The sequence below is a fragment of the Lissotriton vulgaris genome, chromosome 2_1, assembly GCF_964263255.1.
Source record: "Lissotriton vulgaris chromosome 2_1, aLisVul1.2, whole genome shotgun sequence".
NCBI lineage: Eukaryota > Metazoa > Chordata > Amphibia > Caudata > Salamandridae > Lissotriton > Lissotriton vulgaris.
The window spans coordinates 1,341,971,494-1,342,043,582 of record NC_141687.1 but is presented as its reverse complement, the minus strand read 5'-3'; positions in this window follow the sequence as shown (position 1 = coordinate 1,342,043,582).

Here is a 72,089-nt window from a genome sequence, read left to right as displayed (position 1 = left end):
TAGATATCCTCTTTCCTCATGGACAGAACTCAACAAGTTAGACTTCCCCCCTACTTTTCAGAACCCAAGAAACTCATCAGCAGAGTCCCTCAAGGATCGTCGCTCAGCCCAACACTCCAGCAAGACACTCCTTCATCGCCAAACAGCAGCTAAGCAACTGGAAGCCCCTCTCGAATGAGGAAACCACCATCCTGATGAATACTATCCACTCAGGAGCCTTCTCACATGTAGGACCCTACTTCATATACACCCTTGGAAGAACCATCACCTTCCCCATGCTCACGGTTATCATCAACATCTCCACCACCACTTCCACCTTCCCATCTTGCTGGAAAATGCAGAAGTCAACAACATCCTATTGAAGAAACCAATAGGGCACCCCATCACCCTCAACAGCTACAAACCCATTTTTCTCCTGCCTTTCCCAGCTAAAGCCATGGAGAAAGCGATCAACACCCAACTCCAAGAACTCCATTAACTCCTAGGCAGCTCTCAATCAGGCTTTCACACCAACCACAGCAAAGAAACAGCCCTCATTGGGCCACTGATGACATCAGAGGCATCCTCTACCAAGGAGAAATGGTTGCACTCACCCTCCTCGACCTCCCCGCAGCTTTCAATACGGTGTCCCACAAGTCATTTAGCAGAAAGCTTCAGCACTGGGGTATCTGCAGACCGGTCCTCAAGTAGATAGTCTCCTTCCTTATGGACAGAACTCAACAAGTTAGACTTTCCGCCTACTTCTCAGAACCAAGAAACTCATCTGCGCAGTCCCTCAAGGATCGTCGCTCAACCCAACACTCTTCAACATCTACATGAGTCCCCTCGTGGAGATTGTCAGAGCCCATGGCATCAACATAGTATAAAAATGTCAATGACACATAGCTCATACTCTCCCCTACCGACTCAACCAGCACCACCAAGGCAAACTTTGCCAACTGCATGTGTAACATTGCTGTTTGGATGAAAACCAGCTGTCACAAGCCCAAAAGAGAGAAAAATTACGTCTTAATCTTTTACAACAACCCCTCCCCCTGGGTCTCTAATCTTGGTGGTCTCTGACATTGGTCCGCCACTGTGGGCCATGCCAAGAACCTTATGTTCATTCTGGATACCAGCCTCTCCATGACCAGACATATCAATGCCATCTCCTCATCATGCTTCCACATCCTTTAAATGCTATGCAAGATTTTCAAGTGGATCCCACTGAACACCTGATGAAAGGACACCCAGGCTCTTATCACAAGTAGAATTGAGTACAGAAACACCCTATAATTGGAATTCCATCCCATGTCTGTACCGCTCCGCATCTCACTGCACCCACCCCAAAAGCAGAATCGCTGAAGAGCCCAAGAAAATCCGCGGAGGAACAATGGAGCAGTAACAACATCTCAGGCGGCATTACGGAAACTTTGGGAAAGGTGAAACTCCAACATGCATGACTAGGCTGGGAGGAAATCAGGACAGCGCTAAGAACCTACCGTGAGAGATACAAAGACCGGCAGCATTCTCCTGGAGTTGGTGGCTGTACAGACTGAGCAGCACTTACCCGGATCGACACAGCGCAGCCTGCCCCACACGCTGGAAATCTATCACTCGTCTTCTGCTAGCAGCCGCTGGCAGAAGGATTCGCTCGAGCTGCCAGCTGGGGCTGGGGCTGGGGTTGCCTAGAAATGCTGAGAGCGAGAGAAGCTTCAGAGGAGAGCATACGGGGGCCATGGCTGCGCGAGGATGACGCAGCAGAACGCGCCTAAACACTCACTGTGGGTCTCGTAAAGAGAGTGACCCGAAAACAGAGCCAGGAACGAAGGCAGAAAACAAAGCAGATATCAAGAAACCGGACAATCGTGGCAGCAAAGGGGCACAAACGGAGAAAGGAAAGGAGAAGGCAGAGGCTCCCAAAAGCGGCAAGAAAAATTAGTTAAAAGGTACGTTTCCAGGCGAACAGGGGGAAAAGAAAAAACAGGTGGCTATCACAAGCATGTTTTCCCCAATGGAGGGCAACAAAAGTTCTGCAATCTCAGTAATCACTGGATTTGGGAGAGAAATCACAACCACAAAAATAGCAAGATCTCCAGCGCACCTCGCAAATATTCCTAGGGCCCCCCCAAATGAGGAACTAAACAACAAGAATGTGGCCAACTGCATGCTCTTAAACTGCAGATCTGTGAACAAACACGCAACAGAACTGACAGAAACCATCCTAACACATGACATAGACATCATGTTCATCACTGAAACATGGTTGAACGAATCCTCTCCCCCTATCTATGATATGCTCGTACCCCCGGGATTCTCTATCATCAACATCAACAAGGGCAGGAACAACCAACGAGGTGGAGGGACTGCAATCATATATAAAAAGAACATCTCTATAACAGAAACCGACTCCTTCAAATATCATAAACTGGAGTACCTTACAGCCACCATAAAAACATTGGATAACAAAATGTTTCACTGTCACCTCATCTACCGACCACCAGGAAACAATACCATATTCGGTGAACAGTTGGCTGACCTGATCTCACAGTGCTCACTCTCAAACGAGAACAACCTAATACTAGGAGATCTTAACCTTCACTGGAATGCGACCAACAACCTTCAAATACAAACCTTAAACGAACCCCTTCACAATAACAACTTGATCCAACACTGCACTAAACAAACCCACGACAAAGGCTCAATCCTGGATGCCATCATAGCCCACGAAGATGCAGTCACCATCGATCGCACCCTCCCTGTCGACTGGTCTGACCATCACCTCATCCTCTTCCACATCAATAAAAAAACACATTGAATTCCTCGCATGAATGATCACTTCCACTGGACGAGAAACATGAGACAGATCCCCTTGGAAGAACTAGAAGAAAGACTGAGCACACTCTTCCCCTCCAACGTAGGAGAAAGGTCCACAATAGAACTTACCTCACAATATAATGAGGCTCTGATCGAGATGCTGGACAAAATAGCACCCCTGAAACAGAAAAAGAGCAAGTTCCTACCATCGAGATCGTGGTTCAACACTGAACTAAACCTGGAAAGAAGGCAACTTAAAGCAGCTGAAAGACTTTGGCACAACAACCCCTCGACAACCCACCTCAAACTACTCAAAAAGGAACGTAGGAAATACAATAAGCACATCGCGCATGAAAAATCCTCCTTCTATTGCGACACACTGAATAATGCGAAAAAAACGCCCCAAAGAACTCTTCAACATTATCAGAAAACAAACATTCAAACCAACACCTATTGCAATTCCAGCCCCCAAAGACCTACGTAACAAATTTGCCAATTTCTTCAACGAAAAAATACTAAAGATTGAGCTCTCACTGATGGACCACTCGGATCCCTTAAAGGCAGGCCTGCTGCTCATCAAAGAAGATATAAACCCACCTAGCCAACCAACCAACCACTGGCTAACCTTTGCACCCACCACTGAAACAGAAATTATTGAACTAACTACCGGATCCAAACCCTCATCGCACCTTGAAGACCCCCTCCCCGACCAACTGGCAAAAAAACTCAAACACTCCTTAGCCCCTATCTGGACTGCAATTATAAACAGCTCCCTGGAAACAGGAATCATGCCTGACTGCCTCAAAATAGGCCAGGTAACACCATTAATAAAAAAAACAGGTGCTAACCCTAACGATCTCAACAACTACAGGCCTGTCTCCAATCTTCCTTTCCTAGCAAAACTACTTGGTATGATCAAACACATCAAGAACACAGCAAGAGGTGCCTTCTTCAACTTAAAGCTTTTTGAGCAAAATCAAACCCTTCATCCCACCAACTGACCTTAAGCAAGCTACGCAATCCCTCGTGCTATCCAGATTAGACTATGGGATCGCCACCCTCACAGGCACGGCTAAACTTCACCTTGCTCCTCTTAGAATAACACTAAATGCAGCAGCCAGAATGGTGACGGGAGTAAAGGAATACGAACACATCACCCACTCTAAAAGAGCTTAAATGGCTCCCAATAGAAATGCGGGCCAATTTCAGAACTGCTTGCCTCACCCACAAAGCTCTGCACACGGGCAAAACCACCTATCTAGCTGCCAAACTCATAAAAGCGGGACATACAAGAAACCTCTGAAGCACCAACTCTCTTCTACTCATCCCCTCTGAAAACCTGCAAACAAAAGACCTTATCTAGGTCCTTTACCTGGAATGCAACCAAAATCTGGAATGCCATCCCTATACATATTAGGATAAACCCTTCCGACAAAGCATTTAAGAGCCAGCTCAAAGCGCTCTTCCTCAATCGAGTCCCAACAAAGTGACAAGGGACCTACTTGAATTTTTCTGTGTACTAGACTGTTATGAACTAATGATGTAAAGCGCTCCGATACCTCCGGGTCTGGCTAGCGCCATATAAAACTCCAAAAATTAATAAGGAACTGGGGGGGTCCAGGAGCACTGCAAATGGAAGACTCAGGGTCCTATGAAGAAACAGCATCCACTGAGAGTCCTAAGGGATCCCTCCGGGCGAGCCCCTTAGTGCACACAGTGGAAGGGGAAGGGAGACCCTCCTGGGGATCATGTATGGAGAACACAGTCCTTGGGAGCCCAGAAGTATTACCCAATGACCCCAAGACAAGACATATGCCGACCCAGACAACAGGCTAGAAGGGAATATCCTACATCATCGGAGATACTGGGGAAAGAGAAGACTGTAATCACGCAGCCAAATAAAGGTGCCAAAAATGAAGGAGCAATCCCAAAAAGGACACACAACACAGGGTATCTCTCCTCAGACTCTATGGAAAACTTTTACTCATTGAATGAGGAATCGGCCGAGCCAGTATCTGGGATCTCTAGCAGCAGTGAAAAAATGGAGGGAGAAGATACCTCCACAAGTAATGACAGCCAGCAAGACGAAAGGCGAATTCAGAAAAGAATGAAACGGGGGTCGGATTTGAAGAAAAATATATCTAAGAAAGACGGGGACGATGATGACGAACTCGGATGGGACAACACAGCTAAGCAAATAATAGGTCCTGGCAACATGAGCGCGACAGGAAGAATATCTAAAGGATAACAACCCGGCAAGGCAGAGACAAGATCACACGCGGAACCCCCAGAGCCATCCCTGTCAATGATTTTTCCATCCATAAAAACTTTTCAAGAGGAAATCAAGAATGAAAACCACCAGTCACGACTTGCTTCAAAACAAATCCAAGGCACAATGCGCAAAGTTGGGAAATATGTTCATAAATAGCAGACAGACTGGGTATGGTGGTGAAGCGCACAGAGGACCTTGAAAATACAGTGGTTACACTAAAAGAACAGGTGTCCTCCCAAGTTTGTATGCTAAAGGATGTTATGTGGAAACTAGAGGAGGCCGAAAATCGGCAGCGCCGGAACAACCTAAGGCTGCTTGGAATTCCCGAAAATGTCGAAGGAAAAGATATCAGGGAATATACCATAAATCTATTGAAAAACTCTCTACCAGAGCTGGTGCATTGGGACTGGGATAAAGAGGTCCAATGGGTTCACAGATTCCCCATGTCAATACCCAAGCAACCAGCAAATGCACAAGGGTACCCACGGGTGATTTTAACATACTTTGGGAATTTCCTACTCCGGCAGGCAGTGTACGATTTGTCCAGACCAAATATAAAAAGAAAAGGGGAAAACTTTATGTACTTTGCGAAACGAGATTTTGAACACACCACCGTAGAGAGAAGATGGAGACTCCGGCAGCTCATAACCCCTTTTCAAAAGGCCGGGGCATCAGCTTCTCTCCAAAATCCAGCAAAATTTAAAATTATCCATCAAGGGCGGAACTTCTATTTTACCTCTGAAATACAAGCTCAGAAGCTGTTAGATGAGATTACAGCTGGGGGGAAGGGATCACTCGAAGCTAGTTTACGTCAAGCAGCCCCGAGATTACAATCAGGTGGCAACAATTGAACAGTAAATTGTATACTATGTCTGCCCTCTCTGGTTGATCTTAAATTGCGATAGAACTGAAACGCATGATGAGCAACGTTTAAAGCATTGATAAGCAACTATGGCAGAAAAAGCCTCAATTGTGTATTAAGATACTAGTCCTGTTTTTGGGTTTATGCCTTTTGGCTTTATCACTTTTCACTATTGTTCTTTCTATTATCTTATTATGGCTTCTAGGGTTGAGAAGGGGAGTGCAGGGTGTCTGGATGGGTTGCGTAGGGGGGTAGGAGTGATCGGGACAATCCAGACGTCATCACATAGGCTCAGGATTGAGCCTGACTACTACAAGAGGGAAAGAGGGGGAATGGGTGGGGAAGGGGGAGAAGAGGGGTGGTGGGCCGAAAATTCAGACATTTAATCAGTATAGAGTACATAGTCAGGTCAGGTAAAATCAAGGATGTCGCATCAAACGGCGTATCTACTCAGGGGAGAAAAAAACAGCAGGGGAAAAAAAGGAAAAAAGAAAAAAATGGTAAATCAAAAAGAGGGGTCTTACTCAAAATCTTAAATGGCTAAGCTAAGAGTGTTTTCTATCAACATCTGTGGTCTCAATGACCCGAAAAAAAGACAGAGAGTAGCAGTGGGATTAAGGTCAATAGGGGCCAATATTATATGTCTGCAAGAGACGCATGTGGAGGGGGCCCAATGGCAGCTCCTGAAAACCCTTGGGTATAGAATGATTGTAGCCACAACACAGGCAACTAAGACACGGGGTGGCTATTCTGGCAACAGGAGGGGGGCTGCAATTCACCAGATCAACAGCCAACAAACGTGGGCGGTGGGCAATCACGGAGTGTAAGTATAGTGATAGGAAAAAAATAACTATATGCTCCATACACGGGAGTGTCACCGATGATCCTGACATACTAGGATGCATTATGAACAAATTAGACCAATGGTCACTCCCTTTTATTGTTTGTGGAGATTTTAACCTGAAACTGCCATTGGACTGGTCATCGGGACTTGGTATTGTGGGTTATGGGATTGATGGCAGGCTAAAAACCCTAATAATCCATGATTTACGTTTTATTCAAATCCGCATGCTAAACTTGCTAGGCTAGACTATATGTTTTTTTCTAGCACACTGATCTCAAAATGTTTAATAGATAGACTACCCCGGGTCCTTTCGGACCATAACCCCCTAATTTTGAGTATTGACAGTGAAGGGATACAACAAGATCAAAATATATGGACGTTCGAGAGAGCCCTACTCCTGAATACAGAATATTGCCAACATATAAATAAGTAGATACCTGAGTTTCTAGAGGACAATATGGGCAGCGCATCAATAGAAACAGTATGGGACAATCTCAAGGCAGGGATAAGGGGAGAAACCTTACGATTCTCGCTCAAATCTAATAGAGAAGCTAAACAAAAGATAGGGGAAGTTGGCGGAAGCAGAGGAGGGACTTATAAGAGCAGTACAAGCTGGACAGGACATTGCAGAGGTGTTAGGCGGGGTGGCTATTGCTAGAAACAGGATCAATGATATAGTTACAGAAAAGGCAGTGTCCAAGGCTACAATGAATAAAGAGAATACATACGAAATGAGCAAGCAAGTGGGACATCAACTGGCAGTCTGTACAAGACAGCAAGGCTCGGTAAACGTAATCAAGGAGATTAGGGATCCTAAAGAGGGCCTTAAACAAGACCCGAAAGAGATAAGAATGGCATTCCAAACCCCTTATCAAGAGCTCTATAAGAAAACTAATAAAAGACAAGATGAGATCGAGAGATATTTAGAGCAGACAACAGTATCTCAGCTGCCACAGGAAGATCAAGTTAGATTAGACGAAACACTTCACTGGGAAGAAATATTACTGTCAGCTTAGCCACAGGAAAGGCTGCCGGGCTGGACGGAATACCAACAGAATTTTATGCAATTTTCTTTAAACCACTAAAGGAAATTCTAAGTGATCTAATTACTCATGTTTTTCAAGGTGGACGTCCGCCTGGATCATGGGCACGGGCAAAAACTATAGTATTCCCAAAGAAAAATAAAGATCCAAGGGAAGTGGGATCATATCCCCCCATCACGTTAATAAATTGTGATTCTAAAATCTACTCAAAACTATTAGCTAGCCGACTTGCACCAATTATACACAAAATGGTGTCACCTAGCCAGCATGGGTTTATCCCTGAAAGATCCACCACTGATCATGTACAGATAGTGATTACACTCTTTGACATTGCGGAGGTAGCAGGAGACCCTATGGTACTCATACTATTAGACTCTGAGAAAGCCTTTGATAGGGTACCCTGGCAGTAGCTATGGTCTGCAATGTCAAAAAATAGAATTGGGGAACGGTTTTTAAACGCCATTCGCAAGCTATACACAAATCCTGAAGCAGTTGTAATGATGAACGGGGCAACAACAGAAAAAAATTACGTAACTATAGCTACAAGACAGGGGTGCCCCTGCTCTCCACTACTATTTGCAATTTTTATCGACCTCTTTTTACGCAGATTAGCGACTAGCCAGGCAATCCCACCAATTAAAACCCCTAATGGTTACACCAAGACTTTAGCCTACGTAAATGACATCGCGCTGGTCACAAGTGATCCCGGAAAAGCTGTAATAGCCATGGAAAGGAGGCTAACAAGTTTGGGGATATTTTCGGGTAAAAAAAATAATTGTAAATTGATACTTGTATAGCACACTACTCACCCGCAAGGGTCTCAAGGCGCTTGTACGAATACCGCTGTGGAACCCATCCTGGCTTATCCTGTGAGACGTCCACTCCTGGGCACCCCCAAGGTGGAGGCCAGGCATCCTTAGCGTTGTGGGGGCCGTTGTGGAGATTAAGCAAGCTATTGCCCAGAGTTGCAGAGTGGGACTCCATGATTGGAATAGGCACCGAGGCGAGAATTATCAGGCCCGTGGAATTTTGAGCCCAAGACACACTGAGGCGGGGAATTGAACCCTGGTCCCGGGCTAGACCTCTGCATCAGGGTCTGCCGCTCTAATCATTGAGCCACACACAGATAGTTATTAACGATAAAATTACCCATAGGGACGATAGGATAGTGGAAAACGCTACATATCTCGGGGTCAATATTACGGCTAGCTTAGATAAATTGGTTAAGATCAACCTGGAATCACTCATGAAATAAACGGAAAAGGACCTCAATAGATTGCATAATCTACAGCTAACTATAGTCGGTAGATGTAACGCCATCAAAATGATATTTTTTCCCAAATTCTTGTATTTCTTTAGGGCCATATGTCTAGAGTTTACCCCACAGATTTTTAAAGATTTTGATAATATATTTTCGCGATTCATCTGGGGATATAGAAGACCGCGTAGGGCACTTAGGTACATTTCACTCCCAAAACATAGAGGCATTTTAGCCCTGCAAAATCTCAAAGTCTTTTGGTGGGCTACAATTCTGATGTATGGTACTGTACTATTTTTCCCTAATGGGAGAAATAGCCAGGATGGAGAGGTTCCAACACCACAGGAACTCGCCTTGGGTAACGAGGCTAGCGAGTATCTATGGCGACTCACATTCAACTGTTATTTCAAAAGAGTGCACTTTAAGACGTTAGCAGGCATCCATACAGCCTGGAATCATATACGCAAACTCCTGGGAATTGGGAGGTTTTCCTATTATACCGTCCTATCTAGAAATCTTCAATGGCGTATGCATGAACAAATGGCTAAGGGCAGAGATCAATCAGTGTGGATGCTCCTACTCTCCAACAGGGTTTAAATCATTCGAAAAGCTGAAAATGGAGTACACGCTAGACCAAAGAGATTTTTTAAAATATTTGCAAATTAGAGACTTTTTAATGAAAAAGGGTGGCAGACGATATAAATTCCAGAGGATCCCGACCATCGAATTACTCAAGAAAAATAAGACGGTTAAGATCGGGGAAATTTATGATAGTCTGACCACCGCTCTCCCCGATGATATGAATAAATTCATTGTAAAATGGCAGGATAAACTGGAGATAACAGAGGGAACTAGCCAGAGATCATACGAATTATACCAATCATTGATAATGTCGGCTAGATTACAAGCCCAATTTTATAAAACATTCTTTCAGCTGTACTATATACCAAATAAGATAGCTAAATAGGGCACAGGCAAAGGGACAGAATGCCTGCAGTGTGCATTATAGGGGCCGAGATTATACATATGCTTGCTACTTGTGATACACTTTGGCCTTTGCATCAGGAAATATCCACCTTCCTATCCAAAATCTTTCAAACTAGAATTGAAATTACCATGGGAGAAATAATGGGAGAAATAATGTTGGGAGTAGATGGAGCCATCCGACAAAGGTTTATGCAAGGGCTGATATTCATCTCTATGACCGTGTTTAGAATTTGTTTGGCTTCGGCCTGGCTGGACCCAAACCCTCCGGCCTTCCAACAATGGACAGGGCAGGTGGAACAAGGAAGGGGCGGGGGAGGCCGGAAAAAGGAAAAAGGAGAAAGTGAAAGCAGTTAGTTAGAGGTAGACAGCAGTTGAATAAAGAAGTGTCTAAACTCACTCCTGGCTCCTGAGTTTATTTATGGGACGAGGCGACACTGGCGACGAGGGTGGGATCACTTCAAAAACCCACACGCCTCGAAAGTCCCTGCTGTCCGTGCACGGCCAGAAAACAGCGGGCTTGCAGCCTGTTGTTGGCGCTGTGTGGAAGAGCGCGAAAAGGTGCAGAACGCGCTACATGCCGCGTTTTGATGCTGCCTGGGAGCGTGGCGGCTTCACAGCCTCAGAAAGGGCCTGCGCTGCCCTCGATTGTTGCCTCGAGTCTGCCCGACTCGGAAACTGCACTAAATTTGTTTGCCCGACCTGGAAACGGAGCGAAGCCGCAAAAGACACCGGAAAACGTCCCGGAACATGCCAGCCGGAGCAGTGCGCGTGAGGGTGAGTCCCGAGCGCTGGAATAACCAGCCAGAGTTGATTTAAGGGCGAGATTACAGAAAGAAGAGAAAACTGTGACTTTCAAAGGGGAAAACAATTTGTTCCAAGCGGTGACCATTTTGAGGTCAGGCGCCAGCCATAGACACCCATCAGATTTTTTGGGTCGGCCATTTTGAAGTCAGGCAACACCGAATTTACATCCAAACAGCTAAATAAATAAAGAAGCAGTCAGTTTAGCGGCTAGATCTAAATCAAGATGTCCAATCCGACAGGCGCTCCAGGAGCAGGAGCAGCGGCTCCGACTCCACCACCTCTCGCACCATCTCCCCAAGTGCTCATGGTGGTGCCATAACTGCGGCCACCAGACCGTCTAGAATCGACGTCCGGAAACAGCATGGGGCCCAAGTGGAAAAACTGGGCAGAAGATTTTGAGGACTATATGACCGGGTCTCAGGTGCAAGATCCTAAACAAAAACGAATAGCTTTGCGAAACCTAGGTGGAAAAGACATTGCGGATATCATCAAAGAGCTGCCTGCCGCAAATGCTACCTACTATGATGATGTAAAAGGGGCACTTGATCTGAGGTTCCTACACAAACGCAACCTAGATTACGAGCGCTACGCATTTAATTTAGCATCACAAGAAAAAGATGAACACATGTGTGACTTCATTGTGCACATCAGGCATTTAGCCCAACACTGTGAGTTTGACGCTTTCACCACTGAAGATGCGTTGCGACTGCGCATAATTGAAGGCTGTCAATCCGAATCCCTGCAACGGCGACTGCTGAAAAAGCACTACACTCTCGAGGAGATTGAAGAAATGACACGAATCAACGACCAAGCAGAAGATCACGCAAGAAAGATGGAAGTTAACAAGACTGAAAAGAAGGAACAAGCATTCAGGATGCAAGTACACAAGGAGAAGAAACACCGGTCGAACCATCACAAGTCAAGAAAACCTACCCCTTTCACAACCTCCCGTAGGGCACCATAACGTCAAGAGTCAAGAGGCGCGACACACCAAGACCAGCAAGACGGCACCAACGTGTTACAGGTGTGGCCAAGAATACCCTCACTCGGGACAGTGTCCGGCCATTGGTCAACGATGTCATCGTTGCGGAAGAGAGAATCACTTTGAAGTGGCCTGTCAGACTCGACCATCAGGGCAAAGATCGTCCACGTCGCGGTCAAGCACACAACACCACGCTCGAGCAGTAAAGGGAAGAGAAGGACGCTCTTCTAGCTCATCCCGGTCGAGTGTACGCTCTGCCAGCTCATATCGGTCATGGAGATCGACATCTAGTGAGTCATCAATACCCACACCTGTGTCACAAGATAGTGACAAATACATCTGCATGGTGTATGATCCAGACCGGCTAAAAAGATACCCAAAATTAGATATCCGAATAGGAGATCACCCTGCCAAATTTGTATTAGACTCTGGAGCCTCTTTAAATTACATCTGTGCTCTTGAATACCAAAGCATGAAGCCAAGGCCGAAACTAGAACCCGCAGCTGTCCGAGTATACACTTGGATGTCCAGAAAACCACTGCCATGTTTCGGTCGTTTCAGCACGACTCTATCCTACAAGGATCGACAGATTCCAGCCATGTAGTTGAAGGCCCGGACCTGGCCGACTGCCTACTTAGCTTGCCAACAGCAGAACGCCTGAGACTCGTGGAACTCCTTTACATGACAGAGGATGCCCCAGACATTGTCTCCAAGTTTCCGAACCTCTTCAAAGGGCTAGGGAAACTCAATCAATTCAGAGTAAAGCTACACATTGATGAACTAGTGACCCCAGTGGCGCAACACCACAGGAAAGTGCCTTTTCATTTACAACAGGCAGTAGATGATGAACTCCAGGATCTACTGAAGACAGACATCATTGAACACACATCAGGGCCCACCCGTGGGAATCACCAGTGGTGGTACTGCCTAAGAAAGGGCAGGACAACAAAGTGCGCCTGTGTGTGGACATGCGCGCGCCCAACACGGCCATCGAGAGGGAGCACCACCCAGGACCACACATTAGCGACATGATCGCCCGCCTCAATGGAGCCACTGTCTTCTCGAAGTTAGACCTCAACAAAGGATACCATCAACTGGAGCTACACGAAAAGTCACGCTATATTACGACCTTCACAACTCACCAAGGAATCTTCCGTTACAAACGCTTAAACTTCGGTATATCCTCGGCTGCTGAGATTTTCCAAGAAGCCATCCGGCGAGTAATACAGGGGATCCCGAATGCATTCAATTACAGCGATGATATCCGAGTGTTTGGAAAGGATCAAACGGAGCATAGACACTGCTCTGGATAGAGTATGCCACGCACTACTGAACGCTAACCTAACTCTGAACTCAGACAAGTGCGAGTTCCACAGATGAACTCTGAAGTTTTTTTTTTTTTTTTTAAATTAAATTTGTACTTTATTGCATATTCAATGAACACACAGCACTCATCGCCTACAACCCGGAGGCCGGCGGCAACAGTAGGTCGCATCTGCGCTAGGTCACAAAACAGTATAGACAGCCTCAGTGCCAGCATCCCGGGGGCCTGGCGGCGTAAAAGAAACAGTAGCATGCATGCATAGCACGGCCGTCATGCGAATATGGAGAAAAGAAAATGTGCCGTGTAGTACAACCCAGGACCGCATTACTTAGTGTTGCGTTGGTTCAAGTAGTGCACCTGTGCACAACAAGCCCTCCCGCTAAAATCAGCGTACTCCATGTAACCGTATAGTGATTTCTACCGCTAACCTAACCCCCCCACCCCCCAACAACCAGCCCACTCGAACATGTGCCTACCGAACCACTTGTGTTATCCATGAGCGTCTAATGACTAACACTGTGCCCACGGTTACAAATCCTACATACCCACGTGTATAAAGGTGTCCCCAATGTCCATGACCACCAACTGCCGGTCTCGTGTGTCAGACTCCCTGATTGCCGCCACCCCACCCAGTGCCAGCGGCAGCCCTAGAGGACCAGAACTCCACCTCCCCACCATGTCATAGCTAGATGTGCAGAGCGTCCCTCCCCAGAGACTCGACCTCCTCCTCCAGTACCTTACCCATCTCCTCCCTCTCCGGGTCCGGGTCAGACTCCCCACTATCCTTGGCGCACAAATAGGCCCTATATAGCCCCCAGAAGTTCTTGGGCCGATTTTTCGGAGGCAGCAGCTCGCTGTATGTCTCCGACTGCGTGCAGCAGTACAGTAAGTCCGCCGCCCACCTTTTCTTGGTCAGTATCGGCCCTCTCATCCAACATATAGCAAACAGTCGTTTAGCGGTCAGCAAGGCTATATCCGCCAGGCGCCTCAAAGCCACCGGCAGTGTCTTGGAATAGCCCAGCAGCGCCAGGGCCGGGCATGGTGGGATGTCCACGCCCAACATCAGACCCAGTTCAGAGAAAACCCCCTGCCAAAATTGATAAATTCCAGGGCAAGACCAAGCCATATGTAGAAAGTCCGCCGACGGGAGGTGGCAACGCTCGCACTCCGCCGAGCCCCTCAGTCCGTACCTGTGCAACCTCTCCGGCGTGTAATAGACACACTGTAGGTATTTGAAATGTACCAGTCTGTGCCGGCTATTGAGCGACACCTTTCTAGTGTTTGTGCAGCAATATTGCCACATCTCATCCGTGATCGACAACTGTAAATCACTCTGCCAAGCTAGCCTGGCTGTGGAGATCGGGCGTTGCATGTGCTGGGCCCCCAGTTTCTTGAGGTTCGTGACCAGTTTGCTGGACGATGGAGTTTTGATCACGTAAGTAAGTTTCAGCACTTCCGGGGGTTCCGCCAATTCCGGACCGAGCAACTCCTGAAGTGCACTACGGACCCTATGGTATTGAAAACTGTGCAGCAGCGTCTTCCCGGTCTGGGACTGTAGCACCTGTTGGAGAGTCTTCACTGTCCCATTCAAGAAGAGATCCCCCATCTTATCTATGCCTAGTTCATGTAGTGCCTTAAGTACCCCCTTCTCCGTCAATGGGGCAAGCCATACCGCCCATTCCACATGCATGAGGGGTGAGTACAGTAGGTCACTTTCCCGCGTGCGGACCAGCTCATGCCAGGCGTGATTCGTAGACGCTATAGAGTCCAAGATCCCAGTTCTGCGATCAACTGGGTAGCATATCGTAGCTGGGAGTGGAATGTGGTCCGCAAACAGACGTTCTAGTTTCATGTGCGGAATATCGGGGTTCCCATGGATCCAGGTGTGAAGGTGTGCCGCCTGCGCTATTCTGTAGTATCGCTCCAAGTCAGGAGCCCCCTGTCCCCCCCGGTCATAGGGGAGCATTAAAGTCTGCCATTGGACCCTGGGCTGTTTGCCTCCCCACGCAAGTCTGATAAGTGTCTGCGTGAGCTGCCGGAAAAAGGCCCTAGACAGCACCACCGGGATGTTTGTGAAAAGGAAGAGGAACCTGGGGAGGACCACCATCTTCATTATCGCAATTCTTCCCATCAGGGACAGCGGAAGCCTGCACCACAACTCCATGTCGTCCACAAGTTTAGTGTATGCCACCCCATAGTCCTCACGCACCAGTATCTCGGGGTCAGTATGCAAGCGAATCCCGAGATAGCGTATGGAGTCCGTGGTCCACTGTAGCGGGTACTCTGAGTCAAACGGGTGAGTCACCGGAGTCAGGGGAAGCGCCACTGATTTGTCCCAGTTGACTCGTAGGCCAGACAGTGCACCGAATCTCACCACCTCCCTAAATACAGACGCCAGGTTCGCCTCCGGCTCCCTAACGTACAACAGTGTATCATCGGCATATGTAGATATGCCAATCTTGTAGGTGGGGAAGTTGATCCCCTCGAACCCATGATATTCTCTGATCGCGCACGACAGTGGTTCCACTACCAGAGCATACAAAAGAGGGGAAAGGGGGCAACCCTGCCTAGTACCCCTACTGATCGCTATCGGGGCGGTGACCATATTCCCTAGTTTCAGTCTAGCCAACGGTTTGTAGTATAGGGCCCCCAACATCTGCAAGAAAGGTTCACCCAGTCCGTATTTCCTCAGAACCCTGAGCATGAAAGGCCATTCAACCGAATCAAATGCTTTTTCCATGTCTAAGAATATAGCGACTGCCTTATTTTCCTGCCGTACGTGTTGTATGGTGCCTAACACCGTGCGAATATTATACGTCAAATTCCTAGCGGGGACAAATCCGGCCTGCTCCGGGGCAACAAGCTCGGGGACCAGTATGGCAAGTCGCGCAGCCAAAACCTTCGCATATAATTTAGCATCGACGTTAATCAGGGAGAGCGGTCTATATGAACCACATTCATTGGAGGGTTTCCCTGGTTTCGGTATTGTAATAAGGAGCGCCTCCCTCATAGACTTTGGCATGCTGCCCTGCTGGCAAATATCATCAAAAAGAGACATCAAGTGTGGAACACGTTTATCTTGGAAAGCCTTATAGAAGGCCACTGTAAGCCCATCGGCACCCGGAGCACTTCCTGATCTCATTCCCTCCAGTGCCTCCAAGATCTCTTCCTTCTGAATTGGCATCATAAGAAATTCCCTCTGAAAATTGGCGAGGAAGGGCATATTGATGTAACTAAGATAGTCATCAATTTCCTCCTCGAGCTGGCCAGATCGTGATTGATAGAGCTTAGTATAGTAATTTTGGAATTCTGCAAGTATGTCGCTCTCCTAAGTGACCACCTCCCCACTGGATGTAATTAATTCCTCAACCACCAGCTGCGGCCTGCTGTTGCGCATGAGTTTTGCCAGCAGTGAACCAGGTCGATCCCTCTCCCCATAGGTGCGTGCCGTGGCATACTTCCCCATGTGCTGCACTTCTCTATCAGCTTCCTTGTTAAATTCTATTATCAGGGTTTTAATCAGTTCCTCAGTGTCAGTGTTCCCTGCATGTCTGGATTGTTGTTCTAGCTCAGATATTTGTGTCTCTAGGTGTTTCTGCCTCTGCCTAATAGCTCTGAGCACCCCAGAGTGTTTAGCCATCGTCATACCTCGAATGCACACTTTGAATGCGTCCCAGAGTGTTTGAACACTATCCACTGACCCCACATTAGTCTCAAAGTATGTGTCTATGTCCTCAGCCATCTCCCCTCTAAAGACCTCGTCTAGGAGTGAATATGGGGGAAACCTCCATGTGAACGGGGTAATCCTCCTAGCCGGAGCATCTAACAGCAGCAGTAGTGGCGAGTGGTCCGACAATGTACGGGGCAGTATCACACACCCCTTCACTGAGTTGAGAAGGGAGTGAGACGCAAACCAATAGTCAATTCTCGTATGTATATTATGATAGGCCGAATAATGTGTGTATCCTCCCCTCCCTGGGTGTCTATGGCGCCATACATCCACCAGATCGAGCTTTATCATTTCGGTCTGCATAAGCAACGCCGAGGGCGCCGGGCAGCGAGCCGTGCCAGCTGACCTATCCAGTTCCGGACACAAAATTGAAATCAACCCCCCATAACAATCTGGAACCCACATACTGTCTGCACAAATCTGCCAGGGAGGAGTAAAATGCAAATACAACAGGTGATGGACCGAATGTGGATCAATGTCACACACTCACCCCAGTCCAAAGATCTGGGCCCAAATCCATCGTTTTTTTGCACTCCTCACCACCCTGGGTTAGACAATGGTGATATGCAAATCAGCTCTGACCCTGTGCCCCATGGGAACAGTCCAGTCCGAACTACAAAAGCCATGTCCTTCCCAGAACGGAATCAAGCATCCGAGGACCGGACCGGTTTCGAGGTAACACCTCTCATCAGCCCGGCTAGCTTGACTCCAAGTGGTGTGGAGTGCCTAGGACCCACGTCTGGGCATCCCCAGCGCACTTAGGGCGGAATATGCAAATACAACAGGTGATGGACCGAATGTGGATCAATGTCACACACTCACCCCAGTCCAAAGATCTGGGCCCAAATCCATCGTTTTTTTTGCACTCCACACCACCCTGGGTTAGACAATGGCGATATGCAAATCAGCTCTGACCCTGTGCCCCATGGGAACAGTCCAGTCCGAACTACAAAAGCCATGTCCTTCCCAGAAGTTGTGTTTGCATATTCCGCCCTAAGTGCCCTGGGGATGCCCAGACGTGGGTCCCAGGCACTCCACACCACTGAAGTCAAGCTAGCCGGGCTGATGAGAGGTGTTACCTCGAAACCGGTCCGGTCCTCAGATGCTTGATTCCGTTCTGGGAAGGACATGGCTTTTGTAGTTCGGACTGGACTGTTCCCATGGGGCACAGGGTCAGAGCTGATTTGCATATCGCCATTGTCTAACCCAGGGTGGTGTGGAGTGCAAAAAAACGATGGATTTGGGCCCAGATCTTTGGACTGGGGTGAGTGTGTGACATTGATCCACATTCGGTCCATCATCTGTTGTGTTTGCATATTCCGCCCTAAGTGCGCTGGGGATGCCCAGACGTGGGTCCCAGGCACTCCACACCACTGGAGTCAAGCTAGCCGGGCTGATGAGAGGTGTTACCTCGAAACCGGTCCGGTCCTCGGATGCTTGATTCCGTTCTGGGAAGGACATGGCTTTTGTAGTTCGGACTGGACTGTTCCCATGGGGCACAGGGTCAGAGCTGATTTGCATATCGCCATTGTCTAACCCAGGGTGGTGTGGAGTGCAAAAAAACGATGGATTTGGGCCCAGATCTTTGGACTGGGGTGAGTGTGTGACATTGATCCAAATTCGGTCCATCATCTGTTGTGTTTGCATATTCCGCCCTAAGTGCGCTGGGGATGCCCAGACGTGGGTCCCAGGCACTCCACACCACTGGAGTCAAGCTAGCCGGGCTGATGAGAGGTGTTACCTCAAAACCGGTTCGGTCCTCGGATGCTTGATTCCGTTCTGGGAAGGACATGGCTTTTGTAGTTTGGACTGGACTGTTCCCATGGGGCACAGGGTCAGAGCTGATTTGCATATCGCCATTGTCTAACCCAGGGTGGTGTGGAGTGCAAAAAAACGATGGATTTGGGCCCAGATCTTTGGACTGGGGTGAGTGTGTGACATTGATCCACATTCGGTCCATCATCTGTTGTGTTTGCATATTCCGCCCTAAGTGCGCTGGGGATGCCCAGACGTGGGTCCCAGGCACTCCACACCACTGGAGTCAAGCTAGCCGGGCTGATGAGAGGTGTTACCTCGAAACCGGTCCGGTCCTCGGATGCTTGATTCCATTCTGGGAAGGACATGGCTTTTGTAGTTCGGACTGGACTGTTCCCATGGGGCACAGGGTCAGAGCTGATTTGCATATCGCCATTGTCTAACCCAGGGTGGTGTGGAGTGCAAAAAAACGATGGATTTGGGCCCAGATCTTTGGACTGGGGTGAGTGTGTGACATTGATCCACATTCGGTCCATCATCTGTTGTGTTTGCATATTCCGCCCTAAGTGCGCTGGGGATGCCCAGACGTGGGTCCCAGGCACTCCACACCACTGGAGTCAAGCTAGCCGGGCTGATGAGAGGTGTTACCTCGAAACCGGTCCGGTCCTCGGATGCTTGATTCCGTTCTGGGAAGGACATGGCTTTTGTAGTTCGGACTGGACTGTTCCCATGGGGCACAGGGTCAGAGCTGATTTGCATATCGCCATTGTCTAACCCAGGGTGGTGTGGAGTGCAAAAAAACGATGGATTTGGGCCCAGATCTTTGGACTGGGGTGAGTGTGTGACATTGATCCACATTCGGTCCATCATCTGTTGTGTTTGCATATTCCGCCCTAAGTGCGCTGGGGATGCCTAGACGTGGGTCCCAGGCACTCCACACCACTGGAGTCAAGCTAGCCGGGCTGATGAGAGGTGTTACCTCGAAACCGGTCCGGTCCTCGGATGCTTGATTCCGTTCTGGGAAGGACATGGCTTTTGTAGTTCGGACTGGACTGTTCCCATGGGGCACAGGGTCAGAGCTGATTTGCATATCGCCATTGTCTAACCCAGGGTGGTGTGGAGTGCAAAATAACGATGGATTTTGGCCCAGATCTTTGGACTGGGGTGAGTGTGTGACATTGATCCACATTCGGTCCATCATCTGTTGTGTTTGCATATTCCGCCCTAAGTGCGCTGGGGATGCCCAGACATGGGTCCCAGGCACTCCACACCACTGGAGTCAAGCTAGCCGGGCTGATGAGAGGTGTTACCTCGAAACCGGTCCGGTCCTCGGATGCTTGATTCCGTTCTGGGAAGGACATGGCTTTTGTAGTTCGGACTGGACTGTTCCCATGGGGCACAGGGTCAGAGCTGATTTGCATATCGCCATTGTCTAACCCAGGGTGGTGTGGAGTGCAAAAAAAAGATGGATTTGGGCCCAGATCTTTGGACTGGGGTGAGTGTGTGACATTGATCCACATTCGGTCCATCATCTGTTGTGTTTGCATATTCCGCCCTAAGTGCGCTGGGGATGCCCAGACGTGGGTCCCAGGCACTCCACACCACTGGAGTCAAGCTAGCCGGGCTGATGAGAGGTGTTACCTCGAAACCGGTCCGGTCCTCGGATGCTTGATTCCGTTCTGGGAAGGACATGGCTTTTGTAGTTCGGACTGGACTGTTCCCATGGGGCACAGGGTCAGAGCTGATTTGCATATCGCCATTGTCTAACCCAGGGTGGTGTGGAGTGCAAAAAAACGATGGATTTGGGCCCAGATCTTTCGACTGGGGTGAGTGTGTGACATTGATCCACATTCGGTCCATCATCTGTTGTGTTTGCATATTCCGCCCTAAGTGCGCTGGGGATGCCCAGACGTGGGTCCCAGGCACTCCACACCACTGGAGTCAAGCTAGCCGGGCTGATGAGAGGTGTTACCTCAAAACCGGTCCGGTCCTCGGATGCTTGATTCCGTTCTGGGAAGGACATGGCTTTTGTAGTTCGGACTGGACTGTTCCCATGGGGCACAGGGTCAGAGCTGATTTGCATATCGCCATTGTCTAACCCAGGGTGGTGTGGAGTGCAAAAAAACGATGGATTTGGGCCCAGATCTTTGGACTGGGGTGAGTGTGTGACATTGATCCACATTCGGTCCATCATCTGTTGTGTTTGCATATTCCGCCCTAAGGGAGGAGTAAAAGGCAGGGGTGTCATAATTGGGACCATAGACATTCACAACAATTAAATCATGACCCTTCCCCACACAGCGTGCAATTAGATAACCACCCTCCGGATCCACGACCATCTGCAGCAACTTCAGCTGTGCTTTGGGGTTAGCCCACTTGATCACCCCCTGGCATGCGTGGTGAAGCCGGACGCTACACACTTACCTCCCAGGCCTCTGGCTGTCAGTATAGGGCTGGTAAGAGGGAGGTGCATCTCCTGCAAGAGTGCAAGGTCAACTCGGTGTCTTTGTAAATAGCTCAGCACTTTCCGGAGTTTACGGTAGTCGTTCAACCCCCTCACATTCCAGGTCAGCACTCTAAGAGAGTTGGGGCCACCCTCCAACTCTAAGACCTCAGTGCCTGCCATTCCAATAGAATCTGTTTAGTGAACTCGTACACCTCGGATCGCAGACACACTCTCGTAGTAGGCCTTAAAACATCCCAACTGCTCCAACTGAACACACCCAACCTGTTCAGAGAAAAACACCACCCCCACCCACAGCCGACCACCCCCAACCAGGTCAGACAGACCCCGCTACCACCCATCCTCCCCCCCCACAACAAGACAACCCAACAAACCCTTTAGTGGCTCTTGTCAGAGCCAAAGGCCGAAAACGCAGGGGCAGAGGTTCCCAGCCAGACAACAGTTCAACTCAAGTCCGTTACTGCCATGCCTAGATACTCCTCCACCCTGCCCCCTCATAGCAATCGGCACCCATGATAGGTTACGTCACACAGTCAATTAAGTGAACTCCCGCTTGTGGGAAAAAAGGACTAATTCTAGTAGACCAAACATACAAAATAAATGGCTAAATTGAGAATACTAACTATGAATATATGTGGGCTTAATGACATCAAAAAAATACAAAGATTAGCAATAGGTTTAAACTCGATAGGGGCAGATATAATATGTCTTCAAGAAACGCATGTAGAGGGATCACAAAGACATCTACTTAAAGATTTAGGATATAGAGTTGTTGTTGCCACCACCCAACCAAATAAAACTCGTGGGGTAGCTATTTTAGCGCGAGGTGGGGGTTTGAGCTTTTTAAGATCAGCTTCAGATCCATTGGGTAGATGGGCCATTACAGAATGTCAATGTATAAACGGGAAAAAATTCACTGTCTCTTCAATCTATGGCAATGTCACAGATGATCCAATATTGCTACAGTTTCTATCTAATGAACTAGCACACTGGCCAGTTCCAATGATTATGTGTGGGGATATCAATATCAATCTCCCACCAATTTGGCTTTCGGAACTAACATTTAAATATCAGGGCTGGAAACCTAGAACATACAAGGCCCTGGCGGAACTCTGTCATGTTCAAGGGCTGGTAGATTGTTGGGAGATGAAAGCGCCGCAAAACCATGGATATACGTTTTTTTCCCACCCCCATCGCAAACTGGCTAGATTGGACTATATGTTTATCTCCAATGTTATACTATCCAAATGCTCTATAAATAAGCTGCCGAGGGTTTTTTCAGACCATAATCCTCTGCTTTTGAGCGTCGATATCGACATTATTAAATCTGATCGCAGTAACTGGACCTTTGAAAGAACTCTGCTAACCAATGACCATTATTGCACACATATGGATCAATGGTTCCCAGAATTTTTAAGTTTTAACATGGATAGTGCCCCGTTAGAGGTTGTATGGGACTCATTAAAGGCAGGGATAAGGGGAGAAACTCTCAGATTTTCTATTCAACATAACAGAAAAAACAAACAAAACTTAAAAGATCTTGAGGAGAATTTGGCTAGGAAAGAAGAAGATTTAATCAGAGTGCTACAAGGGGGGAACAATATCGATGAGGCTAATAGAGATGTAGCGATAGCAAAAAACCTAATATCTGAAATATACACTCGCAAAGCAATTCTTAAAGCTACAGCAAATAGGGAAAACATTTATGAATGGAGTGAACAGGTAGGGCACCAATTAGCCATTAGTGTAAGAGAACAAAATACTAAAAATACGATTAAAGCCATAAGAGACCCAATTTTGGGCTTAACTCATGACACTAATGACATCAGAGATGACTTTAGGAGATATTATGCTGAGCTATATTCTGAAACAACTATTAAACAAGATAAAATTGATGAGTATCTAATTTCGGATATAAGGACCCGCCTATCCAAAACAGATGAGGAAACTCTTGCTGAAGCACCAGACTGGATAGAAATTTTACTATCCATAAATAGTCTTCAATCAGGCAAGGCATCAGGTCTGGACGGTATCCCCGTGGAATTTTATGTCAGATTTAGTAGCCCACTCAAAGATATCCTAACCCAGCTGTTTATCCAGGTCTTTATGAATGGAAATCCTCCGGCGTCTTGGGCACGTGCAAAAATTATAGTGTTCCCTAAAAAAAATAAAGATCCGACAGAATTAGGCTCATATCGTCCAATTACCCTAATTAATAACGACTCCAAAATATATTCCAAACTGCTTGCAAGCAGACTGGCACCTTTGATCCATAAAATTGTATCGGCTAGACAACACGGGTTTGTTCCTGGAAGATCAACCACAGACCACGTTCAGAGGGTGATAACCCTCTTTGACATCGCGGAGGTCGCAGGAGACCCTATGGGGCTTATTTTATTAGATGCTGAAAAAGCATTCGATAGGGTCTCCTGGCCATATCTATGGTCGGTCATGGTGAAGAGTGGGATCGGGGAGCATTTTATCAAAGCAGTACAGAAAATGTACATTGCTCCCGAAGCGGTCGTTACGATAAATGGGGTCACATCGGATACTATCAAAGTGACAAGAGGCACAAGACAAGGGTGTCCATGCTCTCCCCTACTCTTCACCATTTACATCGACCCCTTTATCGCCAAGCTAGAAACTAATCCGACCATACTACCCATGAAGACATCGAATGATGAAACTAAAACTCTAGCCTTCGCAGATGATATCGCGATTGTGACATCTGATCCAATCACAACAGTAGGGATAATGGAGGAAGAAGCCAAAAAGTTTGGAGAGATTTCGGGTTATAAATTAAATCAAACTAAAACTCAGATAATAATAAATAATAACTCAGATAATAAAAACTCAGATAATAAAAATAATAACATCAATATGGATGATGCAAGAGTTACTGATAATGCATTATATCTCGGCATTAATATTACATCCGATCTAAATAAACTAGTGGCTCTGAATCTAGACCCTTTAGTCAAACAGACAAAAAAAACCTTATCGAGACTGCATAACCTACATTTAACAATAATCGGAAGATGTAATCTTATTAAAATGGTTTTTTTGCCCAAATTTCTGTACTTATTCCGGGCAATTTGTCTCAACTTTGACTTATCACTTTTTAACGAAATAGATAATATGCTCTCTCGTTTTGTTTGGGGCTATGGAAAAACACGAAGAGCCTACAAACATATTACACACTCCAGGGACAGAGGTGGTCTAGCCCTTCCTAATTTCAAACTATATTGGTGGGCTACAACCATCAAATACAGTCGCTTACTGCTAATCCCAAAAAAAGACTCAATGTCAACTTGCTTGACTCCAACCCCACAGGAATTAATTTTGGGTAACAATGCCAATAACCATCTCTGGAAGCTACCCTATGAATGCCATCTTAAAAAAGAACGATTTAAAACACTTAAGGGTATCTACACTGTCTGGAATATGGTTCGGAAACATTTGGCGATAGGCAGGTTTTCATTCTACACTCCGATAGATAATAAGACCAACCTGCCCGAAATTTTTTCGGATTCCTGCATGCGGCGATGGGTGAGCTTGGGAATTTCGCAACTCAGCTCTTTTTTTGATTCAACGGGTTTTTGTTCATTTGAATCGTTAAAAATTAAACATGGGCTGAATCCGCACGATTTGTTTAAGTTCTTACAATCAAGAGATTTTATTCTCAAAAAGGGGGGACCCAATGGTTGTTTTAAGAAAATCCCAACAATTAACACTGTGGTTAGTTCTGATAGGGTAAAAATTGGGGACATATATAAAGAATTAATCGCTGCACTACCAGACGATATTAAAAAACACGCAAATATTTGGCAAAATAGTATCAATATCACAGAGGATCTAGCCCACAAAGCACTCGAATTATCCAGTTCTATTCTAATGTCTACCAAGCTACAAGCTCAGTTTTACAAAACCTTTTTCGATCTCTATTATACACCTGAAAAAATCTCAAAATGGGGAGTGGGAAAGGGGACTCTCTGCCCCAGATGTAATAGTCCTAAAGCCGATTTGATACATATGTTGGCGACATGTTGTACTCTAGACAATTTTAAACGAGAAGTCTCCAACTGCCTATCGGAAATATTCAAAGTTGATATAGAGATCAGCATAGCAGAAATCGTGTTAGGGGTAGATAAAGCTACTAGACCTATAGCCATGCAGGGACTCATACATATTGCTATGGCAGTCTTTAGAATCTGTTTAACCTCCGCATGGCTGGACCAATGCCCACCCACATTTCAACAGTGGCTGATGCGCTTCTTAGCAACATATAATCTCGAAATTTCCATTTATAGTCGGAAAAGTATCAGAAAAAAAGTAAAGGGATTGAAAATTTGGGAACCAGTTAAATTATGGCTAGGGAACCCAGCATAGACAAACTAGGTTGCGTTATATCGAATGCTCTAGAAATGTTATTAAGTATCTCTTTTTGCTTTGTTTTTTACTCTTCGAAGCCTGTATTTTTCAAATTTTTTTCATAACTCTTTATTTTTATTGTTAAATTTCAAAAATTTCAAAATGTACCCTGTACCGGGAAGAGGGGTTGTCAGGGTGGGGGGGGGGGGGGGGGGGGGGGGCGTGGGGGGGGGGGGGGGGTAACCACGCTGTAAAAAAAAAAGGAGAAGGGCTAAAATCTCAATAAAGATTTGTAAAAAAAAAAAAAGAATCTGTTTAGTGAACTCGTACACCTCGGATCGCAGACACACTCTCGTAGTAGGCCTTAAAACATCCCAACTGCTCCAACTGAACACACCCAACCTGTTCAGAGAAAAACACCCCCCCCACCCACAGCCAACCACCCCCAACCAGGTCAGACAGACCCCGCTACCACCCATCCTCCCCCCCACAACAAGACAACCCAACAAACCCTTTAGTGGCTCTTGTCAGAGCCAAAGAACGAAAGCGCAGGGGCAGAGGTTCCCAGCCAGACAACAGTTCAACTCAAGTCCGTTACTGCCATGCCTCGATACTCCTCCACCCTGCCCCCTCATAGCAATCGGCACCCATGATAGGTTACGTCACACAGTCAATTAAGTGAACTCCCGCTTGTGGGAGGAAACAATCCGCATAAACAAGTGTTTAGCACACCCAACGTCTTTCAATCTCTCTTAAACAGGCAAAGCAGTGCGAATATTAACCAGAAAGTTCTCACCCAGTAATTGTCTCATAGTGGGCCTGCACACGCCCTTCGTGTTCCAATGTCTGTCGTGCAATACGTGTTCTGCAAAGGGTCCGTACAAGCAGTCCAAGCCCCCTTTCGTCCCTGCGAAACATCTTGGGGCGATCCAGCTCGGCTTTCATATTACTCCTGTTCTTCCATGTGAGAGGTGGCATCGGCTTCCTCTCGTTGACTCCTCGGACTGTTCCGCCGTTCTTTAGCCCACTCCTTCAGCGACTTTTTCAGCTCCGTAGGATCAGTGAAGAAATGCGAATGCCCCTGCCTATTGATTCGGAGTTTCGCGGGGTACATCATGGCGTAGTCAAGCCCAAGGTCTCTCAGTTGTTTTTTGTACGGAGCAAAGCGCTTCCTCTCCTCCTGCACTTTTGCCGTGAAGTCCGGGTATAGGGAAATGTTCATGCCCTCATATGGTAGATCTCCTTTTTCTCTGGCCAATCGAAGCGCTAAATCCCTGTCACGGTAGTTTAATAGTTTCGCTATAATTGGCTGCGGAGGCGCCCCCGGTTGAGGCTTCGGTCCCAATGTGCGATGTGCTCTTTCCATGATGAACATAGGGGAGAAGACGTCGTCCCCCAGCAGTGCCTGCAATAATTTTTCGACAAACAGCTCCATTTTGCCAGTTTGGGTCGTCTCCGCCACCCCAGTGATGCGAACGTTGGAGCGCCGAGAACGCGCCTCCAAGTCCTCAGTCTTGTCTTGAATGACCTGCAGGAGTCTGCCAAACTGTTTGCGATCTTTATCCCAGTCTGACTGTGCCTCCTCCGCCTCCGTCAGGCGTCTCTCCGCCATGTCGAGCCGTTCTGCATGCTGGTCGACCCTTTCAGACATGCGATCCATGCGATATGTCAGGGCATCGAGCTTAGTACCAATCGACGCCATGCTGTCCTGGAGGCCTTTTTCCATCGATACTAGCATTTCACGGATATCCGCACACAATGAGCTGTCCGGGGAAGCGTTGTGCGGCGAAGTCTCAGGGGCCGTCACCTCAGGCCCCTTCGCCTTATGTTGGTCAAACGATAGTTTGGCTTGTGTCCTGTCGCCTTTCCCCATGGCGTTCCTAGTAGACATCAAGGAGAGCCGCAGAGCCGACTGCCGTGCACAGCAAGGGGGAGCCAGTGGCGGCCACTGGAGCCGCTCGGCTAGTTAGCGCCAAATAGTAGTGTGTTGCGCAGCAAGAAAATGCGCCCAAAATGGCGGCCGTGCGCAGGACCGTATGAGTAGGCCCAACCGCCAGACCGTGAAAGCACTCCCTTTCCACCACGCCGTCCAAGGGCCGGACAAAGGGCCACCGCCGTCCTGGCCCGCACCACACTCTCGACGCGGCACCCGTCTGTAGGCAGCGGGGCAATAGGATATCTCCCCCAGGGAGGGCAATCAGCCGATCAACGTCCTGGGCGGCTAGCGCCGTTGCAAACACCACCACGCGAGGCAACTCGTTCTCCGCCTATACGATCGCCAACCTGCCCCACTTCCACCGGAGGGCAGTTCGTGTCCGCACTGCACAGGCACACGTGCCTGGCCGCAGGTCTGTCGTACCGGTCCCTCCTCAGTGCGCCACGCCGCACGTAGCGTGACGCAGCCCGGGCAGCTCGGTAGGAAAGTCCGTGGATGCCGGCCTGGTCCGCCCCGGCGAGGTCTCAGCACCAGCGACGCTCCACTGCACCGTTTTTCAGCGGGACAAAGTACTCCAACTGGACTTGAGCGTAGTCTGGAAGCTCACACCAACTTTTAGAGCTAGTTGGGCGCCTAAAGGATAAGTTTGACGGATTTTAACGGGGCTCAGGCGAGGAGCTCAATGCTCACACGTCTTTCATGGACGCCGGCAAGCTCCGCCCCCCATCAACCCTGAAGTTTTATGGTCACATTTTCTCCAAAGACAGCATGAAACCAGACCCAGAGAAAGTATACGCCCTTGCAGACACTCCAACACCACGAGATGTCAGTGACCTCCGATCGTTTCTGGGGATGGCGAGTTACTGTGTACGCTACATTCGGGATTACGCTACCATCAGCTATCCCCTCAGGGAACTCACCCGCCAAGGCCAGCAATTCCTATGGACACCTGCATGTTATCATTCCTTCAACAAAATTAAGAAAGCTGTCAGCTCTGCCATCAACCTAGCATACTTCGACACCAAGAAGAAAACTGAAATCACTGTTGACGCCAGCCCGGTAGGTCTGGGCGCCATCTTGGCACAATATCAGGAAGACTCAGATCAACGCCACATCATCACCTACGCCAGTTGCAGCCTCACAGACACCGAGAAGGCATACTCCCAACCTGAAAAGGAGAGTCTTGCGGTGGTATGGGCCTGCAAGCATTTTCATCTCTTCGTATTTGGCAAACACTTCACTCTCATCACGGATCATCAAGCCCTCATCACCATATTTGGTAACCCCAAAGCCAAAATGCCTCCGCTCATTGAACGGTGGGGACTACGTCTCCAGGACTACGTGTACACTATCATCCACAAACCAGGGAAGTCAGAAAATCCCGCGGACTACATGTCCCAACACCCTCAGACGCATACCAGCGCAAAGTACTCATTGGCAGAGGAGTACATCCATTTCGGTATTGACACTGCATGTCCGCCTACAGTGGCCCTGGAGGCGATCCGTGAAGCGTCTAGTCAAGACCCTGTCTTCCAAGATGTCATGGCTTGCATACGCAACAACTCGTGGAGACACGTAAAAGACAACACCCAGAACTCTGTTCAGAGTGTCCAAGAACTAGTAGCGTTCAAACACATCCAAGAAGAACTGTCCATCAGTGTGAATGGTTTGTTATTGAGAGGGGGGAGGATAGTGATCCCACAAAGACTACGGCAAGGAGTGATCAACCTTGCTCATGAAGGCCACAGAGGAATAAGTGCCACCAAGAAGGCTCTACGAGAGCGTGTCTGGTTCCCGTCACTCGATCAGATGGTGGAAGTCACTCTCAAAGACTGTGTCTCATGTCAACTGGTGAACCGTGATGAACCGCCAGCTCCCTTGCAAATGTCGGAGCTACCAGATGGAGTATGGCAACAAATGGCCATTGATTTCTTCGGCCCCCTCAAATCGGGTAGGTACATTGTCGTCATTATGGATGAGTACTCCCGATTTCTGATCGCACATCTCGTACCATCCACCAAGGCGACTGCAGTAATCCAAGTAATTAATGAGACATTTGCAGCGTGGGGTATTCAGCTGGGAGTGAAGTCTGACAACGGTCCACCGTTCAATGGCCATGAATTGGCAGATTTTGCAAAGCACCTTAACTTTAAGCACAAAAAGATCACACCATTATGGCCTCAAGCTAACGGCATGGTAGAGCGCTCTATGGGAACTCTGAAGAAAGCGGTCCAACAAGCGGAACTAGCTCACCGAGACATACAACAAGCTTTAAACGAAGTACTGCGAGCATATCGCACCACACCTCACAGCACCACCAACCAATGCCCAGCCACCCTGATGCTAGGGAGAATTCCTCGCACACGGCTGCCTACACTAGATTGTGCCCTACAGCCTCAAGCCGTGAACATTGATCATGACACACTGGTCAAACTGGACCATGACAAGAAACTAAAAATGAAGACCTATGCCGACCAACGCAGACGCGCGAAACATACAGGCATCCAAGAAGGAGATTGGGTGATGGTTCGGCATGATCGAAGAATGAAAGCGGATAGTCGTTACCTTGCCCATCCCTTGAGAGTCTGCAGTCGGAAAGGGACCATGATCACAGCAGAGGCAGATCACAAACGGATAACTCGCAACATCTCATACTTCAAGAAGTGTAACTCTAACAGTCATGATGAGGCTCAATCACATGAGTCTACCACTGAGTCAGTGAGTCAAAGTGAAAACAGTGACAGAGACCATTCCAGTCCGGCAAGACATGGAGAAGCTGTAAGTCACCGAGCCAAGACACCAGAACAGCCCAGCCGTCCACGGTGACATGTCAGACGACCAGCACGCCTCATTGAAGAAATCTGAGAGACAGTAAGACTCTTTGTACCAAAGGGGGAGGTGTTGTATCGTTATCGCCTGACCCTGCGCATGGACAGGGCAGGCAGAACAGGAAGGGGCGGGGAGGCCGGAAAAAGAAGAAAGTGAAAGCAGTTAGTTAGAGGTAGACAACAGTTGAATAAAGACGTGTCTAAACTCCCTCCTGGCTCCTGAGTTTATTTATGGGACGAGGCGACAGAGGGCGCAATTACTGGCGGCATATAGTCTAGAGATAGCTATTTATAGAAGGAAGGGATGAAACAAGTAGAAGAAGGGGTTAGAAATCTGGGACCCCCTTCAAAAGTGGATGCAGAGCTTCTACTCTCAATATAGTTTAGGAATGTTGAATTCAAAAGCATCAAAATGTATTGAAGCATCTATGTTATTACTAATATGCCTGACAATGCATAAAAATCAAGAAGCAATATGTCTGGGAAAGTAAGGGGGAGGAAGGCGGGGGTGTCGGAGGGTTGTCTGTAAGTTTAAAAATGTGTGTCTTAATAAAGAATTGTTAAAAAAAAAGAGTTGAGTACGGAAACACTCTATGATTGGAATTCCATCCCATGTCCTACGCCAATGCCAAACAACCCAGAATGCCGCTGCCAGATTCATACGGAACATGCCACAATATAACCAAATTTCTCCAAACCTTAACAATCACTCTTGCCTGCCAGTCCAGGAAAAAATGTTAGTTTAAGCTACTCACCCACACCTACAAAGCTCTCCACAAAACTAGTCTAGCTTATCTCAATCACTGCTCAGCTTCTACCAATCCAACAGCCTCCATCGCTCTGCATCCTAGGCCAGAACACCTCCCTCGCATCAAGAAGACCAGAAGGCGAGGGCGCCCTTTCTCATGCCTCGCATCCAAGATCTAGAAAACGACTTCCCGAACACTTGAGAACCTCCACCTCCCTCATGGACTCCTAAATGAACCTCAAGACATGGCTCTTCCAGGCGTAATAGGCATGATCGCCTTCCCCCTCAAGCCTGCCCTACTCAGCGCCCGGATACTCTCACATGTCATTAACCGCGCTCTACAAATTCACATAACATATCATCTCAGGAGTCAAGATGTGAAAGAGATGCTCTAAACATCATGAATGAGTGAATGAATGCCCACACTTGTAGCATGCATGGCTACTCAGAGAGTGTCCCAGTGCTAAGGAAAAACACAGACCATGGACACCAGAGTTACATACTGAACAGATGGGTTTTTAACAATTTGCGAAAGCTTGCCTTTTTAGGCATATTTCTAAGTTCAAATGGTAGGTGATTCCATATCAAAGCAACACAGGCAGAAAAAAATATCCTCCTCATCTCATCAATTTAGGATGAGAAACTTCCATCAGCTGTTTCATCCAGAGTGGAAGACCTGGGAAGGACAAATGTATCCACCTCGGTAAATAGGGGTGTAAAAGGGACAAAAAGTAACAAGGCGTAAGACTGCTTTGTTGGTGGAGTCAAACAGTTGGGCATGTGTTGCAAACAATAGACATTTAAACATTACTAATGAGTAATTAGGAATATTATTACAGTTCTCTGATATTTACAATGAGCAGACCTATAGGTGAAAAAATAACACTGACAGTAAAGGAGATTGATCTTTTAACCATCTAAATGACTATCCAGTACTTTAAACATAAGGGTACAAGTGTCTCTTGCCACATATGGACTAGCATCATATACGCGTGCTAGTCTAATGGTCACAACTATACATTAAAGTGCTGAGTATTTCTCAAAAGGCAATGAACAAAGAAAGACTTATCAGAAGACCAGGGCCGGACTGGGAACTAAAACCAGCCCTGGCAAAGTGCTCGGCCGCCGCCCCCCCACCCCCCCGCCCGGGGGGGTTTGGTGGTGATGCTGAGCTCTTTGCCAGGGTTGGTTTTTGGACGATTTTGTTACAGGGCCGATTTAGCAGCTATGCTGCAAAAACGGCCCTGTAACAAAAATGGCCCCCAGGGGCCCAAAACCAGCCCCCACCCGTGCGGCGCACCGGGGGATTGCCCGGTGCCCGCTACGGCCAGTCCGGCCCTGCTGAAGACACCGTGCTCAGGAATGCCATGATCAGCAGTATGGCCATGTATGTCTTCACAGGAAGAAGCTAATGTGTCTTTGCTAAATTTAATGTGTAATGAGGTCATCACGTTCCCTGGCATAGCTTACCCTAATAATGAACTGAGTGAAGATCACTGGTAAGTAATTGTTCCAACTGTTAAATGGGACCTTATTAAACCAGCCCTGAAAGCTCTCCATTAGCTCCAAGCTGAGTTCTGTATTAAATTCAAAGCATTTTGGGGTAAATATCCTGAATAACTTCAAGATCTTCATATATCATACAGAGGGAGGGAGAAGCTGAGATTAATTTGGCTTCCGTGGCTAATCACATCAATCAAAGGAGAATGAATCACATGTCTAGTAGTATCAGGGTCTATAGGTTCTTAAAAACCCTCATTCACTCTAACTTTTGGGGGGGGCGTTAAATTTGGATTCTCCGCCTTTTTAGGTAGGTGAATAGCAACATCATTCAAACTTATCTACCTGAGTTTCCAGTTCTCTAGGCGGTCTTCACTCCTCCACCCGGAGGGGGACCATCTGGTCTGTGACAGTCGTGAAAAAGAGATGGAACAAAGGTGTGTTAAAATTATCTCCTTTCCTGTTTACTGAATTTAATTAGGCAGGAAGGGGTAACATTTTAAAAAAAAGTCAGAGCTGAGGTGGATGTGTAAGTGATGTACCGCACCATATGTTCAATCTGGAAGGTTCAACATATTTCGGCCCTTAATTGCCTATAAGGGTCGGTGGTTCTTCTTCAGGACTGGAAAGAGAGTGAATGTACATGGAGGTTGCTCATGACAGGTAAGTTGTTTCATTTGCCCTTCTTCATCAATGAGTATATTGGCTCATTTCATGATGTGGTTAGAGGTACACATTGTACATATAACTTATTAGGAGTTCGTAGTGGCACCTTCGGGTATGGGTATGCGCTCACTCCGTGCTGCTCACAGTGCATCGTAGCTGCCAGTGCTGACCATGACCAGGGTTGTAGCTGCCACGAAAGCAGGTTATTTTAATTCTCACCTTTGTTCAACATTTGTTTTATGACTGTCATAAAGCAGATGGTTCCCCTCCTGGTGGAGAAGTAAACACTGCCTCAAAACTGGAACTAAGGACCTATAGACCCTGATATTACTAGACTGGTGATTAATTCTCCTTTTATTGATGTGACTTCAAAATCTGTCATGTCTTTACCCTGCATTCTATACTTTGCATTTCTTCTTGGCTTATTTGATTCAAACAACTCCTTCAGAATGCAAAGTGTGGTGGAAAATCCTTCAGGCTGAAGAGATCGAAAATTTGTAAAAAATCTATGTAATACGAGTGATTCTCTTATCATAACTACAACTGCTGCAGTCAAATTAATTTTGCTGAAGCTAACTATGCAAAAAGGGATTGTCTGTCTTTGATAATGTCCACTGCTCATTATGAGACTGGTTATGGATGGTTTTTGCCCAGTCTATCTGTAGCTTAGTCAGTTCTTCCTTGCCGCCAGGCATTGTTTTTAAGGTCTGAAAGAGGGCTTGTGTTGTACTTCTTCTGAAAAAAACCTACAGCAGATTTTTCTGTTCTTTCTAATTTTAGACCAATCTGTCTCCTGCTGTCTGCTTCAAAGATATTGCAAAAATTGACTACTCAACTCAATGTTCATGGCGACATTCAGACCTCTACATCCTTCTCTACCCAGTTTTCAATCATGTCATAGTAAAGGCCTGTCTGTCATAGTGCGGAAACTGCATTGCTGGAAAAAGCAGAGTCCATTAAAAGATTACTTTAGATCTGGGTCATATTGCCTCCTTGATCTTACTAGATCTCTTGGCGGCTTTCAACACTGTATCACATAATATTCCACTCCCATGCCTAGCAGCACTTGGAGTTTTAGGGCTGGCACTGATGTAGTTAAGTTCCTTTCTGAACCTTAGAGAACAGGTGGTTTGGACCAAGCCTCATTTCTCTGATGTTAAGATGCTTGATTGTGGGATGCAGCAGAGTTCTGCCCTGAGTCCAACATAATTTAATATATATATATATGTCCTGCTTGCCTCTTTTTGCCTCTTTAGTGGAATTCTTTGGTATTAAAATATTTTCTTATGCAGATGATACTCAGCTACTGCTCTCTTATTAGAACAATTCTGCTCAATAAAGAACAACTTTTCAGCTTGTATGAGGGCAGTTATGAGCTGGTTGAGATTAAATGACCTGCACTGCAACCCAGATAAAACAGAAATGTTGCTCTTTGGCCACAACCCACTGCCTTGATGGGTTGGGTGCTAGCCAACAGAATGTCCGGAGCCTCCTCCATCTACGGAGGTTACTAGGAAATTAGGGGTTTTCTTTGATGGTCAACTTTCATTCAAGGCTCAGGTCTCTTCTGTAGGGTGGATGTGTTTTAGATAATGAAAGCACTGAAAAGGTTTCTGGTCTTTCGTCCTTGGGAAGGACAGAGAGTAGTTGTCCTAGCTTTGATCCTATCTCAAATCGACTATTCAAATGTACTCTATTTGGATGTGCCATAATTTTGAATCCAGCATTTGCAAGTTGTGTGGAATATGGCAGCCTGTTGTTTATTTAAGCTAACTAGGTGGACCACTACGTCCTTGTATTTAAGACAGCTTCACTGGCTTCCAGTTGGTATGAAATTTGTACTTCAAGCTTTAGTGTTAACTTACTATGTCTTTCATTGGAACGGCCCACAATATTTCAGTGCTACCACTAAGCAATTTCCATGCATGATAATATGCAAGTGAAGGTAGTACCTAGCAGGGAAATCAAGTAGCTATCACTATGACAAGAGGACATTTTGGCCACCAGGGGTCGTATTACAATAGATGCCCCAGGGGTGCAACGGGTGTTTGCGCCCACTTTGCGCACCCTGGGGCACTTTGGTATTACAGAAGGGGCCGCAGACGCTTGTGCATCCCCTTCAGCATTACCGATAGCACTGACACACTTAAAGCGCCAACGCTACCATCAGGGGGCATTCACTCATTTGCAAAGGGGGTCTGCCCTTTGCAAATGAGGTTATTTCTTTGCCTCTGCGCCGACTCTGACCTTTTATGGATCCTGAGCCACTAGGCTAAGTACCTTTTCTGCATTTGACTCTCATTGGTAGATGTGAACAAGCAGTCTAAGGCTTCCTTGTGGAGGGGGGTGCATACAGATTAGAGAACATGGTCCATATCTCAAAGAGTGTGCAGTAGTAACAATAAATCAATATACAGCCAAATACCTATTTTTATAACAAAAATAATTATTTTATGTCTAACTCTAATCAGTCAAAGGAAATTTACAGCATTAACAGACAGCATTACTCTTCCCTCTTGAGGTCTGAGCTCTAGCGTATCATTGGCAAGTCCCAGTCCCACGCGTTCCTCGCTATGTGATCTGGGTTATTCCCAATTCACTGGTGCCCGCATTCTGGGAATGCTCACTAGTAGGCCTTTAACTCAAGAGTGCACTCTGACTCTTCAATTACAGTCAAAAGTGTCATAGAGATGTTCGTGGCAGCTCGAGAACAGGGGGTATTGCCATATGATCAGAGAGTGGCATCTATTGTAGTCATTCATAAGGAAGGGAAACCAAAATCCCACTGTGCTTCATATAGGCCTATCTCGTTATTGAATGCAGAACCGAAGATTCTTGCTAAACTGTTTTCTAATTGGCTTATTAAGGTGATTAGCGGATTGATACATGCTGATCATTCGGGCTTTATTCCCCATAGGAACACAGCTTTAAACCTTCGCAGGTTGCATGGAGTACTGGCCAGAGCTCATACCCTGAAAGAAAAGGCTGTAATAGCGTCACTTGACGCAACAATGGCCTTTGACACGGTTGAATGGCCATACCTGTGGGCAGTATTAGCTAAGTTTGGTTTTGGACCTGAGTTTATTCGTTGGGTGCGTTTGTTGTATACTGAACCTCTCGATCAGGTGGTGGTAAACATCGGGGTTTCTGCACCATTTTGTCTCGGGCGGGGCACCCAGCAGGGATGTCCGCTCTCTCCCCTCTTATTCTCGCTGGCACTTGAGCCTTTGGCGGCATGGATCTATTGGGAACCATTGATTTGTGGTATTCGATGGTCCCCTCATTTAGAGGATCGGATCTCTCTGCATGCGGATGATATTCTGCTCTATTTGACATCACCCAGAAAATCATTAATTGTGTTCTGTGATGTTCTGGCCTCCAACGGAAGAAACTCGGGGCTCACTATAAATTGGGGGAAATCCTATTTGTTGGCTCTAAGTGGCGACACCCCCATTCCCCCGCGAAACTGCCTGATTCAAATCGCCACAGATGGGTTTAAGTATCTGGGGATCTTTATTTCAATGGATCCAGCAGTCAGATACGAGAGAAACCTACTTCCGCCTTTGATTAGACTCTGAAGCGACGTATCCAGTTGGAGGAAGCTTCCTCTCTCCTTGTTGGGGTGTGCGACCCTCTTTAAGATGATGTCCCTGCCTCGGTTTCTTTATGCCCTCCAAAACACATTAGATATAGTGCCAGCCACTTATTTTCGTGAGGTGGAGGGGATGCAGCATAGTCTTTTATGGGAGGGTAGACCTCGTATTGCCTTGGCCAAATTGACGCTAACGTGGTACGACGGTGGTATAGCTCTCCCTGATATCAGGAGATAATATGGGGCATTTCAATTGGCAGCCATAAACCAGGGTACCTACGTGCCCGACACGGACCCTGGATATGTTACGGAGAGGTGGCTGCTCCCTGGGGGTAATTACAACAGAGCTTTATATACCAAGTCAGCAGGGAAAAGTTTGACGGGACCAACAAGGTGGCAGTGCGGATATGGCATGACACTACTAGCTCTTTGGGATGGAAAGACCGACTTACGTTGGCTACCCCACTGTTCGACTCGGACAAATTAGGCAAGCTTTGGAACATGAAGGGTTTCGATAAGTGGGACATGATAGGGATTGCTACTATTGGCAATATTTGGGTCAAACGGAATATTAAAAAGTTTGCTGAACTGCAAACCGAATTCGAGTTGAATGGAACGGAGTATTTCCGATATGCGCAAGTGAGTCATGCGCTAAAGTTGGCGTTGCCGGCGGAAGAAGAAAAACCCGAGGCCTCGCCGTTGGAGGATAGAATATTGGATGGACACTTGCCGGATAGAACTATTTCTCTGATTTATAAGAAATTGATCAACCACAGAGCAGACCTCCTTGTAGAGTTGAGGGACAAGTGCAAGAGGGATGGTATTGAACTAGATGATGAGGACTGGCAATCAGCCGTGTCTTCCCTGAAGGAGGTTGCGATTCCAGCACGATTGAGGCTAGTTCAGTTGAAAATATTGCATCGGGTGTATGTTACAGGTCCTCGTTTGATTTGCATGGGACTATCTGAAGATGGATTGTGCAGGCGAGGATGTGGTCAGGTGGGCACGTTCCTTCATATCCTCTGGGAATGTCACTATATGGTAAAGTATTGGAGTGAGATACACAACGTCATGCGAGAGGTATTGGGGGTAACAGTGCTACCTGAGGCGAGGAGGTGTCTTCTTAATATATGGGAACCTACAGATTTAAACACAGCGCAAACCAGATGGGCCACTCTAGGGGCAATGATAGCTAAACGAAACATAGCGCAACAGTGGAGATCCGAGAGACCGCCCACGCTTGAGGAGTGGAAAGATTGCATGGATTGGTGTATGTTCCGGGAAAAGACTGTCTACCTGGCAAGAGGCAAACCTCGTAAATGGGCAACTGTTTGGGGATTGTGGAATCCATACAGGGAGGAGATTTGTGTACCACAAGCGGACTCTGTTTTGGACATTCCTGTATGCCCGTGACCCTTACATGAAAAAGTATTTCGCTTCCCCCTCTCCCCCCCTCGTTGCTATTGCTATGATGTAATGTTATTTGGGAATGCTTAACCTCTGTACTATGCACTCATTTTGAAGCCTTGTTTAAATAAAAAGAAATATTTTTAAAAAAGTGTCATAGAGCTGCAGCACTCTTAGCAGCGAGCCCCCTCCCCCAGGCCTGATAGGCCTTTCACAAGTCTTTCCAGCTCCGGCAAAGAAGAGGAATGCAATGTCTTGGAGGGTGCCCTGCCCGTGGGAACTCTCATCTGCTTTGGTCCTGCTCTGATGAGTCAGATGCATGCGAGCATCATCTACATTTTTTTTTACTTTTATATAGCTCAAACTAGACTTGAAGATACCAGGTATCACTTTACATGAGCACCAGTTTTGTTACAGATGGACACATTCCTTTTTGTTAGGCACGGGTAGATTACGTGATTTGCCCAGAATCACAGGATGCTGAGCGTCGTTGCAGAGACTCGAACCCGGTTCCCCAGCTTCGAAATTGACCACTCTAGCCATAAGGCTACATCCTTTCCCGATCATGGCAGCACTCGGCAGGCACAGACTCTCCTCTGAGACTACTCAGTTGTGCTCCAGGAACAAGCAGAGTTGTGCCCATGCTCCCCAAGAAGAGGGAGTGATTCCAATGCTCTGACTATTGATCCAATTGATGCAGCGATACTCCACAGCAACTTCATTCGATCCACGGGGTCAGGTCGGATAAAGTCCTAGTTACTCCTTGTGGCCTACAGGTCGCCGCTGCTCACAGTTCACAGGCTACCGCCCGGTCCACCTGAAACAATTATTCCCAGCAGCCCCTCCTGGAATACAGGCTTGCCACACCACTGCCAGTTACGGCTTTGGTCTTTATTGTATGGAAGTCCTTCCAACAGAGGCCCCTGCTAGCATATGGGGTCCCTGCTGTAACGTCGCACAGACTTCTGCCTTTCGTCGTAAGGCAGTCATTTCCATGGTTGCTCCTCCTGGCACAGTGGGCTACAGCAATAGTGCTGCACAGGCATCCACCCTCACCCAGGGCAATCTTTACATGGCTATCTTCATGGCTGCAAACTACAATGCCTCTGCACTACAACACTTAGTATCTCAAGTATAGTCAAGTTTACAATCAAACATCTTATGTAACAATTACAGCAGATGAAGACTCTTTGAGAAAGGTAAAAAGCACGTTGTATACATATGTTGAAAAAAAGTCTTTTTGTTTGTGTTTTCACGTTCGTTTATTCGTTCCAAATGAAAGCTGTCATTTGGAACAAATAAACGAACGTGAAAACACAAACAAAAAGACTTTTTTTCAACATATGTATACAACGTGCTTTTTACCTTTCTCAAAGAGTCTTCATCTGCTGTAATTGTTACATAAGATATTTGATTGTAAACTTGACTATACTTGAGATACTAAGTGTTGTAGTGCAGAGGCATTGTAGTTTGCTCTTGTACAATAGGCTAGTTTACTAGTCTACATTGAGCGGTTAGGAGGTAATTTCCGCTCGCCTCTTTGCCCAACCTATTGACTTTCACCCTTCGAACAAAGCGGAAAATAGGACAGTGTGCCCAGTAATTCTGGATTAGCCTAAAAAACCTCAAAGTTGTATTCTCTATCTTCATGGCTGCCCTCTCCTGGCATATGTGGGTCACTGACTTAAATCTACACATGGGCAATGGCTCGATCGGTACAGCAGCCATCTCCTCACACCTTGCACTCGGAGTTCATGTGACCAGGCTCTCCACTGGGCCTCGCTGCCTCCAATGCTTTCCTCTTCCTCACAGGGCACACTAGTCTTGGTGATCAGGCAGGTGCTGGTGCTCCATGCTCCAGAACAGATGGTCTTGGTTTCCCTGGGCGATGTCCTCTCACCCAGCAGAAAGACTTGCAGGCCTTAAGCCTTAGTTTTGGTCACAGCCAGAAGTCTTGCAGAGCTTCCCTTTCTCACACAGAATGTTTGGCTGCTTGGTAGATGACAATTTTTGGGCTCTCAACACCCCCTTCTTATAGTCCCTTTCAAGACACCAAATGTGATTTAGGGTCTGGTTCTTTGACCAATTATGTTGGGGCTTTGCTTCTTTTGAAATACTTACCTCTCATCTCCCTGTTCCATTTTAAAAGCTGTCTGTCACAGCAAGATAGACTCCGAAGCTGATAGTTCCACAACACAGGCCATGGGAGTGGCTAGAGTTCATACCTGGATGTTAACTACAGTGATATATATACAAAAAGGTTAATCTCAGGCTACCAGCCCATTTCTTTATGATTCTGTTATCAGTCCCATCACCTTCCTGAGATGTGTTCAAGCCTCTTCCTTGTGAAATCTCAATGAATCAAAGAGCACCATATAAAGTGTACAGGGGCAGCCTTGCTCTCCCTCCTCCAGTGTGTCCCACCCAGCACAAAGGAATGCAGCAATACACAGATCTGTAAGGGGGGTTTCCTCTGCCTACTCATGTCTTTAGCTGACAGGCCTGGGCTTCCCAAAATGGAACCCAACGTCCTTCATGTAATATGCCATTACAGGCATACTTGCACTCAGTGTATTCACACAGCACACACTATCCAGCACTGTTACCTCCATGTATTGTGCCACCACAGACACACATACAGTCAGTACATACATCACTCTGCACACACTGTTCTGTACTGTTGCCTTTCTTTGTTACCACGTGCAGGAGCACATACAGCTATCATACATACTTGCTATGTGTACATTGCATAACACTACATCTCTCATGTACTGTACTCATCAGAGGTACACATGCACCCGATACATGTGTTCTTCATACATGCATTGCACAGCACTTCTCTATCCTTGTATTGTACCCTTCCCAGGCAAACCTAAAACCAGTGCAGAATCACCACCCGTGCACCTCTTAGCACTTCAAATCAAACTGATGTAGGCCAACGATGAGTGAAGCACAAGGCAGCAGAACTTTATAAAGTGAATGAGCAAGAAGGCCTCACTGCAGTGGCACAGGTTGAAGAGGATGTGTTCACTCTTACTGATCACTTCTTGATGTGCTGACACCACTGTGCTCATGATGCTTAACTCCTGTTGAAAGCAAAAGCCTTCCACCACTAACAGGGTTGCATTTTGGGCACTCCTCCCGGTTCAACAAGACTGCAATCCATAAGACGGGCTTATTTTGTGGTACACATGCATGATCCATGTTTGCCTATGACAACAAAAATCAGCATTAGGGATCCAGACATCAGTACACTTGGGCGGTCAGAGCAGGAGTGCATGTCCATTACCATGCAGAAGAGTGTTCTGCCCCAACAGACACCCCGCCCTGATCAGAACACCCTGAACCCACTCCTGACCATGAGAGGTTGGGTGGTCAGATCATTAAAACCGGTGGCAAAGTCCATCAGCATTCCCATGGCTCAATCCAGTTCTATACTCCACTACAATGTCTAACCCTTTCAAATAACTTGGGATTATCTCCCTTCATAACCATCAACTATTGCAGTCACTAATGATGTGTTTGCACCTCAAACTTAGTGCCAAACAAATTTGGGCTGAATGTACGCAATGAATGGCAAAGCACTCCTTCTCAAAAGCCACCCAGTTCGGCTCTCTGGGTAGTAATCTCCTACTAAGAAAGGCTACTAGACATTCTCTGTCTTTGTCATGCAGTTGAGCTAGGAGTGCTCCATCTTCCTTATCATTGGATCAATCTGTACAATGAAAGTCTGACTGTAGTCAAGTGCTTTAAGTGCCAGTGCAGTGCACAGTGCCCTTTTCAGTTCCTCAAATGCTTTATGACACTCTTCAGTCCATATTATCTTCCTGGAATACTTCTTAGAGGTCAAAGCAGTGAATTGGGCAAATGTAATACTCCATGAATCCTAAAAATGCCCTCATTTCATTCTGGATAGTAGACACCTCATATTTATTCACAGACTAAATCCTGACATCCAATGAGCGAAACTTCCCGTTGCCCTCCTTATTCCCAAAGTAGACTACAGTGCACTGGCCTACCTGACACTTAGTTGCCTTGATGGTCAGTTTCACCACCTGTATCCTATCTAACACCTGCTCAAGGTGCCTAGGGTGGTCCTTCCACGAATTGATGGACACAGCATTATCATCCAGGTAGGCCATGCAGAACTCCTCCAACCCTGCGAGAACATGGTTCACCAGGCACTGTAAATTAGCAAGAGCATTCTTCAACCCAAAAGGCATCACCATAAACTGATATAGGCCCTCTGAAATAGAAAATGCTGTCTTCTCCTTGGCTTTTCTGTCTTAGCGATCTGCCAAAATCCACTAGTTCTATCCAAGGTATTCAAGTACATTGCAGCAACTAACCGATCAATTAGCTTATGCAATCTGGGGATTGGCTGGGCATCAGTTTTAGTTAGTTAATTGAGTACCCAGTAGTCCACACAGAACCGTAAGTCAGTAAACCCTTTCTTTGATACTAGAACCACAAGACTAGACCATGGACTACAAGATCTCTCAGTGACCCCCAGGTCCAAGTTCTTGCCAACGTCTGCCTAAATGCATAGCTGAACCTGGTTATAGATTCTGTACATTTTGGTATGTCCTAGAAGACTGTCAGCCTTCTCTATGTTTTGAACACAGACAGGTCTTGTCACCAGGATGTGAGGGGGGGAGCCCCTGAAGGAGATAACGTGATACTTGACTCTGTTTGAGAATCCTTTTATTAGCAAGGGCAAAACAAATCTTTCTATTATTCCTGGTCCTTCCTTCCTTGGGTTTTTGGCCTCAGCTCATTCTCTTTTTCTTCTCCCTAGAGGTCGGGGTTCCTCCCGGTTCACTGGTAGACTTTATGCCTCTTGGAGAAAGAAAAGAAAACCGCAGGTGACCGTCTGGAAGATGGTAGAAGGCAGTAGGATAGGGAGTCTGTGTGGGAGGTATCACCCGAAAAAATAAACCAGAACTGCAATGGATGTTCCTGGCACCACCACCAAGTGAAATCTGGTTAAGTCACCGGCCTTTCTTTCAGCTTTAATAGAGGATTAGAAGAGCTATGTTCCTCCCCTTACTTCTTTTGCTCCCCCAACTTCCCATGATCCCTTGCATGCAAAGTCGTACCTTGGTCAACCATGCTCCTCCAGGAGCATGGAGAGGCGAATCAAGGGACAGGTGGCCTCCTGGTATCTCCTCCCTTTCAGGGACGGCTTCTCGGTTTTCCACGTGAACAGGTATCCCAGCTGGACTCCACAAACTGGTTTTCCTCGGCATCTCTCCGCTGTGTTTTGGTCTCTATCTCCCTTCAGGGCTGCTCCCTGCCTCCTTTTCCGGATTCGTAAGTGCTGTTTCATTTCCCGATTGGCCAAGGGTTGTGTCCATCAAAAGGGTTTGCAGACCGCCTCCTTCTTGTTTGTTGGACTCCGTACATTTAAAGACACAAGCAGGTGATGGAGTCTGTGCAGGAAGGAATAGGACTTCATTCGCTCTGAACGTCTGGAAGTAAGGTACCTCTTCCCCATGTCAAGTTTAACCCTGTGACAGGTGTCAAACAGGGGTGGGTGATATTTTCTACCCTGCGGCTGATATTGGTGGAATTTTGGCAACTCCATGTTATGCTTCCTAATGCAAAGTTCCGGCCAAATTCCGTCAACCGCTGCAGAGTTTTTTCTTTTTTTCAGCTCAAAAACAGTAAATTGGTGAGTTTGTGGTCAGAAAGCTGCAGCTTGAGTAGAAAATCTAGTTGAGTGGCAGCAAGATCAACTCAAGAAGCTGAGACCTCTGATGCGCCATGCAGTGCTGTTTGTGCTGGTTTTTAAGGCCAGAATGAGCGCCCAGCATTACATCACACCTTGAGCAGCACAACGTGCCTATTTCAACAAGTTTGTGTTATTTCGCAAAATCTCACAGGGTTTTTTGTAACTGAATGGAACTCCATTGAGTGAAACTCAGTAAGTTACACCCAAGCCTAGTATTAAGCCTGGAGCCAGCAAGAAGAGGTTAGCAAACTGTCTAAACACCTCTCTACACTTTCTCTCTGCTGCCTGGCGTTAACCTAGGGGCAACTGAACCCCTTAAACAGTGCCATCCTTCATGTCACAATGCAGAAAGTCAGGAAAATGCTCACTGTCTTCCTCAACTTCCTCTGCCATAGCCATGACATTCACTGTGTAGTCTCTCCAGAGGTAAGGCGTCAGAGTGTTCACTTACAACACCATCTTGGGTTACCCTGTGGCACCTGTATCCACTAAGTAGTTTATCTCAGAAACCTTATGAACTTCCTTGTATGACCCACACCGTTTTTCCTCCAAGGCCCTTAGACAAAATAGGTATTAGCATCAACACCTCTAAAACTACTTGATGGCTTGGAAAATGTCATCATAGAATAGTATGGCCAGTCAGCATCGCTTTCTGGCCATACTATTCATTGATCAGAGCTTGGCTAGCCTGAAGGTTTTCCTTTGTCTAACTAATCTCAAATTGAACGGAGAGAAGACCGAAGTCTTGGTCTTTGGAGGGAGTCATGAGCTGTGGAACAAAGATTGGTGGCCTGATTCCCTTGGGGATTTCCCCCAGCCGGCACAATCGGCTATGAACCTGGGCGTATTAATGGATCCGGCCCATTCATTTGACCTACAGGTCAACAAAACAGTGGACACATGCTGTACCATCATTCGTACTCTAAAAAAGATCGCCCCTTATCTGTCCTTGGAGGCACGTAAACAGTCAACGGTAGCCTTGATATCTTCCAGACTTGACTATTGTAATGCGCTCTATGGGGGCATTAATAAAAAATCAATTCACCGTCTTCAGGTTGCCCAGAATGCCGCTGCTAGGCTGGTTCTCAACCTGCCTAGGCGCTCATCTGCCACTAGGGCCAGAAAAGATCTCCACTGGCTACCTATCCAAGCCAGGATTTCTTTTAAACTACTATGCATGGCCCATATGGCGATATTTGGGTCAGGTCTGGAATGGATCAAATCTTTAGTTAGCCCCTATACCCCCAGCAGATCCCTTTGCTCCTCCTCCAGAAACCTGCTTACTGTCCCTAGATTTAACAGGGCAAGATGGGGAGGAAGAGCCTTCTCCCTCTTAGCTCCCAGACTTTGGAACTCGCTTCCGCCTGAACTGTCTGATCAATCCTCTTTGCCGGTCTTTCATAAACTCTTAAAGACATGGCTCTTCTCCGATGCCTATTAATCTGACCTTATTCTTTTTCTGCTTTCTGTTTTCTTGTCTGTTATCTGTGCCTTGATGCCCCTTGGGGCTAAGTTCTTGCGCATTACAAATCACCATTCATTCATTCACTAAGGTGAGTGGACCCTGCATAGGGTGTCCATTCAAAAGGTCAAAGGGACTGAGTCTTACTCCCTTCAAGGGAATCTCTTGGTAGACAAGCAAGAGACATGACAGGAGAAGATCCCACTTCCTCCTGAGGTTCTCTGACAGAGTTCACATCATGGTCTTCAATGTTTTATTAAACCTCTCCACCAGACCATTGGTTTGTGGGTGGTAGGCTGTGGAGAAAAGATATGTCACACCAGCATGCTACCACATCTCACTAATGTAAGAAGAGAGGAAATTGGTTCCCTGGTCAAAAATTACTCTCCTTGGAATCCGACTCTAGAAAAGATCTCCCCATTCAATCTATTGCTAGCACCTTTGCTATCCATTTCAATTTTATTGTAATTGTGGTGTGCTCCGTAATTTTCCCTGTACAGCGCTTAGTAGCTTGAACTGGTATAGCGCTTTCCTCTGCTGGCCTGAACTATTCTTGCCCTCATAGCGCTCCAGTTTCATTATTGATCTCATTGTTGGGAACCCTCGCAGCATTTGTTTACCTGAGCGCCATTTCGTGTTTATTTTCGGCCCTTCCCAGACCCTCCCTGCACCTCGCTCCCGCCTCCCAGCCGCCCCTCCCACGCTCCGCCCCCTCCACTATCCATTTAAGACGGATGTCCCAACGCGCAGCGGCCACGCGCTGCGGTCGCGCCGAAGGTGCGCCAAAGGTAAGCCCGTCTACGCCCGTCCGCACCGAGACTGCGCCCAGCGCCAGACCCCCTGGCCCTCGCATCACCCGCCCCTCCCGCATTACTTACGACGCCTCCACCCTCCTATCACTGAACCCCAGCCGACTCCCTAACTGCATCCAAGCAGCACCAGGACACACCCATGGACCCTTCACCTGCCACTCCTGCAAATTCTCCTGCATCAAGACCCACACCAAACCCTCAAACACCAAACAGAGACCCAACACCAACCACCTAAACTGCATCCTTCTCAACACCCGCTCGGTTCACAAACACGCCATCAACCTTTGGAATCTTCTCGACACCACTTCTCCGGACATCGCCTTCCTAACAGAAACCTGGATGAACGCCTCCTCAGCTCCAGACATCACCATAGCCATCCCGGACGGCTACAAGATCATCCGTAAGGACCGCACCATCCAAACAGGAGGAGGCATCGCCATCGTCCATAAGAACACCATCCACGTCACAACCAGCTCTGAAGACAACCTCGCCATTGCCGAACACCTTCACTTCCAGATCCACACCGACCCCAAGACCACACTCAGAGGCACCCTCCTCTACAGGCCACCAGGACCCCGTACACAATTCAGCGAAGACATCACTGACTTCATCACCCCACACGCCCTCCCCTGGGAAGAATACATTCTACTGGGAGACTTCAATTTCCATCTGGAAAAGAGCAACGACAGCAACACTACCACCCTTCTGGACAATCTCGCCAATCTCGGACTCAAACAAATCGTTAATACCCCCACACATTACGCAGGACACACACTCAACCCTATCTTCACTTCCAGCAAGCATATCTCCTTCACTCACACCACACCCCTCCAATGGACGGACCACAGCTGCATCCACTTCATTTACCACAAGACCACGTCCCACAACCACCCTCAACCAACTTTGCGAAGAAATTGGAACAAAATCACCATCGACCAGATCTCCTCATCGCTTCTTCAAAAACCCCCTACCTATTCAACCAACCCTAACCAAGCCGCTATCAACCTCACACAATGGCTAACCCAAACAGCCGACAAACTAGCACCCCTGAAAAAACATCAAATCAAGCAAGGAAGCAAGAACGCCCCCTGGTTTAACGACGACCTTAAGAAATCCAAGAAGCTCTGTCGCTCCCTCGAAAAAACTTGGAAAAAAGACCCAAACACTACCACTCTAGCCGCCTTCAAAAACGCCACCCGCAAACACCACCAACTAATCCGGACAGCCAAGAAATCAGCACTCAAAGACCGACTAGACAACAACGCTCGCAACAGCAAGGAACTTTTCAACATCATCAAAGAATTCACCAACCCTGCCGCCAGCTCCAACGACATCACCCCCTCTCAAGTCCTTTGCGACTCCCTCGCCTCATTCTTCCATGACAAAATCGCCGACATTCATAACAGTTTTGACAACCTACCCGTAAACCAGTCCACCCCTCTCTCCTCCGAACCTGTGCCTCTTCCGAATAACCTTTTTGCCTGGAACCCAATCACCACTGAAGACACCATTCACCTGATGAACTCCATCCACTCAGGATCCCCTACAGACCCATGCCCCCATCACATCTTCAACAAAGCAAACTCCATTATCGCACCCCATCTCCGAGACGTCATCAACTGCTCCCTCAACTCCGCCACATTCCCAGAAAGCTGGAAACACGCCGAACTCGGCGCCCTTCTGAAGAAACCTACAGCTGACCCCACCGAACTCAAAAACTACCGCCCCATCTCGCTCCTCCCATTCCCTGCCAAAGTCATTGAGAAAGCCATCAACAATCAACTCGCCGCCTTCCTCGAAACCAACAAATCACTCGACGCCTCACAGTCTGGCTTCCGAGCCAAACACAGCACCGAGACCGCCCTCATCGCAGCAACAGACGACATCCGAACTCTACTGGACAACGGAGACACTGTCGCCCTCATCCTCCTTGACCTCTCTGCAGCCTTCGACACAGTCTGTCATAGCACCCTGATACAACGCCTCAGAAACATCGGAATTCAAGGAAAAGCATTGGACTGGATCATCTCGTTCCTCGCTGGAAGAACTCAGAGAGTCCGCCTCCCCCCTTTTAAGTCAGAGGCCTCCGAAGTCATCTGCGGCGTCCCGCAAGGATCATCACTCAGCCCCACCCTCTTCAACGTCTACATGAGCCCGCTCGCAACCATCGCACGTCAACACAACCTCAACATCATCTCCTACGCTGATGACACCCAGCTGATCCTCTCACTCACCAAAGACCCAAACACAGCCAAAACCAACCTACATGAAGGGATGAAAGAAGTAGCCGAATGGATGAAGCACAGCCGTCTGAAACTGAACTCGGACAAAACGGAAGTCCTCATCTTAGGCGCATCCCCTTCAGCCTGGGACGACTCGTGGTGGCCAACGGCCCTAGGAAAAGCCCCCATACCGACTGACCACGCACGGAACCTGGGCATCATCCTGGACTCCTCACTCTCGATGACCAGACAAGTCAGTGCCGTCTCATCATCATGCTTCAACATCCTACGCATGCTCAAAAAAACATTTCGCTGGATCCCCACCGAAACAAGGAAAACCGTTACCCACGCACTATGTACTAGCCGTCTAGACTACGGAAACACCCTTTACGCAGGTACCACCGCAAAACTGCAGAAAAAACTTCAACGTATCCAAAATGCTTCAGCCAGACTCATACTAGACATCCCTCGCAAAGACCACATCTCAGGTCACCTGAAAGACCTGCACTGGCTCCCCGTCAACAAAAGGATAACGTTCTGCCTCCTCACCCACGCACACAAAGCCCTCTACGAACTTGGACCGGATTGCCTCAACACGCGCCTTTCCTTCTACACCCCCACCCGCCAGCTACGGTCGTCCAACCAAGCCCTCGCCGCCGTCCCGCGCATCCACAAAGCCACCATGGGAGGAAGATCCTTCTCCTACTTAGCGGCCAAAACCTGGAATTCCCTTCCCATCCAACTTCGCCTCACTCAAAACCACCTAGCCTTCAGAAAACAGCTTAAAACCTGGATATTCGATAAGTAAACCTCCCCCCCTTCCTCTAGCGCCTTGAGACCCTCTGGGTATGTAGTGCGCTATATAAATTCTGACTTGACTTGACTCAGAATTAGAGCTTCTGGATACCTGTGGCGTGATCCACCACAACCAAGATACACATATTGCCTGACTGTGGGGTGGGGGCTTAAATGGATCACCTTTGTCTATTCCAACATGCTCAAATGAAATACTGACAACTGTTAGAGAAATTAATGGTGCCTTAGTCCTCCTTCCTGTCTTACCACTCAACTAGCAAGCAAGACAGGTCATACAGAATGTCTCTGGGCCTAATTCACAAATGGCCTCTACACTCGTAGCGAAGGCCCCTGCAACCGTGGGGTAGCCTCCGCACTAGGGGCAGAATCACCTCAATGAGAACTCTCATAGCGGAGATTTCGCCCGAGTTCAGAGACTCCCCCACAACTTCAGCCCATCCGCCACAAGTGTGGAGGCCCTTTATAAATCAGGCCCTGTCTCTGTGTATCCCTGACCAGTAAAACAGAGCGTACAACCTATCATGAGTTTTTCTAACCCCTAAGTGAACTGCTGATGACACATAATGGGCCAACGACAACAGAAAGGTCCTGCACTCTAATGGAATCACTAGTCTCTTCTTGTTAGTGTCTGGTTCAGGATTTACCAGTTCAATATAAAGAAGACCATTTTCCCAGTCAACATAGTGTTTTCTGATCACTCCTATGCTGACCTCCTCCTGGGCTTCCAGCTGAAGTCCCACAAGTGTAGGGCACTCCTACTGTGCTTTGCAGAAATCTTCTCAAGAGGCCTCCCAACAGCTAGCAAACCCTGCAGCTCTGGAAGCAACCCACACTCTAGCAATTGGGCTGCCTGAGGGGCCTTATCCTCCCCTACGTCCGCAGCAGAAACGATGACCTCCAAGGCCATTGCTTTGAGTCTGCCCTTTCCTGCTAACTACCTTGTGCTGGTCCCTGCAAATCAGAGATTATCCCAGTCCCAATCTGAGAATGATGTACAGCTTGTGGCCTGAATAATGCAGCTGACATTTTCCAAGCCAAAAGGCTTCTGGTCCTCGGACCAAATCAAGGGCAATTAAATCATTGCACAAGAGATGTCCTGCTCTTTGCTTTTTCCTTACCCTGACATCAATCATGGCCACTTACCATTGAGCTCAATCTTAACTCTGGCAAGCGGATACTCCATGCCCTCTCCACTGGTTACCAAACATGTATCTTTGTTTCCAGGGAGTATTTACTCAGGCTTAAGTGTAAAACAGGAGCCCAGATTACTACCGATGCCCAGGCCGCTGGCGCAAACCGCCTCTTAGTTCCCATGTTGAACAGTTACCAAATAAAGAGACGGGCGCTGGAAGCAGGAATCAAGAACAGAGTTTATTTCTCATGAGGAGAGCCTGTCATTTCCGACACGAAACAAGGTGTCATCAGGAGGTGCTCTAACAAAAAAGCTGAGACTCTGTCTTTTATACTTTACAAAACACTTGGCATTACAATCACGATATTGTGAAACAAGAAAAAGACATCCCTATAATCCTCGTGTCAATCCTACCCCACATATGTTCACAATAGGGACCCTTGACCTGCTGATAAGAGGGGAGGCAATGACGCAGCTGAGTGTTCCGCTGATTATTAGGAGATGGGCGCCTGATTGTAGCCCAGGGGGTGGGGAGGCTAGGATCAATAGTGGGTCCTTTGAAGAGGAGTGACTCCATACAATAAGCAGTAAACAGCATCTCCTGGCTTAGGCGATGACCTCAGACATGTGTGGACAGTCAATCGCGGAGGGAGGGTTTACTAACAGAGGGGTTATTCATGAAAGGAGAGGAGGTGCTGGTCAGGCGCGGCCGTGACTCCCAAGGACAGGGTCTTGCAGAAGAAGAAGGTTTATGACTTGCCCATGTGAGGAGAAGGGAGGGGGAGCCAGGGTGGACACAGGGACAGAGTCGCATAGAGAGAGAGAGATCTTATGACCCGTACATGAGAGAGCGGGGGGGTTTCAAATACACGCAGGAAGGGAAGCCGGTGATTCTAATCTTAGGCGGGCAAAAGGCCAGGGTGCCTAAAATGGCTGTCATGTACACACGGATACAGGCCTTTGTTGGCAGAGGGATGCAGTCAATGCTTTACGGTATTCATGGTGCGCGCAGGGAGAGGAGTGGGGAAAGGGAAATGAACGTTGCTTATGTACATCAATATTTCTAATTTTCTACAGTCGCCCCTTTTTACATAGCAAAAGTTCATTTTCGTAATCGATGATGGTACATATAAACAGGCGCAGTCGTAGAATTAGCATTGTCAATATTAGCATATGGCAAATAATCATGGACAGTTGATGTGTTTGGCAGAATGCGGCACATAGGAGATTGCATTTGTCGAGTTCCTATCATTTTCAAAGCACAACATAGCATAAATGTTTCTGACTTAAAATTGTGACCAATGAACATTTTGACCAAGTAGTTGAGGGCGGAATTTAGTTCAATACACAAGATCTCTTCGTCACAGTGTCTTTTTAGTAATGAGCCATCACTGGTAGGCTCTAGTCCGTGTCCTTTTGTTGGCGCTGTTGAGCACCGGCGGTGGAGCTATAGGTCCAGCTCGGATTTATCCTTACACGTTGCAGGGTGCGGTCAGTCCTCTGCTGTTAGACCACAGTCCTGTTCCCTAAACAATCCGTTTGGCGGCGCCTTATGCTCGGCACCTATATTTCCGTGGCAACACCCTATTCCTACTTGAATGCAGTTCTTCCTTTTGGCAATAAGTCACGTGGGAAAGAGTGGGTGTGTGGTTCAAATAGTCGATAGGAGAGAGGGCGGAGTTGGGTCAGAGTTCCTGGGACACACAAAAGGGACCAAGGGAGCAAAGGATAACAAGCAGGCAGGCCCATCAGTCGGGCCCAAAGAAGGGGAACGGAGACTCCAGGCACACGTGGGTTAGCAGACGAAGGGCTTCAAGGCGGCCCATCATTTTTCATTTTCCACGTTGAAATTGCGGTCTCGTCCCGTATCTTGTTGCTCTGCAGCTCCACCTTTGGTCGAGGTCACAAGTGTCTCAAGATACGCAGCCAGGCTGTACGTCACGTCCGACCCTTCTCCTTCGGTGATCGTATATCTTTGAAATAGGTACAAAACAAGTTTTTAGAGAACTGGCAGAAGAAGACATCTACGCATGTGAATTCCTCCCTCAATCCTACATACTTGGGAGATACGCTCATCGGTCACAGTCAGAGGTCTATTACCAAGCAGTGCATATGTCGGCATTCCTACTGAGTTCATGCCAAGTTTATTCATCGTCCTATCTATAACTCAAGTGAGGATAAATAATATTCCCATCAATTGTGCATTACATCATATTCAACATTTCGGAACATTTCCCTTCAAGGCTGGCTAACCTTTTCAAACAGGGCGGGGGTGCCATCATCGATAGTCAGGTAAAACAAGTTTCTCTCGAGGGACGACAGTTACCCATGGTCATCATGTTTATATCCGGGACAGCAACTGGGGTCTATCAAAATGGGGCGGGGATGCTTCGGGCGCTCGCGCTTGGGTGAAGAAGGGGGAGGGGCAATCTGGGCGTTTTGGGGGTCAATCTAGACGTTGGCGTTCGTCTCTTGAAGAACAGAAATGAGGTGCCATTGACATACAGTTCCCCTATAAATGGCCAGATTTGGGGGACCTTAGTCGTCTTACCTGTCCTTTCCTTCTCAGCCAATTCAAGTTCATTCATTTTGCAGAAAGGAGAGGTAGTAATATGGCGAGATACAATCACTTTAGTTTTGGTCAATTTCGCTGAACACCTTCGCGTTCAATAAGTTTCCAATCAGACTAGTGCCAGCGAGGCACGACTTTACCATAAAAAGGAAGAGGAAATAGGGAGACTCTCAGAGAGTGAGAGTCGTCCGCAATCTAAACGAGCCATTTGGTACACGTATGACATGTAGAGAGAGAGAGAGAGAGAGAGAGAGAGAGAGAGAGAGAGAGAGAGAGAGAGAGAGAGAAAGGGAGAGAGATATAGAGAGGAAAAAGGTGGGATAGAGATAGAGAAAGACAGAGAGATGTGTACAAAAATAGGTCATTTAGTGCGTTCACAACACAGAACAGCAGGGGGTCAGGTAACGGAGAGACGCAAACAAAGGGAGAACATAAACCCCTACAGCACATACACACGAACTCAGACAGAGGAAGACAGTACATGTATTACATATATATAAGACATTCACGACAAAACAGAAAACAATAGTTGGCCAACAAAATCCATATTATATCCTACGTATCTTTACTATCCTATTTATCTACGTGCTTAGCTCTTTCTACCCTTCCCTCCTTTTCCTTCTCGCTTGTTATCTCTGCGAGCGTTCTCAATTGCCAATACTTACACCTCGGTTAGTCGATCAGAAATTAAACTGGTCGCGCTATTTACCCATGGTTGGATCTTAAACCATTTTTCAGTTCCTTCCTTTGGTGGGAAGTTCTCCAGGCTGAGGCAACGGCAAGTATTGATCGGGAGAACAGTCGGACAGCTTGGCTATATTTATAAGAGTGTGAGAAAAGGGGGCAGTGCATTTTGAACATCAGCAACATTTCTAACTTCCCATACGGGTGGTGCCGTGGTAACCCTTACCCACACATTTTTCTTTGTCCTTTCCCTACCTAGTCAAACGTCTAGTTACATTATTTAACGCGTCATTTCTAGTCAATTTTCGTCATACAGTACCAGTCCAGTTTCTATGTCAGTCCATCCTCCCAGTCGCTATGTTCTAAGGAGGAACAGTCAGGTTTAAGTCTACGTCTTTTTTTGAAAACTTATCGTCATAACGACTACACACATACTCCCTCTTTCCCTTTTTGTCGGTGGTTTGACCATCGCTCTCCCACACTTCAGCCGACGTTCCGACGTGACCTGCAGAAGGGAAGAGAAAGAAGGGGTGGGGGGGCAGCATTCAAAGCACATCAGCATGCAGTAGTCCGGAAATGTTTTTACCTACCACATACTCGACCTATCTCCACGTACTGCATTTCTTTACCATCTCGGCGTTTAAGCCCAGAGGGACCAGTAATGTCAGATAGATAATCATTGACGATCTGCGTATCTACATGAGTTACTTGGTCGCAACCCCTTTTGTTGGGCGCAAGGGTGGCGGCCAGGTGGCATTTCTGTGGTGTCGTTTTAAGGGCGTCTAAAACACTTTTCCGGCTGCCTGTGACACATAATGTAGCTGCTAAATATCTGGCCCTTTTTAACCTTCATCTTTCATCATACTTATTCTTCGCTCACAGTGGCAAAACATTCAGAACTCATTAATGCAACCGCTACAACTATGCATTCTTTTTCAAAAACACTTTTAATAAAAAGTGTTGATGTATAAATACAGGCCTACAACCCAGTGGACCGGCCACGGAGCAGATTGAAACTGTACATAAGAAGAACGAAGTTGGTGGCAGTTCATTGCATAAAGTGCAGCAGTGCAATAAAATCGTATTAAGCTTTCCTACAGAGCAAGCATGATGCGTGTCAAGAATTCAGTTTTAATTAATTCATAAATTCATTATCCAATGCTCATTCATTACCTAAATTACACCAATTCATTTTCCAAATCATAATCAGTACCCACCCTAAGTCAGTTCATTGTCCAAACATATGATCAATATCTGTATTGCTTTCTTCTCTAAGCACATAATCACTATCCATCTTATCAACTTTCATTGTCCAAAAATGCACACGTATCTCAGAGCATCAAGATTCGAGCAATCCGGGTGAACAGAGAGTTCGAAAGTTTCGTTTCGTGTATCGGCGCCATTTTGGGCGAGGTCAGGCAGGTTTCGGTATAGTCAGAATGTTTCCAATGACTCATGGTTGGACCAGAACCTTCCGTTGGCAGTTCAAAAAGTTTTGTGCAATGTGGTTAACAGTCTAACAATATGGACCATTAGTCAAAGAGTGGGGAGGGCGGCAACAATTTTCCTACCGGGTCATTCTGGTGTTCCACCGGAACTGAACAAGTCTGTGCTGTGGCTGTATTTTAGCCATTTCCAAACCGAGGCTGGTGCTGGCAGGAGTGCGTCGATGTCGCGGTTCCCAGTGAGGGGGACGTGGCGCCCATGTGGAGGGATCGGGGTGCCCCCCGGCTCTCATAGAATCTTCAAAGTTGAGGGGAGGAGGCATGGGCGTGTGCCCGTCCTGGGCAAAAGACCGCTTTTCGATGTTGACCCTCTTTAAGCAAGAGCATTGGGGTGCCGCTGGAAGCCTCCACCTGGAGGGAGGTGGGGGAGGCTCGTTCGCGCCGCCTCCCCCTTCCAGCGACCCCGCGCCGTTCTCCGGCTCCAGTTGTTTTGGTAAGGCCGTGTCAGGCGATGAAGATGGGGGGGGGGTCGGTGGCTGAGGCAAGACTTCCCCCCCCCTTTTTGACATGTGGCGGGACTACCTGTAATTGTCCAGGCGCTGACATGTGGCGGGACTACCTACAATTGTCCAGGCGTCGGCATGTGGCGGGACTTCCTGTAAGCGCCGCCGTCCTTGCTTCAGCTTCGGCCTTCTTTGCGGGCCGGATTCAGGCGAGAGTGAGAGGGAGGGGGTGGTCGGTGGCTGAGGCAAGACAGCCCCCCCCCCCGTGGCCTGCAGGGCAGCAGAGGAGAGGAGAAATGGAGAGGTCCTTATTATTCTTTGGGCCGCCTGCCCAACAGCCTCTCCTTCTGACCGCGGCCAGGCGAGCCTCGCATGCCTCGAGGCCTCGCCTTCCGGATGGGCGTAACCGCGGACCTGTTGCACTTCGGGAGCTTCTGGAATGGGGGTAGGTACCTATTGAATTGTTTCTATTTCATGTGACCGTTATTTGGGCGTGGTGGGCAATGAGGCAGACATGTTTGGAGTAGGAATAGGCAATGGAGCCTAGCTACCTCGTGGCTGCCTTGGTGTCAAGCTTGTCTTCCCTCGCCATTTTTATGTTTCTTATTGCGAGTTATTTCTAACATTTCTTATTTTATTTTTAGCGAAGTTGATAACTCATCAGTGGCCTACTGATTTCGCTCAACTCTTTTTCTTGTATTTTTATGCCATAACCTATTATAAGCTATAGCGACTAGTCCACACTTAATGAACATGTCCTTATTAGGTGTGCCCTCCAGTGGAGCTGGATGGTTCATCTCTAATAAGCGGTCCGGGCTAAACAGGCTACCAACCAGTGGGGAGAAGATAGGCATGACGGATTACAACGGGGACAAAAGTCTGCACTACCTATCTTATCACGGCGGGCAAAGACTAGACAGAATATTTCTGTTCTCCGTTGTTTGCCGGCGGTGAATACCTCAAACGAACCAATACCGAACAATCGGTCAATCAAACAATCAGTGGGGAGAATAAGTGGGCACGAAAAGTTATCGTTACCCACTCTTTCTCTACCTGCAAAGAGAGACCTTGTTCTTCCCTGTTTGCAGACAAAGAATCTCCAGACAATAATCCACGAACGACAGTTCGGGAAACAGTGGGGGAGGAAGATAGGCACGACGGATTACAACGGGGACAAAAGTCTGCGTTACCTATCCTTCACTGTTTGCAAAGAGAGAGCCTGTTGTTTCTCCGTTTGCAGACGGTGAATCTCCAGAGGGTTCAACAAAGCGTAATACTAGTATTATCCAAAACAATCATTTCACAATTTGTCGCATTTACGCGACCTTACCCGGACCGGACCGTGTGGGCAGTTCTTCGCCTTCCTCCTTCCAGCGCCCGATCGTTCTCTTACTCCATGATTTTACCGCAGCAGTCCTGTGGGATTCCAGTCAGGACAGTAGGTCACTCGAGAGAGGTCCGTTCAGGATCGGTGAAGTTCATTCAATCGGCAGCCGGACGAGGGCCCTCTCAAGGCAGGTATACTCCGATCATTTAGATGTTCACCTCATCGTCTGGATCTCTCTTACTGGACCTTATGTCACTGATGGGCCCCGCGTTGGGACGCCAATTGTGGAACAGGAGCCCAGATTACTACCGATGCCCAGGCCGCTGGCGCAAACCGCCTCTTAGTTCCCATGTTGAACAGTTACCAAATAAAGAGACGGGCGCTGGAAGCAGGAATCAAGAACAGAGTTTATTTCTCATGAGGAGAGCCTGTCATTTCCGACACGAAACAAGGTGTCATCAGGAGGTGCTCTAACAAGTGAGCTGAGACTCTGTCTTTTATACTTTACAAAACACTTGGCATTACAATCACGATATTGTGAAACAAGAAAAAGACATCCCTATAATCCTCGCGTCAATCCTACCCCACATATGTTCACAATAGGGACCCTTGACCTGCTGATAAGAGGGGAGGCAATGACGCAGCTGAGTGTTCCGCTGATTATTAGGAGATGGGCGCCTGATTGTAGCCCAGGGGGTGGGGAGGCTAGGATCAATAGTGAGTCCTTTGAAGAGGAGTGACTCCATACAATAAGCAGTAAACAGCATCTCCTGGCTTAGGCGATGACCTCAGACATGTGTGGACAGTCAATCGCGGAGGGAGGGTTTACTAACAGAGGGGTTATTCATGAAAGGAGAGGAGGTGCTGGTCAGGCGCGGCCGTGACTCCCAAGGACAGGGTCTTGCAGAAGAAGAAGGTTTATGACTTGCCCATGTGAGGAGAAGGGAGGGGGAGCCAGGGTGGACACAGGGACAGAGTCGCATAGAGAGAGAGAGATCTTATGACCCGTACATGAGAGAGCGGGGGGGTTTCAAATACACGCAGGAAGGGAAGCCGGTGATTCTAATCTTAGGCGGGCAAAAGGCCAGGGTGCCTAAAATGGCTGTCATGTACACACGGATACAGGCCTTTGTTGGCAGAGGGATGCAGTCAATGCTTTACGGTATTCATGGTGCGCGCAGGGAGAGGAGTGGGGAAAGGGAAATGAACGTTGCTTATGTACATCAATATTTCTAATTTTCTACATAAGGTACTTCATCTCAACCATAGTGTGGAAAGCTTCAGTATCCCTCAAGGCAGGCACTTTCCTCCCGTTGATACTAACTTCCTGCACCAACCCCATTGTGTGAGGATGAATGGGCTTCAGAGCATCTGGGTCCCCCTTCTAAATGTCTATTGCTACTAGGTTAAGCGCAGCCAACCCTTCTAGGGTACCTTTATCCATGTATAACATGCTTGCTATCAATAGAGTTGCTAGGTCAGGTTCTTTCACCTGACAAGCTCTCTTAAAGTGCCCCAATTGATAGCACTTAAAGAAAGTGACCAATTTGAAATTGAAAGGGCTTCATTGCCTTCCTGTCTCCTGATGCTCCTTCCCTGATACACCTTTACCATTCCCATGTTTCCTGGTTCCTCCTTGTCTCCTATGAGAATTACCCTGGCCCTTACCCTCTGGTTTGGAACTAATCTGAGGAGAGCTCTTCTCCCCTTTTGGCTTAGGACTGTGCTGCTCTAGCCCTTTGAGAACCTTTTTAGTCAACCACTTATCATATAACAATGCAAATTTTGTTGGATTCCTTTCTGTCACTAACAACAAAGGTATACATCCATTACCATGCAGAGGACTTCTCCGTCCCAACATGTGTACACGTTGGCCAGGAGCTATAACCTTTGTTCTACCTTCTGAAACATATCAAAGAATTCTTAAAAGTCTAAAAGCAGTGCCTGAGAGACATATGATTAACAAATATCAGAGTGGAGGAACTAATCTTTGATATCTCCTAGTCATATACACATGATCTTATAAATAGCCTTATCGGAGCCACAGAAGAATGATGGAACAAATTGGCTAACAGAAAGTCTACTTTGGGATTTCTAGAGATTAAGGGACCCATTAGGATGGCGATCATAAAATTACCCCGAACGCCATGGAAGCGCAAATTAACCGCCTGCCAGGACCTTTGAAAAACCGGCTGTCAAATTAGAATCAACCGCCAAAAAGGACTGACTGCGGCAGAACCGGCCCAAGAAAAACCACACGACACGGGCGGTGATGGCCAAATTCCGACCGCAGCGGTCGTGAATGCTGCGGAAAATCAGCAACCCACCGCAGGCGTAGCGGAGACACCGCATTGGAAATTAGGATATCCCCGATGGACCTGCGGTACGAACGGCTGTTTCCGACCGCCGCGGTCACACACTGGAATGAATGGGAGAGCAAGCCGAAGAGCTGCAGCATAGCCACCACTACGGAAGATCCATAGAAAACATGGCAGACGATGCAAACACCCCAGATGTCCTGCTCTCTGCTTTTTCCTTACCCTGATATCAATCATGGCCACTTACCATTGAGCTCAATCTCAACTCTGGCAAGCAGATACTCCATGCCCTCTCCACTGGTTACCAAACCTGCTTCTTTGTTTCCAGGGAGTATTTACTCAGGCTTAAGGTGCTTTGTCTCAACCATAGTGTGGAAAGCTTCAGTATCCCTCAAGGCAGGCACTTTGCTCCCATTGATACTAACTTCCTGCACCAGCCCCATTGTGTGAGGATGAATGGGCTTCAGAGCATCTGGGTCCCTCTTCTAAATGTCCATTGCTACTAGGTTAAGCGCAGCCAACCCTTCTTGGGTACCTTTAGCCATGTATAACATGCTTGCTATCAATAAAGTTGCTGGGTCACGTTCTTTCGCCTGACATGCTCTCTTAAAGTGCCCCAATTGGTAGCACCTAAAGAAAGTGACAAATTTGAAATTGAAAGAGCTTCATTGCCTTCCCTTCTCCTGATGCTCCTTCCCTGATACACCTTTACCATTCCCATGTTTCCTGGTTCCTCCTTGTCTCCTATGAGAATTACCCTGGCCCTTACACTCTGGTTTGGAACTAGTCTGAGGAGAGCTCTTCTCCCCTTTTAGCTTAGGACTGTGCTGCTCTAGCCCTTTGTGAACCTTGTTAGCCAACCACTTATCATATAACAATACAAATTTTGTTAGATTCCTTTCTGTCACTAACAGCAGGGGTATACATCCATTACCATGCAGAGACTTCTCCGTCCCAACATGTGTCCACGTTGGCCAGGAGCTATAACCTCTGTTCTTCCTTCTGAAACATATCAAAGAATTCTTAAAAGTCTAAAAGCAGTGCCTGACAGACATATGATTAACAAATATCAGAGTGGAAGACCTAATCTCTGATATCTCTCACTCATATACACAAGATCTTACAAATAGCCTTATCGGAGCCACAGAAGAATAATCAAACGAATTGGCTAACAGTAAGTTCACTTTGGGATTTCTAGAGATTAAGGGGCCCATTAGGATGGCGGTCGTAAAATCACCCCGACCGCAATGGAAGCGCAAATTAACCGCCCGCCAGGACCTTGGAAAAACCAGCTGTCAAATTAGGATCAACTGCCAAAAAAGACTGACCACTGCAGAATCGGCCCAAGAAAAACCGCACGACACGGGCGGTAATGGCCAAATTCCGACCGCAGCGGTTGGAAATGCTGCGGAAAATCAGCAACCCACCGCAGGCATAGCGGAGACACCGCATGGGAAATTTGGATATCCCGGATGGACCCGCGGTACGAACCGCTGTTTCCGACCGCCGCAGTCACACACTGGAATGAATAGGAGAGCCAGCAGAAGAGCTGCAGCATAGCCACCGCTGCGGACGATTCATAGAAAACATGGCAGACGGCATTCAGTCTGTGGAGCGGAAGCAGAAGTGGTCACATGAGACGCGAGAGCGAGCAAGCAACGAGGAGCAAGGAGCGGAGAGCTGTGGAGGTGCGGAGGTGTGGGGTGCTGTCAGCCTCAGCCTTAGCGGTAGTGGTAGCAGCAAACGACAGAGGCAGAGGCAACGGAGATTGCACGGACACAACACCGTGCTACCGCGAGAGACGTTGGTGGCGCAGAGCTGGTGAGAGCGGGAGCAGGAGGCAGGAGGAAGAGAGACAGAGAGGCCACGGCTGCAGGTGAGCGCGGGCAGCGAAGGCAGACGGGAGGCAGTAGAAACTGAGTAGCCAAGTCGACTCATCTACATCGCGGACCGCTCTTAGCAATCCTCTGCCTCCGCCATACCGCTGCTATACCCCAGCCACAGCCCTACCGAGCACCGGCTCCTTTGAAAGATCTCCTAAATCTCCAAAAGATTTTACAGGAGGTGCCTATTCCCAGCAGGATCTTCTCCCTGGTACAGGCGGAAGTAGTGCGCGCCAAGGAGCAGAAGCGCGACTGCCGCTAGCGGTGGCCGCGAAGTAAGAGCTGGGGTGGTTGCAGAGGTGACCTGTCTAGGACAGGTGCAGCCTGCGGCCCCCGTGAGCTCCGCTCGTGAGGAAAGAAAAAACAACACTTGCCACCGCCCAGTGCTGAGAAATTACCGGACCTAAAGGTAAAATCACCACTTTCTGACCTGGACACCTCCCGTTTGATTTTTGATTTTTCTCCTTCACTTTGGCCTTGTCTTTGGTATTATACACTTCTGGAAACTGTACCCTGCCCCGCCCGAAATTCACCCGGAATCACAAGTCAAAGGGGGAATAGTATTCATCACGTCATTGGGCCTCCAACTCTTCTGCTTGACATTCAAAAAATCGGGGGCACTAGCCAGGGGTGCTTTTATTAAAGATAATAAAGTAAATATCCGTAAGAAATTATGAAATCAGGTAAAGTGCGACAGGAGGTAACCGAAGAAATTAAAAAAGTTAAAATTGAAGATCAAGGGCCAGTTAAGAATTTAAAAAAGGGCCACACGACAAAGAGAGAGGCTGGTCTCAGCTCCTGAAAGTTCTACCAGCAACCCAAGAAAAAACATTGGGATACAATTTTTTTTATTTTTAAAGGACCCAATGGTTGCCATCTACGCGCCAACCCGGGAACAAGCCCATCTACCAAGTCCAATTGCACCTGCGTTAAGGGTTAATAACAGTCAATACCCATCGGAAAGGAGAGAGAAGGAGGAGAAGGGCACACAAATAATTATTGAGACAAATCTACTGGTCAAACAACAATTGACAAGCCAGGACGAAGGGCCAAAACCAACAAAAAATCCTCGAATAATTACTGAGACAAATAGCAAAACCCCATGTTGTAAACCGGTTTTGGCAATAGCTCAGATACACCAATACAATCTTTCAAAACTCGAAAATACTATAAAAATAAATAAAAGGGATGAAGAGAAGGAAAATATCTGCCCAAGCGAAGAAAATAAAACTGGGGTTGAGCATATCACCATGCAAGACGAAGCTTGGTCAACCTCCTTTTCCCTATCCAACGAGGCAAAGTTGGTTCAAATATTGGAACTCAACACACAAACACATACCCAATCCAGAACACAAAAAGAGCCTAGCAAAGAACAAGATCTACCAGGTGGACGCAGATTATCAGAAGATTCCGAAAAGGGACAGAGACGGGATGGAGGAGCAAGGTTGGAATCCACTCCACTGTGCCCGGATTTTAAACCTGACAAACCAGAATGTGTGTATGAAGAAGACAGATGTTGGCAAAAACAGCTAAACCTGTCATCTCCAATAACAATTTCATCCATGAGGAGGCTCGACATGGGTCAGGGGACCTGGGAACATCGATTGGAGAGTTTCATGAGGCTCCTTGGAGTAAAACACTGCTAAGTACATTGTATCAGGCAATAAGGGCCCTGAACTTCCAATCGGATGAAATGGAGGTACAGATCGACCTCATAAATCTCATCGCCGGATACATTTCAGGTATAAACACCAAGCTGGACCATATTGCGTCCCTTATACCCGGGAGGGCAGACAGGGTGCAACAAATAGATACCCTCCAAACCCAGCCAAGTTGCGAGTGTGGCAAACTAGTGGACATATTGACAAATTTGTCCGACATACTAAAAGATATTTTAGGGGCAGTACAGTCATCGATAAGGCACAACCAAAACATGAGCCCCAACAGGGTCAAGGAGGTAAATGAGGAAAATGGGCGATTTAATGAAATTAAAGATCCAAGTATAAATGATGACCCTGAACAAGAGGTAAAAGAGGCAAATGAGGAATGTTTAGATCTGAGAGTCCACCAAACTGAATCCACACAAAGCACGAGCGATACTTCAAAGAATGTTAAGCTAAAAAAAAGACAAAGTAAACGGGCCAGAAAGGGCAGGGTGCAGCGTAATGAGAAACCACCTGTAAATGAACATATTTACGCTATTTTCATCAATCAAACAATAACAAAGAAAGAGAATCACCCATTAAAAAAACACATACAATTTGTCAATTATGGTTACTGAGAAACCAAACCAATCAGGAGTGGTTAACGGATGTAATCCGCAGCACGAATCCTTGAACTCAGTAATTTTTACAAAGCAAGAGAATAAACAAGAGAGAAAGAGCCAAGATTAAAAAAAAAAAAACTGTACAGCAACCATGGAAAGAACCGATTCAGACTGGCCTTGTAAAAGGGGATCCAAAGCAACCGCACCAAATAGAAATCGAAGAATGGGCAGGAACGACACAGTGGGGGCACCAAAACCCAACACTTAAGGATAGAGGAGTGAAGAGAGACAATAAGGCCCAAACCTCTTCCAGGTATGAGGAAAGACAAACTACTTAAAGTTACGAAGGAGGAAAAATCGACTCACATCAAAAGCAACAGAAAAAACAAACAATGTAGAGCATAGCATAGCGCAAGGATCCCAATAAAAATAAGGATAAATGAAAAAGGGAGAACATGTAAGTTGCCACAAAAAGAACACTACTTAGAGCCTATACAATTATCAAAGTATACAAAGGGTGACAAATCTGAAGAAGTCAAAATAGAAGGGAACAATTTGGACACAGTAAGGAGCAATCTCTCCTTTGAACAACAGAGTAGAGCGAATAACGCGAATGGAGGAATAGCAAAAAACAATCGAGGGCAAAAAGGAAAAGAAGACAATCTAGCTACTCCAATACAAGGAGAAACCCCTGAAAAACTGACATTTGTGCCAGAATATCATACAAATGGTGGACAAGATATCTTGAACCGAGGGAACCTGATGCGGCTCTTTAAAGAAATTCCAGAATTAGAAGAAATATTGTCACAAGACCTTTTATCCGTAGAGTTTAAAACCAATGAAAACTCCCCCGACGTTGAGGAGTCTCTGACCACCTGGTCCTCAAAGGCCTTAGTGGATAGGATACATGCCATGAGCCTAATCGTATGGGGCATTGCGCTGAGACGTCACTAACGGCAAAAATATCCATATCCCCTTCTAAAAAACACCATAAACCAAAAAAAAAGAAAATGAAGTAAGGTAATTATCAGAAGTCATGTTTAAAGAGCGCGTGCTCTGTAAACCCCCAAAAAGCATCTGGAGTGAAGAGATTGGCAGGCTCGGAAAATCAAGATCCCAGGCCGGATAAAAGCACTGATTGGTCCTGGGTTCCCAAGGCCCTAAGCAACAAGTGTTCCTAACGTGCAAGTAAGGTTAAACCAGGAAACAGAATCCCAGTATCAGATAACTCACTGCAATAATCAGGAAACAGGAAATGTTCAAAGAATTAGGAATGATCCTAGCCTAGAGTTCTCGCACACAATTCATATCTGCTCAAGGAATGTACGCGGTTTTAATAATATGGGGCGAGACCATGAAACAGCGAACTGTCTTGAACAACACGATTTACTATTACTCCAAGAAACCTGGAACTTGAGCCCAGTATCAATTTCCCTTTTATATAAAGCTTCATACTCTAGCAGAAAGATTCTCTACTTTCAGGCACCTGAGAGGAGGTCTAACAACATACATAGCACAAAAGTATGGATGGCAAGTGGAAGTAATAGACATCAGGGTAAATTGGCTGCAATTAACAAAACTCACAGGCAAACCTGACTCAAACTTACCTAATCACAATTTATTAATACTCAACGTCTACGTTCACCCGGATAAAACACTGAAGAGGGAAAAAATCATAACAGTAATGACCCTGATACAAGCGCTACAAAAATCACACGAACTCTACTCCTTGATCATCTCCGGTGATTTTAACAGTGATTTAGTAAAGGATAATCAAATAATCCAAGAACTGGGAAGTCAGGGTTTGACAATTTTGAATGGGAACGCAAACGGGGATAGACCTGCGGCTGTAACATTTTCAAGTGGCAAAAGGCAATCGACAATAGACTTCGCGATATTTAGCAGCAATCTGGTTCCAAGTGTAGTTTCATTCGAGGTCGGTCAACGCATAGAAAGTGACCATTTTCCATTAATCACAAAAATCAACATTCTCGATGATAAAACCCAAAAAATGAACACCTTGATTCGACATACCGAAAAGTTTAACTTACGGAAATTGAAATGGGTTGGAAAGGATACAAAACCAATATTGGATACACTTAAAGAACACTTGCTCTCAATAAAACCCCATTACAAAGAAGATCTCATAAAGACTTGGGAACATCTATGTCACGTTTTAACCCGTAATTTCCCTGTCATTAACTCTAGCAAAGGAAGAATGGATACTGGGAGGAAGCCATGGTTTAATCTTAGCCTACGAGAGGAAAAAAGAAAGATCTTACACAAAGTCCGAAGGCAAGCCATGGTGGTGAAAATGGGAATGAAATTAGATAAGGCGAAACTAAGGGTCCTACGAAAAAATTATAAGAAGATGCTGGGAAAAGCAAAAAAATCATACCAAGAAGTAATTTGGACAAAACTATTACTGGCCAGCAAAAACCCAAATGGTCGGACATTCTGGGGTATTATTAATAACTTGACAAAGGGCAACTAACTAAGACAAGAGGCAGGAATTGGAGAAGACAACTGGATTCAGTATGTGCAAGATATGTTTATTTGCAAGGAGCACGACCAAAAAAGGCACAGTAAAAAAGAGTGCGAAATATGCGCCAAGAACATGGAGTTTGCAAAAACATTTCGAAAGAAAGAAGAAAACCTGCACGAAGATATTAGCATTCCATTGCAGGGTAAAGAGATCTTGTCCGTAAGGGACACTCGTAATGATCCAGTTACCTCGACAGAACCTAACTATTCGAAAGAAGTAACAAAACGTACAGTACCAGTCTCAGACATCCTGACAGACATCAAACAGCTGAAGGGAATAATAAAACGCCTAAAAACAGAGGGTGCGGCAGGCCCGAACGGGCCACCTAATGCTCTTTTCAAACATTCACCTGATTTTTGGGCAGAGTACCTTACACCGCTTTTTAACCAGATTTACAGTCACAACAAAATGCCCAAGTCCTGGAAAGGGAATATCATCCATCCCATATTTAAGCAGGGTGACCATAATAAGCCGGGAAACTACAGACTGATATCGTTGATCGACGTAGAGGCGAAATTATACGGATCATGCTTACTTATGCACCTTCAAGACTGGATGAATGAAACAAACATAATTCCCAAGTTTTAAACAAGTTTCAAGCCAGGGATGGGTACATTAACAAATCTGACAACTTTGGCAATTCTAGTGGAAAAAGCAGAAAAAAAGAAAACCAGACTGTTTGCATGCTTTATAGAGCCTAAAGTAGCTTTCGACAGGGTGAATCGAAACCAACTATGGGAAAAACTAAGATCATGGGGGCTGCCGAGGAAATTACTGGACGCAATAATAGGCTTGCACAGTGAAACCTGGGGAAGAGTAAAACTGGGTGATGGACGCAGCATCACTGCCAAAATCAGTACGAAACAGGGCCTAAAACAAGGCTGCATCCTGGTCCCTAGTTTATTTAACCGATACATGGCAGACATCGTCAAACAAACACATGCAGGTGAAGGTCATCCACCAAACTTGGCAAATAGTCCAATTCCTTTTTTACAATATGCCGATGATATTGTGGTGCTGAGCCAAACCCCCATAGGTCTTCAAAGAATGATCAACAACCGTGTTACTTATCTAGAGCACAAAAGCTTGGAACTGAACAAGGAGAAGACTAAGGTGGTACGTTTAGTAGACCCCAAAAAATCCAACTTTAAATAGTATGCAAAAGCGTCACCTATAAAAGAGGAAGCGTCCTATAAATATTTAGGTCTAAAGTTGGGGCGAGGACTGACCCACAATGAACATAAATTGGACCTAAAGGCGAAAACACATTCTTTGACCTATGCATACAGGTTATTATATAAAAAACTAGATTGCCCAAATTACACACATCTTCTAAAGGTGATGGCATCACAAACTCTACCCACTTTGTCATACGCTCTGGTTACCTGGTGTGGCAAAGAGGCCGGGTTGTTAAACAACCTCCAAACAAAGGTGTATAAAGCGGTTTTTAACCTCCCAAAATCAGCCTCGCCGGCACAGGTTCGAATGGAATTTGGGCTGCGGAACCAGAAGTTTCGGGGCATGAGTGGTTTTGTGAAACTGTGCCATAAAATACGCTTGTCAGCGCAAGGTTCATTAGATAGCCTGCGTTGGAAAGAAATTGAAAATCAGTTGAATCAAACCACTCTAAGTGGTTGGGGAGCTTTGATCATATCTTTGAGGGAGTTAGAAATCCAATTGACATGGGATACCATGCTAGATAGAGCCGGCTTTGATAAAATAATAAATAACGCTGCCAAATGGAAGTCCTTTTTGGTAGACAAATCAGCAGTCTCCAAACGCCGACACTGGTGGACAGTGATTAATTCGTACTCCTTGACAAAATCTCAGGCATACTTAGAAAGCCACTTTAGCATGACGCTAAAGAAGCGATACATAGAATATCGTCTGGTCCTACACCTTTCAAAAGACTTACAACCATCTTGGAAAGGCGTTTATACGGATCTTCATTGTCGCCTATGCGGTTACTATAAAGAATCACTAACCCACCTGTTATGTGTGTGCCCGGCACTTATGGATTTAAGGAGACGGCTTCTAAAGGACATGTTTAACAAATTGAACATCCGCACATGCAGGCAAGCCTTAATTTGATGGCTGGATGGATAATCACCTATGCTGGCTTGAAGGGGGGTCAAATATATGAGAAAAGTACAATCTCTCCTACGACAAGCTGAACTTGGGGAAACAAGTAAACCCGGAAACGGTAAACTCCAAGCCTGATAGATTATTTTACCCAGGCTGGAAAATAAGCTAATAGTGGGCTAAAATGAAAGACTTAATTGAGATGTCCAGCTTAAAAGTTTTTAAGGACCATTCTGCCCATTTACCTAACTTTGTATAAATCAAACCTCCCCAATGAATTCCATGATTGCAAGCACACGGCAATGGACCGAGGTAAATAGATGATAATTTTATGTAATGTGTATTATAAATTGTTTGAATTTTAAAGAACCATTTTGTTTTTGTTGTGAATTGTAATGATTTTAAATAATCAAAAACAATACAAAATTTGACTTTGAAATGTTTTGGACTTTGGCAGACGATGCAAAAACCCCACAAAAATGCCAACCACTGCACAAATCAAAGTAGCCATGCCCCCGAAATACACAAAACACATCCCAATGACACAAACACATGCCAAACAGAAAAATACAATTTCCAGGACAACACCCACAACACACCTGACAGGAATATCCCATTTGAACACACCCACAGAGCAGAGTATAAAACTAGCCCCTACCATTACCACATTCCTTTGCAACACTCCAGAAGAGAAGGGCATTCACCTGATCTGAGAGGAGAGGCAAAATAACATAGCACACACACATCACTACCATCACACAGCAACAACAAGCCCCCAGCACATAACGCACCTCACACACCACCACCACACCCACCACTCACACCCCTGCCTCCACACTTTGCACACTACACACCATGTCCACACATAAAATGCCCAAATTCACCGAGAGTGAGTTGTCAGTCATGGTAAATGAGATAGTCAGGGTAGAACCACAACTGTTTGGTAGCCTGGACCAACAGACACCATTAGCCACAAGGACTCAAATGTGGGCCAGGATAGTCCAAAGGGTCAATGCAGTAGGGGCCACCCCACAATCCAAGAAGGAGATCATGAAGTGGTGGCATGATCTCAAGAGGGTTTTCAAAGAGAAGAGGAGCAAGAACTGGGAGCTGGCTAACTGGACCGGCAGTGGCCCTCCCATTCCAAAAAAACATTTACACCATGGGAGGAGAAGGTGCTTGCCATACTGCATCCAGAGAGTCTCACAGGAGTATCTGGGGGAGTGGAGGCTAGTAAGTACAAACAAATGACTACCACCACACTGATATGTACTGTCTTGCTCAACTACAAAGCCACACCATCTAGGACAAATCCATTCATCTGCACCACACACTCACAAAAACATGTCTCACAGATCCAACATCCATCCACTTCCATTCTCCCCAAACAAAGCTCCCAACATCATCATGGGGGTATGTGTACAGGCAGCCAGCACTACAACTCCCACGAGGCCCCCTTTCCCACACCCCAGCAGGATGGAGCCCTCTCCCCACCACACCCTGAAGCATGTGTCAACCATTACATTACCTTCATCAAACTAACAGCTAGGTAGCCATCTTCACTGGGAGGGCTGCTCAACTACTCCCACTATGCACCCTGTCCCACACCCCAGCAGGATGGAGCCCTCCCCCACCCCAACCAGAAGCTCCTGGCAGCCATTGCAGTAAACCAAACGCACTTACAGGTAGGTAGCCATCCTCCCAGGGAGGGCTGTGTGGGGGTGGGAGAACTGCTCAACTGCTCCCACCATGCACCCTGTCCCACAGCATCATCAAGATGTAGCCCTCCCCCACCCCACCCAGAAGCTCCTGGCAGTCATTGCAGCACACCAAACGAACTACCAGGTAGGTAGCCCTCTTCCATGGGAGTGCTGTTTGGTGGTGGGAGGGCTGCTCAACTACTCCCACCATGCATCCTCTCCCACACCCCAGCAGGATGGAGCCCTCCCCCACTCAACCAAGAAGCTTCTGGCACAATTGAAGAACACAAAACAAACTAACAGGTAGGCAGCCATCTTCCCAGGGAGTGCTGTTTGGTGGTGGGTGGCCTGCACCACTACTCCCAGCATGCCCCCTAGCTCACACCTGAGCAGGAAGGAGCACCACCCCGAACCAGAAGCAGCATGCAGCCATTGTATGGATCACCCTCACCTAACAGGTAGGTTGCCATCATCACTTGGAGGGCTGTTTCGGGGTTGGAGGCCTGAAATTATACTCCTACCATGCTCCCTTGTTCCTCAGTACAGCAAGATAGACCACACCATACCATAAGATGCATGTGTCATTTAATGGACCACCTCAACAAAATCACTAAACAGGTAGCCATATTCTCTGGTCTCATGACACCACTGAGCATAATGTAATCCTCCCTCACGCACACACAGATGTGGCAAGCCACAAAGCCAAATGTGAGGACGTTACAGGTAAGTAGCCAGTACGTGCACCCACACATTTGTCACTAAAGAAATGGCACAATATGGCAACACCAGCCCTCTTATTGCACAAAGATGCACACCGACACCGCTTGCCATGCACAGTGTGCACACAGGTAAGCAACGGGAACTGTCACAACTACCAAAGAGTCACACACCAATGCACATGCACAAGGAAGACTGGTCAGAATCATGCACAGCACACACTGATAAGTGCATTGCCATAGGGCCCAACCGAGAAAGACCATTTAAAAAAAGAGAAAGCATGTGTGGGGTTACAAATCAAGATCTGTACATGACAGGACAAAGATATGCAGGACAATACAATGGCCAGTCCATGGCCATATGTGACGTCTGCCAGGGTAGACCAATCAACAAGGAGTCAACAATGAAAAAAGGTTGTGCTGGTCCCTAAATGGCAACAGGTCCCTGTGAACATGATTTCTGCACAAGTTGCATGGTAAGCATTGATACCTCACACAATGTACAAGTAATGTATGTACCACTGCATCATGTTAGGAGGCACTGTAGTGCACATAGTAAACAATGTGAAGATCAGTCAATTGTGTAGTGTACAGACAGTGGATGACACAGAGCTAACATAATGCTTGCAGAGTACAATACAATTACCATTTCCCATCTAACCCACAAGCGACCAAGAACACACTGCAGAGGCCAACACCAACGACGTGCAGAGCCAGTCCCCCCCCCCCCGTACATGGAGTTTCGGATGTCGACTCCCAGGATTTTCAGGAAGATGAGCTCGAGGCCGGCCCATCTGGTGTGCCAGGGAGCAACAGGTCCCAGGACCCCATCCTCCCCCCCACCACATCTATTGCAACAACAACTGCACAGCAGACCCCTGCTGTTACGGCCTGTGCATCCACCAGTGCCACCTGCAACACCCTCCCTGTCCCAGAGGATGACCAGCCCACCCCAAGAACTGAGGATGGCAGGGAGAGTGTGCGGGGACCCACAGTGGCGAGGTGACAGGTCCGTGGCAGCAGGGTAGGTGGCAGGGCCTGGGTCCCCCCCAGATACCAGGAGGCTGGGACCCCATCCGTGGACCACATCACCAGATTCCTTGGGGCATACGAACAGGCCCAGGGACAAAGTGGCCAGTCACATGACCTCTTACGTGAGCTCATCCTGCTGATGAGGTCCATTGACACTCACGTTGGACAACTGGTGGACCTCAGGGGCCAGCAAGTGTTACTGAGGGACAGTCCTGCGCCACTACCAATACCTCCACCTCCCTCTGTTGGTCCGCAGGACAACAGTGCACCATACTCCCCTGCACCCACAGAGAGGGGTGAGTCCTCAGACACCACTGGCCATGCAGCAGGGTCCCCCCCCCCGGCCAAGACACCAAGGGGCTGTCCTAATAAGAGCCTGGGAGTTTCTGGAGGCAAAGCACCTGCTAAGCGGCAGTCAAGGATCCAGCCCTGATGGCAACCCTTTTCCCCACTGCATTGACTGTTTGGACTGTCCTTCACCACACTACCTTGTGAATGGCATCTATCTGTTGGACTGGGTCACCACATCAATGTGGTATCTACTCTTTCATCTAATTTACCATGACTGTCAAATCTCTACTCTACCACCACCTCTATTTAAAATTGCACCCCCTCACATGTTAACTTTGTAAATAAAATACCTTACTCACTTTTCATTTCTGTCAGCTT